Source organism: Cavia porcellus, unplaced genomic scaffold, assembly GCF_034190915.1.
Source record: "Cavia porcellus strain 051 isolate PalLab524CR breed Dunkin Hartley unplaced genomic scaffold, mCavPor4.1 scaffold_17, whole genome shotgun sequence".
NCBI lineage: Eukaryota > Metazoa > Chordata > Mammalia > Rodentia > Caviidae > Cavia > Cavia porcellus.
In genome coordinates, this window is record NW_026947500.1 from 55,347,276 (window position 1) to 55,419,364 (window position 72,089).

At 35.3% G+C, this 72,089-nt stretch overlaps 3 protein-coding genes, 1 non-coding gene and 2 pseudogenes across 4 annotated transcripts; 5 read left to right on the forward strand and 1 right to left on the reverse strand.

The window, feature by feature from the left end:
- Positions 1-3,992: 3,992 nt before the first annotated feature.
- LOC111755655 (U6 spliceosomal RNA) lies at positions 3,993-4,095 on the reverse strand. The gene has a single exon (XR_002790209.2). It is a non-coding gene; the product is annotated as a U6 spliceosomal RNA (small nuclear RNA).
- Positions 4,096-7,035: 2,940 nt separating this feature from the next.
- On the forward strand, positions 7,036-8,014 carry LOC101787208 (olfactory receptor 8K1-like; annotated as a pseudogene).
- A 9,464-nt stretch (positions 8,015-17,478) lies between these two features.
- On the forward strand, positions 17,479-26,263 carry LOC100718655 (olfactory receptor 8U1-like). Its single transcript, XM_003465854.2, has 3 exons — positions 17,479-17,489; positions 20,416-21,325; positions 26,219-26,263. The coding sequence occupies exons 1-3, from the start codon at positions 17,479-17,481 to the stop codon at positions 26,261-26,263; spliced, it is 966 nt and encodes a 321-aa protein (XP_003465902.2).
- A 13,949-nt stretch (positions 26,264-40,212) lies between these two features.
- On the forward strand, positions 40,213-41,114 carry LOC100718928 (olfactory receptor 8J1-like; annotated as a pseudogene).
- Positions 41,115-50,473: 9,359 nt separating this feature from the next.
- LOC100721499 (olfactory receptor 8U9) lies at positions 50,474-51,433 on the forward strand. The gene has a single exon (XM_023563430.2). The coding sequence runs from the start codon at positions 50,474-50,476 to the stop codon at positions 51,431-51,433; it is 960 nt and encodes a 319-aa protein (XP_023419198.2).
- A 17,000-nt stretch (positions 51,434-68,433) lies between these two features.
- On the forward strand, positions 68,434-70,235 carry LOC100719204 (olfactory receptor 5D18-like). Its single transcript, XM_003465855.3, has 2 exons — positions 68,434-69,359; positions 70,193-70,235. Exons 1-2 carry the CDS (start codon positions 68,434-68,436, stop codon positions 70,233-70,235), a joined length of 969 nt encoding a protein of 322 aa, XP_003465903.3.
- Positions 70,236-72,089: the final 1,854 nt, after the last annotated feature.

The window sequence follows — 72,089 nt, forward strand, 5'->3', positions numbered from 1 at the left end:
CATGGCCTGGATCTCAAGAGACACTGCTGGTTCTTCCCCTGGAAGGGCTGCAGTCTGCCACCCTGCCTCCACTTACCAGGCAAGGGAGATGTTTGCTTGGCTTCCCAGAGTCCTAAGTTCCAACATGGCGTGGATCTCAGGAGACACTGCTGGTTCTCCCCCTGGAAGGGCTGCAGTCTGCCACCCTGCCTCCACTTACCATGTTTTTGGCAGCATAATTTGTAATAGCCAGATTTTGGAAACAACATAAATGATCGTCAACTGAGGAATGGATTTTAAAAATGTGGTATTTTTATACAATAAAGTACTATTCTGCTATAAAAAATGACCACATTGAGATAATTTGTAAGTCAATAGATACCACTTAAGACCATACTCATAAGTGAAATAAACTCTTCTGTGTAAATACCATATACTCTCTCTAGTGTAAGAAATGATAAGATTACATAAGATACAAAAAAACTTAATAAATACAGTGAAAGAATAAGAATCTGCTTACAGGGGACAAATAATATCTCAGGTAAAATAAAAAAAAGAAAAAGGAAGTAAAAAATATTTAAAATTGTATAAACACAGAATAGCTAAAATGATTGTGCTACAAATTCTATAAGTTCTTGGTAATAAATAACATTTACAGCACTGGAACAATTTTTCATATTATTGTATGGTTATCTGAGGAACTCTAGAAGATCATTATGTAAAATAACAATCCTAATGCTCCTACAATCCAGTTTTGAAGGCCTATAGTGTCAGTGTTTGGGGCTGTTTGCTATTATTATTCATCTTTTTTGTTTCATGTTTTCCTAGGAATATTTTTTGTTTTGTTTTCCCTTCTAATACAAAAAGGATAGTTATACATGCAGACATTAATACATTCTCCTAAATAGTTTATGAGAATCGATTATATAATGCATGATGAAATGAACGGCTACTTTGAAGAAAAGAGACTATGGTACCCAATGCTGATTCCATAGTGTCATGCTGTGAAATCCAGCGATACTATTATTCTTTCTTCAGAGTGATTTTACTCTGTTTTGTATTGTTTAATTTCAACATACATGAAGGCATGGACAGCTACTTTGAAGAGATTATGACAGCCATTGTTTTTCCTATTGTCTAGTTTTGAAGGCCTACAATGCCTTCATCATCCCTTTCTGATCAGCTCAGTACTATTTTGTTTGTATGAATTCACTGGGTATGAAGATAGGGACAATTAGTTGGAAGAAAACAAGAGACAATATGATAGACAGTGATGATCTGTTGTCTTGCTTTGAATCTGTGTCTCTTGCATTGTTTTCTTCTGATCTGCTTTGTTGTTTTGTTATGTTTAGTTTTACCCTCTTTAAAATAAAATTTAAAAAAAATAGTTGTTCAAGAAAAGCTTGTGTTAGCTCCAAACCACTGAACAACAAATTAACTGCTGGTCAATATCTTCAACCAGCAGTTTGCAGAAAATTTTACATTTATGTGAAAGATACAATAGTCTATCACTTTTTATTGTTACTTCTGGGCCTTGCATTTTTCAGTATTAGTATAATGCAGAGTATATAAACTTTTCTATTTTGTTTTATGTTGCATATTAATCATTTTTATCTTTGCATGTTCAATATTCTTTTGTTTTATGCAAAATAATGTGTGGTTTTATTCATTAAGGCACATATAAACATTCGGTGCTTGATTATATCTATTTTATTCTTCAAACTCACTTTATAAAATAATATCTAGAAAAATGCATAAAATGTCTGTTTTTGTGTTTCATCTGAGAAGTCAGTGTCCTTCATTAAATAAGAAGTAAATAGTAATTATTTTCAGAGTTTCAAATATTTCCTAAATCATGTATTAACTACACTAAGAATAGTGACACTAATTCATGAAGATGGCTTCCTAAAGAAAACCTGGGTGACCCATCAGTACAATGCATTTGTGCAGTGCTGTGGACTGGCTAACCACTGCCAATTTTCATACTCAATAGGTTATTTGGATTCATTAAAGCTAAAAGTTCTGGGTTCTATCACTGCATACTATTTGCGCATTAAAATAGCACACTAAACTGTATATTATCTGTAATAAATGCCATTCACAAACTTTTTTTATTGGTACCGAGAATCAAACTCATGAACTTGTGCTTGTAAGGCAAGTGATTATGCCGCTGAGCTAAATCCCCAGCCCCCAGAATTTTTTTTAACTCATCATAATGATATATGTTTCATGTATCTTAATTTGATTGGCTAATGCTTTGCTAAGAATTTTTGTTACAAGGCCAGGGATTTAGCTCAGCAACATAAACAGTTGCCTGGCACACATGAAGTCATGAGTATGATCCCCAGTACAAAAAAACCAAAAGAATATTTGTAACTTTGTTACTGCTTTGTTAATTCTGTCTTGCTTGATTTCAGCATCAGGGTAATTCTGATGCCTATAAGGAGTGTAGAAAAAAATTGTTCCCTTTCAAATTTCTTGTAATATTTCATGAAGAAATTATATTCTTTCATCATGAAAAGTTTTGTGAACTACAAATGAAGACATCTGGCTCTGGATTTTCCTGTTTGGAAAATGTATTACTAATTCAACATTATAATGTCTGATCTATTCAAGTTTTCTAGGTATTCATGATTCAGACTTTGTTATATATGCCTGGAAACTAATTGATATCTTCTAGAGTTTTTGATTTATTGGAATGCAGCTGACTGTAAAACTCCAAAGATCATTTTTATTTCTGTGGTGTCACTTACAATGCAACCTGGTTTTTTTTCTTTCTGTATTCATTGGCTCTTTCAAGGAAGTTTTGTCCCAGGAACATAACGATGGTTCAACACACACAAATCTATAAACCTAACACAGCATATCAACAAAGCATGCAGAAAAAAAGTATGTGATTATGACAAAATATTAGATAAAATTGTATATCATTTTATGAAAGAAAACTGAAATCTCAGAAGTTAGAATTGGGAAATAAATTCAGCAAAGTTGCAAATATGTAATCAAAATACAAAACTCAGTAGCACTGGTATCAACCAATAATTAACCTACTGAAAAAAACTCATGAAAACAATTTCAAAAAAAATGGAAAAAAGTAAAATATCTAGGAATACATTTATTCCGGAAAGTGCGAAAAGTCTGCAGCGAAAATTTTAAAATTCTGATGGAGGAGAATGAAAAGGACTCAAGGAAAAAGACCTTCCATGTTCATTTATTTAAAAAGATCTCTTTTATATCTTTACAGAGTCCAAAGCAACCCATATCTTCTACTCAATGCAAATCAAAATGTCAGTGGCCTTCTTCACTTAACTGGAAAAGCAATTCTAAAATTAATGTGGAAGTACAAAGGTCTCACCTAGTCAAAATCTTGAGAAAAAATGACAAATGGTAATGATAAAATCTTATTTCACTTCAAAATATACCAATAATCATGTTAGGGTGTAGCTACATGCTGCATGAATTTAACAATTCCATAACAATCAAATGGACTGTTTTTGGTATAAAATAAAATGAACACAAGAGAATAGAGGAGCCAAAAATAACCCACTGAATGTATAAACAATGAGTGTTAAACAAAGCAGCAAACAAACAAATGAACAAATAAAGAAACAAGTCACTACCTTTAATAAATGGTGTTGGAAAAACTGGGTATTTACATGCTGAAGTTTGACACTTAATCCCTAAAACCTTAGACAAAAAGTAACCCAGAATAGATGAAAGAGCTAAGTATGATTTCAAATTATTGAAGTAAAATTTGGGGGAAATACTTGTAGATGTTGGTGATGTTTTTGTTTGTTTGTTTTGTTTTTAAAATTTTATTTAAAGAGAAAAAGCAAAATAGAAAAAGAGTAGAAATAATACATAATTTTAAAAAACAGTAAGAAATCACTAGTTGATGTTACATATTGTCCTCTTAGAAATAGTTGTTTTAAGTTACAAAAGTTAAGCATACAAAGCATACTTCAAACAGCGAGACTGCAAACAGTTCTGTCCATTGATCCAAGAAAAACTTAAAAAATGTGGAATGCATCATGAATTTGCATGTCATCCTTGTGCAGAGCCCATGCTAATCTTCTCTATATCATTCCAGTTCTAGTATATGTGCTACCAAAGCAAGCAATGCTTGTTTATTTTGATAAAACACCAAAAGTACATGAAGCAAAATTGAAAATAGACCAATGGTTTTATATAAGACTGACAGCACACAACACAGCACATGAAACAGAATGACAGAGAGACAGCCATGCCAAATAGGAAACAAATTCTGAACTATTCATCTAATAAAAAATTATTTGTAGAACTGTAAAGAGAGTTTTACCTGAATAGATGTTTTACAAAATGTGAAATTCAAATGACCACAAATTATGCAAAAATGATCACAACATTTATCCATCAGGGAAATGAAGTTTAGAACTATAATCATCATCTCACACCTCAGTATAAGAAGAAAACAAAATCCCAAAAGTTGTCTTATATGATAAACCAAAGCTATAAAACAGTTTTTAAGAACAAGATAAAAAGTAATCAACAGGATACAGGGGAATAGATTTTTGGAAAATAAGAAGACAATATAGAGACAGAGGGAGGTAAAGGAAAGGAAAAGAATTAGGGTATGTTAAATTCATGCAGCTACACCCCAACATGAGTGCAAACATGAACTGTGCGTGTGCACTATTAAAAAGTTTAAGAGACATGCAAACAATGTGGAATAGGATTTGGGGTAAAGGCAACTCTTACTATTGGTGGAAATGTAAATTAGTATGGTCAGTACAGAGAATAGCACAGAGCTTCTAAAACTAAAGTGAAAATATAACTACTTACTACGGGAGTCAGTTTTCCCGTTTTGTGGCATATACCAAAAAAAAAAAAAAAAAAAAAAAAAAAAAAAAAAAAAAAGAAAGAAATATATCAAAGAGACATTTGGCCACCTATATTTATTGCAGTAGTTTTCACAATAGCCAAAAAGCGACACAATTTGAGTGTTCCACACACATGATATGTATACATGGTATGGCATTATTTAACCATGAAAAAGAATTAAATCCTATCATTTCTGATAACATAACGGCAAATATACTTCCTTGAATTTCTGAATATTGGTGAAAAAGACAAATTCTTAAAATAGCTCCAGAGTAAACATAAAACATATACATATACGGGAATAGTGGACACTGATTTTTTTCAAAACCTATACATCTCCTAGGACATTATAGAACATTAAATTATGGTCTTATATCTAAAACCATTCTTGATAAATGAATTGCATCATTCAATGTTGTGTGACATATTTCTTGGAATTCAATCATGCATTTATTCATACATTGTAAAAACAGTCTCTGTTTAATAATTCCAGGACATTGTGTAATTGAACGGTCACAAAGGCTTATTTGTGGCTTCTGTTGTTTAGTGATATTGCGTGATCGTTTTATTCCATTAAGTTACTTTCCCAATGGACTAATTGGAGGTTAATTAACAGATAAGCAAACCACTCTCCCTCAGGTAATTATGTGCAATTTGTTTATCCACAAATTGCATGTAATCTTCAACAGAATGAGTCTTGAAGATGAAAAAGAAAATATGAATCAGCTCTTTAACAACCTGTCATAATTAGAACTGGAGGAGTCTAAAGCAGAACTCCAGTGAGGCAAATAGATACATTTATCTTTAACAGTTTCTAAGACAATGTAGTTTACAATGCATTATAACCAGTGATCTGAGATGGCCTTCAAATGTGCAAAATTACCTTTTTCTTTGGAAAACATGATCTTGCCCTGCAAAGGATGACAAGTCAGAATGAGCCTGCTGTTCACTTTCCAATGCTTCCTGCAGTCACAGCAGCTTAGTTTCTAGTCATCCATTATTTACATCAGCTCATTGCTTCAGGCATCTGTTTTAACCAGGATTTTGTCACTATTCTTCTGGTGTTTCTTCTATTCTATTTCTGTTTCCCATCTCCTCAGAGTCTCCTTCATGGAGAGGTGGCCTCGTAGACTGTGCTACATCTCTAGACTATTATTCATTTATGTCTTCTAAAATTTACTTATTCATTTATTTATGAGACAGGTGCTTGCTAAGTGGCTAAGTTACCCATGCTGAGTGCAACCTTGCAGTTCTCTGGCCTCAGTTGCCAAAGTGCTGGGATTTCTGGCCTGAGTCACCACATTCAGGTTGGGATTAGAACTCTGAGGTAAAATGGCACTATTTGAATCCTCCCTTCACCAGTAAGTCTAAGTGAAGTTTGTTAAGTTACTCAGTTCCCCGAGTCAGTTTCCTTGCTTTTCAATGGGGGGCTATTACTAGTTTCTTCCTAGTGTATTGTGTGGGTCATATTAATATTTGTAAAATGCTTAGAAAATTGGCATGCAAAAAATGTGCACACTTTAGTTGTTGAAACTCATTTGCATTCTTCTTCTGAGGTGATTTTTTCTCATTATTATCCATGGAGGGTAAAAGATTCATAACCACCCTATTCGGTCCACTCTTTTTCTGTATCAGGGTTTATGTGAGGTTGTTAGATGTAGTGATTCATCATGAAAGATGGACCGATGTGGCAAAAGCAGATGGAGATACTAACAGCATTCATATGCTCATATTAGAGTATTGGGTTTTATGATCAATAAATAAGCAGAGATGCATGGAAGGACATATTCAACAGAGGTTTTCAATGCCTTTCTACTCTTGCTTCTTTAAATGCATTTGAAGACTGACAGTAAGGTAAAGTCCATTGCTTAGATGCAGATGTCTGTTGTACAAATTACATGAGAAATTTAAAAAGCTAAAATAATAAATACAGTTGTATTGATGTAGTAAAATGACCTGGGATTTAAAGAAGCATGTATTAGTATCTGCATGAGAACAACCACTTTGAAATATCTTTCCATTTAAAGTTTCATTGAATGTGAGCATATCTTAATGTAATTTTGGCCTGGTGGGAAGCCTAACAGTCTACTTAGTATCTGATACAAAGATAACCATAGGTCATATATACCATACCACAAATTCTCTTAGATTTCAAATATAATTGGTGTTGATTTTATCCTTATATAGATTACCAAGATGAATTATATAGAAAAACTCAATCATACTGCAGTGACTCATATTAGTGAATTTATTATCATGCGGGTCACTGAAAACCCTAGCCTCTGGGGGCCACTTTTTGCAATCTTTCTTATTATATTCTTGGTCACAGTGATGGGCAACCTGAACATGGTCAGGCTGACCCATTTGGACTCTAAGATATACAGCCCCATGTATTTTTTCCTTAGACATTGATCAATAATTGAACTTGGTAACTCGACTGTCATCAGCCCAAAGATGATGGTAAATTTTGGAGTACACAAAAATATCATTTCCTATAGTGGTTGTGCCACCCATCTGGCAATGATTGAGAGTTTCATCATTGCTGAATTGTTCATATCCTCAACAATTGCCTATGATCGCTATGTAGCCATTTGGAAGCCTCTCAGGTACATGGTTATCATGGCAGACATGGTGTGTTGGGGCTTGGTTATTGTTCCCTACCTCTGTAGCACTTTTGTGTCAATGTTGTTCACAGTGAAATTGTTTATGTTGCCCTTCTGTGTCTCTAACATCATCAGGTGTTTTTACTGTGACTGTTTCCCTCTGATGACTATGTTCTGCTCTGATATGCATGAATTAGAGCTGATAATCTTGATCTTCTCTGGCTGTAACTTGCTGTCCTCATGCCTTGTGTTCTCATATCTCACATGTTTATTCTTGTGGCCATTGTCAGGATGAACTTGACTGAGGGGAGGTACAAAGCCTTCTCCACCTGCAATTCCCATCTGACCGTGGTGGCGGTGTTCTACAGCACATTGCTGTTCATTTACCTGCAGCCCAAATACAGCCACGCTTTTGATGTTGATAAAATGGCCTCGTGTTTTATACCTTGGTGATCTCAATGCTGAACCCATTGATCTACAGCCTGTGCCACCAAGAAGTAAAAGATGCCTTCAAAAGAACCTTAGCTCATTGATTCAAATTACCCTTGTATCATCAATCAGTTTTACTGTGATGTCATGCTCCTGGTAACATTGTCCTGTTCTGATACTCATGTTATTCAAATACTTGTCTTTCTGTCTTCAGGGGAAATTTATTTTTTTCCAGGACAATAGTTGTAATTTCCTATTTCAAAAATTGTCCTGTGTATTCTAAGGATACAGTCATCAGAAGGGAGAAAGAAAGACTTTTCCATCTGAAGCTCACATATGACAGCAGTCACAATTTTCTTTGGGACAGTGCTCTTCATGCATTTACAGCCTGGGACCAAGCACTTTCCGGACACTGATAAACTGGCTTCTGTGTTCTACTCCCTGGTGATCCCTATGCTGAACCCTATGATCTACAGCCTGAGAATAAGCACATGAAGGCGGCCTTCTAGAGCTTCACAACAAACCCATATGGTTCCTGTAAGTGAATGTAACTTTAGGCCCATGTCAATAAGAAGGAGAGAGATAGAAAGAGAGAGAGAGATTGGTTACTAATGTCACAATAAGAGTATTTTTCTTTCTTTTATAATTCCTGCCATAACATGAGGGAGATGCAGATTATGTAATAAATTAATCCTTGCTGAATTATAAAGAGTGAAGTAGAAATTCATCCATATTTCACTGATAAAGGCAGGTTATATATGAAAGCAACATTTCTAGCTGTAAGGAAAAGCACAAAATTCCAAAATGAATAAAAAATTTTTCAATGAAGGAAAAGATAAAAGACAAGTAAATAAAGTTAATCTTTTTTACTCTGTGACTTTCAATGGTTTGTTTTTTCTACCATGTAGGTAGAAATATCTACCATATAGGTAGTCATAGTGGATCCTGGATTCTTGAATAACTCTAACTATAGATGAATAAAATGTGCTTTACAGCCAAGTGACCAATTTTGAACTGCTTTATATTTCAAATATAGCATTTTGAAGTACTATTTTTATGAACAGATATAACCATTGATTCTATATTTTAAAAATTATAATAGTGTAATAAAATTATTCTATTCCAATCAATGTGAATTTTAAATTTTAAAATTAATCAAGGAATTCCACAAGAAGCATTATTTTTTATTCTTTAAAAATTTATGTTTCCCTACATAAATCAAATTATTATTTTTCTTTATTGTGAAAATAATTGTACTCTTGTAATGTCATTAGACTTTATAAACCAGGTTCATTCAAGTTATTTAAATCTTTAGAGGATATATTTAACTGGGGTTCTTTTCTGGTTTTTTTGGACAAGGATGTAATTCAGTGGCATAAGTGCCTTCCTGGCAAGTGCAAGGTTATGAGTCTGATCCCTGGTACCAAACAAATAAAAATTAAAAAATGGTTTTCTGTTTGCTAGTTGTTTTTGGTCAGTGATTTTATACCTAAATCTATTTTCCAATTTTAAATGTATGGATATGGCCATTTCTGTATCTCTAAATTGTCAAATCAGAATTACATGTTCAAGAATATAAGCCCATATTTAATAAATCTTTCAGGGCATTGCAATTTAGAATCATAAACATTAGTTTTGGCACATATTAAAAACTTTAATGAAGAATATATTTTAATTTCTATGTGTAGATTTTCCTTACATATAGTGGGCTTCGGTGTGGAACTTCTTCCTCACTTACAGCTGGTAAATGTTGAGGTGTCATAGTTGTTATACAAGATAGGTTAGGTAACTCTATAAGAAGAGATTTGCCTCAGAATCATGGAAAATTTTTGACTATTATTGTTGGAAGCCTTTGAAACTGGAAATTGAACACACAGTGCAGGGTTGTTGCAGGGCTGGAACAAGACAAGATATCTACCTGACTTCAGCTCCAATTAACTAAATTAAGACTGTAGCTGTGGGCACTTCACCTCTGTAGTGAAATGAAACATGGAGATCTTTTCCTAAGCTGCTTATCTTGTTTACATAATTCGTTACTTGCAAAGTCCTTAAATTATTCCAAGATCTGTTCAATTTCTGTGTTTTTCACTCTAACCCCTTAAATAAATAGGAGCAATCCAGAAACTTTCCCTGTCTTAGCCACCAGAGTCCCCAAACTCTGTAGAGGGTTTTGATCCTCCTTGATCCCTAAAATCATGTCACTTATATCATCTATTTAAACATTCACCATACACTCATTTGGAGATTGGGGATCTAGATCAGGTCCCCGATATATTATAGCTGCACATTTGCCTTAATCCTTTGGGGTTTTTCTCTACAAAAACTGAAATCAGGCTTCTCAGATACTGTTTCAATTGAATATTAGTTTTGTGGGACACAATTTGTTATTTTTTGAATGTCCAATAATTTTTAAGTAGAAATATTAATGTCTTTCTCTGAGGCAACACTATAATCACAATCCTCTAAGTCTAAGATATCCTCCTCTTCTTTTGTCCATCTGTATAGTCATTAATAAATTATTATTTATGAACACCTTTCCATTGAGACAGCCTATATCCTCTTCAATGTAGGAGTGACATACTAGTCTGTTGATTATTGCTATTATCATTTATTTATTCTTATCTCATAGAGTGTACAATGGTGACCTTTCTGAGAATAGCCACTGAATTCACAATTCTTTGAAATCACCTGTGTGAATGAATTTTTAAAACAAAATTTACAGTTCAGGCAACATCATTCCTAAAAGCTGTAGATGCTCATGGCATGCATAAGAAATCATAATCCTAGATGTTTACCAAATTGACTAGATTTACATTATGTAAAACACCAGTGTGTCTGTGTATATAATCAAATCTGTTGATAATGACAAATGCTGAAAGCAACCAAATTCCTTTACCAGATGAAAAAGTAATCACACTCTGACCCACCCACACAAAGGAGTACCACTTAGAAAGAAATGCCAGTGAACTACCCAGAAAAACGAAGAAAAGAAAACAGCTTCAATGCATGCTTGGTGTGAATAAAACCAGCCTTGGTTAAGTATAATATTTTACTTTTATGAAATTATGTAAAAGAAAACTCTAGAGCAATGAGTTATGAATGGAAATAAAGATATTTGCAAGTGGTTTCCTGAAGCCTGGGAGAAAAGTTGTAGCACAGAGTGGGTAAATGTAAGGAATGGGAAGGACTTTCCTGTGGTGACCCTGTCCTGCTTTGTATTGTGATCAATATCACAATACATGGCCCTGTGACATTTTCAATGACTCATAAAAGTCTGCATGACAGAGAGTAAGCATAAAATGCAAATATAAAATAAAAAATAAATAAATGATCAGAGGAAGTTGAAAACTAAAGAATTTAATAAAACAGTTTCCTGTGTTGAGATGGTTGAAACAATTCTCCTACAGTGGATTCTGACAAATCTGCCATTCTAGGTAACAGGAGAGAGACCGGATTGTATAAGAATACAGGTAGAATGAGCTGTAGGTGATCACATATTTCAACTATGTTAACATCAACTGACAAGTCACGGTGACAAGTCCCATCATGCCATGATGTGACTGGAATGTCAACACTGTCCTAGGATTTTCCTCCCCAGAACCTATCCAAATTTTGTAATTATGTGTAGACAACAGAATATTCCAAACTGAAAGATATTTCATAAAATAATTCACCAACACACTCCTCAACACTGACAAAATCATAATCGAGAAAAACAACTAGGACACTGGCTTCCTAGAGGACTTACAATTATGGTAAACAGTGGTGTTAGCTGATTCTGGAAGAGACCCTGATACGTAAATGGAAATATGAAAACTAAGAATTCTACACAAGCAGTAGCCACACAAATATTTGAGGTTCACCAAAGTACTCAGGCCACTGACCCAGTAGCACACCTTCCTCCACTTCATTGGGATTCAATTGATTAGTATTTTTAAAGAAATGAAGAATACATGATGTTATGTACCACATCTAGTATTTCTGTTTTCTGTAACAATATGACCCTTACTATTGGGAAGAAAAAGCCAGGTTAACACGATAGTTCACAAGGAAGCCTGGGTTCAAATTGATATAAAAACACTTTGTAGTACTTTTTCACCAAAGTCTGGGTAGGAAGTATGGTAATTGCAATTAGAGTAGCACCATTTCTAACAACTGCTGCCAACTTACCCAGGAATTATATATATAATTAGCATATATATGCTAATTAAGTCAATTCACAAATCTTTATTTTCTCCTACTTATGTTCCTGTCTACCTACTTCTAACTGACTTATAATATAACAGCAAGTGTGTTTAGGGGTGTTAAATAGCTGACTATATCAATGTTTTTGGATCATTGAACACAGCTGTTTGCAGTCTCCCTGTTTGAATGTCCACTTTGTATTCTTTGATACTGTGATTTGAGCAACTATTTTCAAGATGATAATATGTAATCTATTAACAGGTGATTTCTTACTGTTATGTTTTTTTTATAGTTCTGTATTACGTGTACCCTTACACCGCTTTGTTTTGTGTTGTGTTTTTCTCTTTTTCCTCTTAAATAAAATTTTAAAAAAGTGTCTATTTGGATGAACTTGTTTACTGACTGGTAGCTCTGATGATCATGGATTTGGAGTGTTCCTCTCTGAGGAGGAAAGCTTGGCTCTCTCAAAGGTAATCTCATTACTTAGCCCATATTCCTATAAAGTTTTATCATTGAATGTCATTCTTGCATGCACTTAATAAAAATCCACTGCAGAAGCAGTGTGAAGATGAAGTCTATAATCCCGCCCAGCTTAGTTTTCTATCTTTAATTCTCCAATATGTATCTTGAAACTATGTTTTGCCAATAGTATTTCTTGATATTATACTCCTTGTCCTTCGTTGATTCTCTACTAAAAGACCTGAAAACCCTTTTTATACCAAATACAGGGTCATTTTATGAATGGTAGAATCATTCCTGAACCTGAAGTAGAAATACATTAGCCATTATGATGAAAATTTGCTATTAGATTTTTTTACATTGGCAAAGCATCAAAATTCTAATAGTCATATTTCTTAAACATAGGGTTACATCTCTTACAATTTCATGTAGATATGTTTTATTTGCAATAATTTTCATTGGGGAAAATGAATGACTTGTGTGTCTTGCCTAAAATATAATTATTCAATCATGTATCTATCACTCACTAATTAACATAACATTTATTTCACTAACAGACTTGGAGTTCTAGCAATCACACATTAATATCATAATTTTATGCAATTATGAAGTAATTTGTAAATTATTTAACATAATCTATGTAAATATGCCCTCCCCTCAAGCTTCCTCACACTAAAAGCCCCCAACTACTCAGGAGGCACAGGAGAGAGTAAATGTGCCCCATGGGGCATCCTCTGAGGAAGTAGGATGAAAAGTACTCTTCATATAAACCCCTTGGAGTTTTAATATGATAACAAAAATACCTCAATAATGAATGTTCATGGTTCACTAATGCAAGTTCAGGCGAAAAAAATAACTGTTGAGGAAATGAAGATTCTCCAAAGAGAACAATGAACTTGGCACTTTACCAACTGGTAAATCAGGGATTCTGTGTGGTTAAGTAGAATCATTATGAGAAAACTTTCCTGCAGTTCTTTCAACTCAGCTGCAGATAAGAATCAGTGTGCTATGTTGTATATTTTGTGCTTTTTTGTTTGCTTAGTTTGGTTTGATTCCTCATTGCAGAAGTCAAAAACATCTATACTGTAGTCACTGATACACCACCTTATTCTATAAACATTCTGATAATTTTAGCATTTTAAATAATACAAAATTGATGCTTCACATTTTCTAAAATAAAAACTCTCTCACACATGAACTTAAGATATTGAAAATATACAAAACTGATTCTGTAGAAATTTCATAGGGAATTAAATGTGCTAATGTTTAAAACTAAATGTCATATTTCTGAAACTCATTGACATTGATGGTATTTTATCACCATAATAAATAACAATGTGCCTTAGCCCCTATTGGTGAAGGTAAATCTGACCATCAAGATTGATCTGTATAGAGAATTCATTGGAGTTCACATAATCATTAACATCACCATCAACATCAAGCTTTTGTAGTGCACACTGGCCCTGGTTTCAGTTCTTGTTTCTATGAATAAGTCAAAAATACCAAACATCACAAAGATCTTTGCCATCAAAATGGCCACAGACAACACAGGATTTGCATATTACATACTTCCAAAAGCATCTATGGCACACTTGATGTTTATAAAATGGTGATTTAGGTCCCAAGGTAAAAATTTATTGGTTTGTTTCGTGTGCCACTTCCTGAAAATTGTAAACCACTTTATACAAAACAAAGTCAGGGACCCTGTCTCTGTGAGGAAGGAGTGTTGGTGGCAGAGGGAATGTCAGGTCACACTCAGTGAGAGACGAACAAAATTCTTGTTCCTCAAACTCAGCATTTCTAGGCAGCAGGAGTGCAGTGAAAAATGCACGCACACACACACACACACACACACACACACACAGATAAAGAGAAAGAGAGCACAAAGGTTGATTCTTCAGGGGCAAACTGAGGCCTCTGTGACACAGAGACAAATCACTGTCCTGCAGTGGACTGATAGTAGGCAGCTGACTGAGCTTAAGGCACCTAATATCACAATCATCAGTGTAGGGGCAGCACACTGATCAGAAATGGTGATGCACCAACATGGAAGGGGAGTAAAAAATCAACAAAATTCTCCTTTTGATATGGGGGAACAAAACTGCCTATGTTCAATATGAGTTTGTGTTCTCTAAAACTGAAGAATCAATTTTAGGATCAGTGGAGATTAAGAGCGGAATACACACACACACACACACACACACACACACACACACACACATGCTGTTGAGCTAAATCTCTAGCCCAAGGATATATTTATTGGAAGAAAGAAAGCTTCTGTCTGAGAGACAGAAGGCATCCTGAGTGGGTTGCCAACGACTCTTTTTTAGGGACTTTTATAGAGTAAAATCACAATGTGATGCAGTTCTAAGTTGGGGAAGACATGGGAACTTTCAAGGTGAGCATGAGGTAGGACAGAACTATGGTCAACCCATAATATTAATTGTTCAGATAGAATTGATTAAATCAGGAATAAGTGGGGAAGCAAGTCACATAACAAGCGGGATGCTTAAGAGCAGTGACATCCTGTTGGGGGTTGAGATGGTGGCTCCTGTCTTCCTCAGAGTGACAGAGACCTATTTACTTTACATCACTTTTACATCACTCCTTAGGATGTGGGTACAATTGCTACATCTTTTGTCTTTAGGCCTGGCCCACATTGGGAAGTGTCTGTCTCCCCACAGTTATAAGACATTTGGTCTTCTGTTCTGGATCCTTGGAGGGTCCAGCCCTGCGTTATTGCCTATAATTTTCTGACTTGGCTATCTGTAACACTTTCATTCTTTTGACACCAAGATAATTTTATTCATATATAATGACAAAAATGATAAAAATGGTAAAACAATGTAAACATTAACACATAATTCTCTAATGATTGCTAAATTTTTCAGGGATTTTTCAGCTCCAAATCATTCTAAATTAGGTGAGAAATATAAGGCATTCACAGGAAAATTTTATTACTTAAAGTAACTGTGACAAATTCCTCAGGGAATACTGGATACCATATTTTGTACTTTGTTATGTGTTTTTATTAATGGCCTAGTGGATTATAGGAAAATGGAAGCATCTTGAGACAATGATGCTAGCTGTAATAAACCAGGCAAAAGGTTAAGGTTATCAAAGTCCCCTTTATATGAGAAACTATTTAAAGGGAAAAAGAAAGGAGAGAAGATAAGAAATGTGAATAGACTTTGTGGAAACAGTCTGGGAAGCAGGGGAGAGCAGATGAGTAATGAATGAGAAGTAAAAATGACAAATAGTGTTATGCATATGTACCAGTTCCCCAAGATGATCATTATTGTTACATATCACAATCATAAGCCAATATCTTTTCAAAAACATAGGCTGCTGCAAAGAGGCCTATATTCCCTCAGAATCTTATGATTTTCCTAAATTTGGGAAAATCATTTCATTATGGAACTGTGTAAATCCACTAAGTATAAGAAAAAATAAAATGATGCATTGTTTGGCTATTCATCCACTCATTAATCAGTGGTAAACACCAATCTATTCATATAGCCTAATATTCCCTAAAAATTATTAATCATCTAAATATTTATATCTGAGGTGCCAAGCTTTCCACTGGCCATGGCTTAAGTATAGTTTTATCATAGGCATAATGTCTGATAAGCCCTGCAGAGATTCAGCAGAGGAAAGGTGGATATTGTAGGGTGGACTAAGCAATGGGTCACTTAAGGACATTGGCAGTGGTTTTTACAATTCTAGATAAAATGTACAATTTTTATTAAGAGCACCAAGTGTTATATATGCATTTTCACTGCATAAAGTGTCCCTAAATAAAATAAAGCAACACATATAACATTTTTTGCTTTTGGTCCACTGTAAAATATCCTCCATGATTTATTGAGGCAGTTAATTTGCCACTCATACTATAGTAAATAAGTGTAAAAAATAGAGTCTCCCAGTTCAAAATCTATTGTGACAAAAAGCAAGATTCTATATGACTGAATAATAGTCCACTGTTCATGTGTATCACTTTTTATGTATTCATTGATTTCAGAGCACCTGAGTTGATTGTGTATGTAAGGTAAATTTCATTGTTGCTGGGGTAAACTTGAGTCTGTGTCAGAACAAAGCAGATGCAGAAAGATAAGTACTTCAAGTTCTCTTTGATACAGCAAATTTCAAGTCAAAGTAAGCATAAAATCATGTCCACTATAGGTTGAGGAGAGGGAGGGAGGAGGTTGGATAAAGGGAGATTGGAGTTCATCAGTGAATGCTATAGGCTATGAATGTAGTGAAATTTGCAAAGAAACCCATTAACAAATGTTACCAACACATGTTATTCAAGAATATAATACAAAGATTTATGGAACTCAATGGAATCTCTAAATACAATGTCTTTCTTTCTTGATAAATGGTTAGTTTTATATTCATTAGTACAAAATGTCTCCTTTAGGGTCACCTTCATCACTAACACTCTCAAATTTTCTTTGTGTGTGTGCGTATGTGGAGCATGTGTGTGCACATGTGAGCACATGCACGGAGCATATGTGGAGCATATGTGTGTACATGTGAGCACATGCACGGGCTTGTATGTCATACCACACATACACAAGCATCATCTCGGTACCAGATCACAAGGCATGGCATTTTATCACTAGGCATAACACCAATGGGTTGATAGTCCATCTCTATCTTATTTGGGAAACAACTATACAAAGAAGTATTATCTAATACCTGGACTGTAGAGTACACACCCTGAAATCTTTACTTTTATCATTAATACAATTATATTGTGGGCAACTTCTAAGCATTTTTTCTATTTTCCAATTGTATATGTTGTGTTCATACATTAGAGCAAAAAGCTCATTGTTAGAAATTTTTAAAGTATAAAACTAAAGCACAGATTTTAATTTCATGTCCATAATATCATGTATAAATCCACCCGCATACCTACATAAAACACCAGCAGTGTATTTCATGTGTTCTTGACATCCGTATGACTGGCAGGTAAACTCATGGCCAAGAACTTGACATTCTGTCAATGCATCACAAAAACTGTTGGTATTTCCAAAGCACATCTATATCAAATCTGCAGACTGACACTAGCAATTTAAAACACATATGTGTTTAAAACAAATATACACTTTTAAAAAAACAAATGTACACTTTTATTTTAAGGGTTAGATAAATCTTAGTGAAAATGTACACTGGACACATAGAGATACTTAGACAGTGATTCAAAACACAGCTCCACATCAGTGGGCCTCCCAATTGAGCATGCAGTCTCATTTTCCTCATCACCTTGTTTGTTCAGACTCTGAAGTAAGACCCCTTGGGACATAGATGCAGACAGGATCATGAGCCAATGCCATCTGTGCTCACCACATGGAAACATAAGAGCATGTCTTCGTCGAGTAAGTTAAAAGAGATTATTTCCAGATAGTGGAGTTTATATATTCATGGATAACAACATCACAGTAGTATTTCAAGAAAAGAATTTAATTTAAATACAGATTAGTTTGATGGGTTAGAGTAAAAACAATTTGGAGTACATTTTCTAAAATGCAGTTAAACAATATTTTCCAGATTTTTCTTACTTTTTGATACATACATTTGCAATGATATATGAATACTCCTGAATAGTTGGAATTGCCTAAGAATTGTGCTTTGAAAAGGTCAACTTTCTAGCTGACTAGATTTTATTCTGTGAACAAGTTGCTTTCTAATCTTGTGGTAGTTGAGATTTAGCTGGATTTACTGGGGATACATTAGACAAAGGTCACCACAGCCATTGCAGGGATATTTTCCACACAAAGTAATATAACTTGGGAGAAATTGGACAAACTTTCAAATGTCACTGCTAAATATTTCTTATATTCTTCAGCACCTAACAGCTGGTAGGAGCCTCATTAGCAAATGAAGAATAGCTCTTCTCATGACCATAAGGCATCTAAAGTGCATCAGAAGAAGGGTTGGACACAGATATGAGAAGGGAGAGAAGGACATAAATGAGATGATGTCCAAAGTGTTTCCAAAACAAAATTAGAGAAAATGCTGAGTTAAAAGGAGAAGGGAAAGCAAGTAGGGTTTCATAAACGAGACTGGATTAAAATATGCCTTGAAAGATACACAGGAAAGTTACCCTGTAATATTCTTATATATTTTTTTTCCTTAAAGGAAAGGAAGCTGAGATGGCTGGAACCAGAGACAGATCATGTTAGCTGGAACAAAAGGAGTCATCGCTGTTTCAAAACTGATAAACTGTAAGTATATTCTGTACTGTGGTGTAAAAACTCATATTTACATTAAAAAATAAGCATGAACTGTCTCTAATAGACAATGTTCAGGGAAGGGACTTGGTTTGAGAAGCAAAATAAGCAAATAATTTATCTCACTTTTTGCTTCTTTTTACTTCTTTGCTTTCATTTTTTCTATATTTATTAAGTCCAAACTGACTTTCATTTTTTTCATATATTCATTGGAGATTTGGAAGTTGTGGATCCCTAAATACCTATTTTCTTATATTTCTGTGATGCTATGATTGGATATGAATGTTTTTAATCAGTTTTTAGGATTTCTAGGGTGATGCACATTTTATTGAGAATTCTTTGAATTTATTACACACTGCTTCTCAATAAATGTGTTGAGTAAAAACACTAGAAAATGGTACTTTTCAATAAAATATACAAGAGTTACTAGTACCTGAAAGTTCTTAGTATATTTGGAAAATATGTGATGAATGTTATAAAATTTATAGATTTCTTTCAAGATTAATTTTAGCATGTGCAAAGAATCATCAATTTTTAACAAGATTTCCTTTTAAATTTTCATATGTAAAAGTGACAGAGACAAAGGAAATAGAATGAACCAAAGAAACAGGGATTATTGGCATTATTAGGACATTTGCTAATTTAATTATAAAAATTAGCCAGCGTGATTAAGATAAAACAGAAAGATACACAAATTGAAGCATAGTATACAAACCACAATTAATTTACAAAGCATAGTTGCAAATGACTTGTAAGTTAATTTGAAAACAAATTTCCATTTCTCTTGGAAACTAAACATGATTCTATTCTGAATACAATTTCAATGTAATTTGATATATAATGGTGTTATATTTTGAAAATTTGGATAGAAATGAGGTATCTACCAAAGAAAGAAATATTACATATTATTCTAAGAGTACAATTAGGACCCGCAAGCTCCTTAGTAGACACTATATGGCTTTAAAGCCCAATTTATACAAAATGCATCTGATGTTTGCACATTTCTGTGTTTCTCCTCTACATAATTTGTAAAATAAGCATAAATATAGGATTTTCCATTAAGGTTTACTGATATAAACATGATATTGTGCCTTTCGAAAAGTTAATTACCTCGAGTATTTGACGTATTCATGTACAACTATGATTATGTTGTGATCCAGACTGCTATATGTAACAAATCACTCATGCAAAATAAAAAATACAAAATTTTACATCTGGTAGATTTGGGACAATAAGCAGTTTGTTTCCTTCTGTTCTAGCAACAGTACTGCTGTAGATTCATTGTAGCTTATGTTGCAAATGACAACACCTATACAAATGCACAACCGAGAAAAAGTCAACCTCTCCTTTTAAATAGCATATGAATCCTTTGCTTCTACAGCAAGATAATATGGTGTATTTCATAGTCCCTATTTATGTGTTTAAGAATGGAATACAGGGAAAATAAAGTACTTTTTTCTCACCAATGTCTCTTTCCACTATTCATCCCATTCCCAAAACTAGTGTGATTGTAATCTTCATATAGGGGAAAATAAAACACATAAACAAAAACACTTTACCCAGAAGTACAGGATACAGTCACTGATTGTCTGAACGATGTCACAAACAGTGCCCTTAGAAATCACTCTCCTGTTTTTGGCCATGCAGATGTCCTAAGGACACAGGGCTGACATGAACTGCACCCAGGTGACAGACTTCATTCTCTTGGGTCTCACAGATCAGCAGGCATTGAAGATGCCTCTCTTCCTGGCCTTCTTATCCATCTATATCTTCACAGTCATGGGCAACCTAGGTTTGATCCTGGTCATCAGAACAGATGCCAGACTCAACACTCCCATGTACTTCTTCCTGAGCAACCTGGCTTTTGTCGATTTCTGTTACACTACGGTCATCACTCCCAAAATGCTGGGAAATTTCCTGTACCGACAAAACACGGTCTCCTCCTATGCCTGTGCCACTCAGTTGGGCTGCTTTCTCACTTGCATGGTGTCAGAATGCTTGCTCCTGGCCTCCATGGCCTATGACAGGTATGTGGCCATTTGCAGCCCTCTGCTCTACATGGTTAGAATGTCCCCTGGCCTCTGCATTCAACTCGTCTCTCTGCCATACAGCTACAGCTTCCTGATGGCACTGTTCCACACCACCCTGACCTTCCGCCTCTGCTATTGCCGCTCTAATGTCATCAATCACTTCTACTGTGATGACATGCCTCTGCTCAAGCTTGCGTGCTCAGACACTCGCTCCAAACAGCTGTGGGTTTTAACCTGTGCTGGGTTCACATTCATTGCCTCTGTCCTAATCGTCTTGGTCTCCTACATGTTCATTGTCTCTGCCATCCTGAGGATGCGCTCAGCTGAGGGAAGGCACAAAGCCTTCTCCACCTGCGGCTCCCACATGCTGGCGGTGACCATGTTCTACGGGACCCTCATCTTCATGTACCTGCAGCCCAGCTCTACCCATTCCCTGGACACGGACAAGGCAGCCTCGGTCTTCTACACAGTGCTCATCCCCATGCTGAACCCCCTGATCTACAGCCTCCGGAACAGGGAGGTCAAGGAGGCACTAAAGAAAGCTGTGGGCGGCAGCAGCCGGGCTTCCATGCTGTGAGATTTCAAAAATGACTTCTTTCCATGATCTGCTTTTATACCCCTAATAAGTCATTTTCTGGTTTTGTTTTGGGTTTTGTTTTTTGTAAGCAACTTTCACCTAGAATGATACTTTCACAAGTAGGGAATGAAGGGACATTTTACATTAAATGCTATTTCTTCCACAAAAATGCATTTTATAACTTCTTTTATCTGATAACTATACAACTAGATTTTGTCCAATAATTGACCAAATTTAAGGCTCCCCTAGTGCCCTGTTCAAGGTTGTTTAAGAGTAATACAAAAGATTATTAACGCATCTTAAACATAATTAGTTTCTAATGAAGTTATGCACAACTGTAAACTAAGGACTGACATGGGGTAATTTTGTTCTGCAGGACTATTTGCAATGGTGATAATTATTAGTTGTTAGCACAATAGTGTGAATTTTCCTAGAGAGAGGGAGATGTCAGGGATATTAAAAAGAACCTAATTTTCACAGCAGAGAACTCTACAAATAAAAGCTCCTGGACAAAGTGGGGAGATCCCCTAAATTAGGAAGCCCACTGTAAACAATTACTCATTCAGAGTCACCATGGGGATTTCATTCTGATCAATGAATGAAAGGCTTCCTGGGGCTGTTCTCATTTTGTCTTGCCTTGCTGGTCTCTCCACCTGTTCCATCAGTCATTCAGATTGATACTAGAATCTTGAGCTAAATATAGTTATCCCTTTGGTATTTGTCAGTTGTTTCTGATATTTTGGCGTTTTTAGTCCAAAGAATAATTTGTCCAAATAATAATGACAAATTTACCTCTGTTTTTTTTTCAGTTACCATTATTAAATGCATTTCTGTTTTAGGGTAACAATTACTCACTTAACTACATTTTTGTAACTTTTTTATACTTTCTGAAGCTCTCTTTTGGGTTTTATTTTCATGGATAATACGTGTTTATTTTCAGTACGTTTGTGATTTTGTGTGTAATTTCTGCCAATATTTGATTAGATAATTTTGATTAAATTAAGCCTTAATGGACAACCCATTCGTTATCCCTCTTGTACCTTAGGAGTTATTCCTATTCTGCATATCTATTTCCCCAATTTCCCTACTCTGAAAACATAAAAAGTTAGTCATTAATATTGCTTTCTAGAAGGGAATGAGGGCATATGAAGCCAGGCATGGTGGCACAAGCTTGTAATCCCAGCACTCAGGAGGCAGAGGCAAGAAGATTGTTGTGAGTTCAAGACCAGCCTGGGCTATAAAATGAGCTCAAGGCCAGGGTGAACTGCAGACTAAGATCCTGTCTCAAAAGAAAGAATTGCTTTTAATTAAACATGTAGCCCATCCTATTTCAGATAATTATTGATGTTTCAATTTATATACTATTTTTCTAACTACATATTGAGTACATTGTGCCTTTTATGTTTTCTGCTTTTAGCCTTCCTCTCTTGTGTTGAAAGCTTTTTCTTAGTTATTTTATATCTGTCTTAGTCATCTTTATGCCTGTCTTTCCCTGGAATACTCCTCTAGCCAATGTGTTCGGTTTTTTTGACCAACTGATGCTACAATATGGAGCATTTTCCTAGTATTTATTTGTTTAGTGTTTTTTCCTGGACTTTTTTTTATATAAAATTTGTGTTTTTACTACTGTGTGATGCAATGATATCCCCTAAATGCCAAAGTGTTAAAACAAATACTAATTTATTTTACCAAGGTTCATCAGTTTATCTGAATACACATTTTTAGATCAATTTTAAGCTTTGCTTGATTCCTAAGGCTGTGTGAAATTTGATCTATAAATATTTCACTTAATTTTTGATATTTTTTTATTTTGTTTTTTAAGTGTAGAAAATTTGTTGGAGAAAAAGAATGGGAAGTATGACTAGGAAGAAGTAATAGCTCTTGAGAGACAGGATGGGTCCCAGATGAATTTTTGTTGATTTTTTACAGCAATGCCCTCATGAAAATCTTGATTGCAATATTCCATAAATCCCTCAATTTTTTATTTTTCAAATACACAATAATTATTTACATTCCCTCAGTTAATTATTATCTTAAGACATGTAAATAAAAACATTTTATAATAAAGGTAAACAAACAGGAAAGCTACCAGAAATTACTTAACATGTCCTTCATTGAAATGTATAAATCAGTATATGACTACCTACCTTTAAAACATCACTATGCTTTAAAATGTTATTTTGTCAATCCCTATGAGACAAAGTTAAAATTTGGTTATCAAAGATGGGTTTCTGCATAGAAAGAATCAAGAAGTCTCATGAATACTTCTGCGGATTTGTGCTTTGTGATCTCTTCCTCTCTATCTATGTAAATTATTTCTGAAAATTGAGTTAAATGGCAGTGAAGATCAGTAAGTTCCATGAACTTCTGCTTTAAGGAAGAGGAAACAAAATCTGGTGACTTAATTCAGATCAGCATGAAGGCCTGTTATTAAGAGGAGATTTGATGTTTACCTGTAGTCCAGGCAGAAGACCTGAGAACCAGGATCCGGAGTCAGGAGCCTGAGAACAGCACTACTTATGGGGGAAAACCTGGAGCCAAAGTCCTCAGAATAGAGAGCAAGAAAGACATGTTCCAGCACAAAACATGAAAATAATATTTTCTTGTACCTTTTGCACTGCTTGTATATTCAGTCAATAATAGGATGCCACTAGCACTGCTTGGGTGGATTTTCCCTTTGCCTATGGACTGAAAGCCTAAGTCATCTGGAAACACACTCTCATCAACACACCTAGAAATAAACCTGATTACAGCCCTGGAAGTCCCTCAACCCAGCTTAACTGACAAAAACCGAGCCTTCCCAAGAGCCACAGGTGGTACCTGGATCCACATGTGAAAACAGCATCAATTCCATTGACTGCAGAAATGCCTGTGAAGAGAAAGCAGTCTTTCAAAACTAATTCAAGGCCTTATGACTCAGATTTGGTGTGAGCATCTGAGAATTTGTATGTTACCTTAGTACTTATATAAATTTCTTTAATTAATATATGTTTGTAATGCATTATAGTTACTTTAAACAGAGGGTTGGTACACAGTATAGAAAGAAATTTAATCATTTGTAAGCTGCTTGTAAGCCTTTGATTTCTGTTCTCATTCCTTTTCCAGTCCTCCTCCCATGTCTATAAAGCCTGTCTCCCTGTTTCCTAACAGCTCTCCTATATTTCCATCTGTAAGTCTTTATACTTTTGATCTTTCATATTAAGAAACCATGTGAAATGCAACCTTCTGTAGATGGCTTATTTCATTCAGTATTATAATTTCTCAATCCATTTTCCTAAAGATGACTCGTATTTATCCCCCTGCCCCATATGACTGAACACTGTTCCACTGTGTACACCATACTCCATTTTATTTAACCATTGATTTATTGGTGGGCATATAGGTCACATTCATGATTTAGCTACTGTGATTTATGCTACAATATGCTTGTGTGTGTGTGTGTGTGTGTGTGTGTGTGTGTGTGTGTGTGTAATATGATAAATTTAACACTTTCAGGAAAATACCCAGGAACAGTATTTATGAGTCAAATGAAATTTCTATTTTTACTATTTGAAAGAATCTCTGTACTGATTTTCACAGTAGTTGCACTAGTTTACAATTTTATCAGCAATGTAGAAAGATTTCTTTTTTCCTACAATTTTGCTGGCATTTGGTATTTTTTTAATTTCTAATGAACATTCTTGCTAGAATAAGGTGAGATTTCAGTATTATTTTAGTTTGCATTTGTGTTTCCCAACAATTCCAGAAATTTTAAATGTATTTGTTTTCCATTAGTATCTCTTCTTCAGAGAAGAGATTGTTTATTCTAATTGTCAATTTTTGTTTGAGTCTTAAATTTGGCATGTCTAATTTTGTTGAGTTCTTCATATACCCTAGATGTTAATCTTCAAAAGATTAGCTGAATTTCTAAGGTCAATATATTAATATGCAGTGCATTCTATTTGCATCTATTTCCATTGATTTATGTATTACATCTCTGGCTAGTCCTCCTGTCCCATAGTCCCTCTGGTACTAGACCTATATGCTGTGAATTCCCCAACCACCACTTCCTAGGTTCTTACCACCCATTGTATACATAAAAGATAAAATTATTCCTCTCTTAAGCAAGTGACAGCATGATTTTGATACACTGCACATCTTAAATGTTGGTAATTTGAAGATAATCTGTGATAGATAATTGCTTTTCTCCAGAAAAAAAATCACTTTTCCTCTCTTCTTGCCAGGAAAATGTTTTGTAGTTTAAGGAAAAGGAATCTTGCATGGTTCAGAACTGTATAAACTTTCATAAAACCTGGAAGATACAGAGGCCATTATCTTAGAAGAATACATTTTTATGCAGTAGTTTCCATGCACTGAAGAAGTGTGCACAGGATTTTATGTAGGATAAGAGTGAACACATCAAAATCAAATCACCAATGTGTCACTTAAAAATATGATACATGGAAGAACATAGTTATGAACAATGAGTATAAGCATTGAAAGTTTATTGCAAAAGATAACCTTTAATTTTCCATTACCAAATATATATATGAGGTTGTACAATAAAATAAACAGAAACTCATAGTGTAGAGATGTGAAAGGTCTGTTGAGAGATGAAGGAGGAAAATGGGTTGCTGTCATAGAAGGGCAAATATTTTCATAACACAAATAAGGAAGATGCAAATGGAAACCAGAGGGATCTGTGTGTCTCCTTGAATTCCTAGAAGAGGAATTTTCTTGGGAGCTGATCCCCAGGGACTCCTTCCCAAGGATGCAGCAGAAAATGTTTGACTGAGTCACCTGCACTTGTGATTTGGGCTCTCACTGCTGTCACAATGTGGACTCTGACCCTGATAATCAGAAGCAGATTCCTTAGTAGAGGTGGATAGAGGATATGTTATTTATTTTTCTTGTAAGCACATTTAAAAAATCCAAACCATATCTCCAAAGGAGGCAACCCTCTTTGATTTTGAATGGTATTATGAAATAATACCATGCAATAAAATAAAATAATACATATTCTAATGTTTATTTATAAAGTTATTATTCCTCTCAGTAATACAGGTGTTTATATTTGAGGATTATAATAGTAAGATCTCATGTAGTAACTAATCATATCATTTCTTAAGTTTTTGCATGAGTGAGTCTATTTATGTAATAATTTTTTCTTTGCTCTATTATATGAACAAAAAGCTCATGTTTAAGTCCATTACACTAATGAAAGGAAAGTATATACACAAATACCTAACTCAAAATAATGTCCCTTCTTGCTAAAACTCCACATTAGGTATCCTGTTAGGACAGTTATCAATTATTTCCAAAGATCTCTAGATAGGTAGATCATATAACCCATGTAGTAATGAGATGCTTAGATAAACTATATATCTCATAGAAGTATGTCTGTCAACATTTCAATGAGAATATATTAAAACGATTACTTTGGTTCAGTATTAAAAAGATGGACTTCCACTATAGGGCATTGGCCTAGGAAGGTGTAAGACTTCAGCTGCAGAAGCTGGCTTGATGAGATGAGACCTCTACAATATTTTCAAAGAAATAATAAACCTGAAATGAAAGTAAACAATTATTTGCTGTAGTTCAGCTAAACAAAATAAAATGCTTTTAAAAGTTTGCATATATTGGAATCAAAACAGAGCCGAAGATCAGTGTAATAGATTAGAAGATACAACCACAACTACAAACACACTCAACCAGCTTATCTTTGATAAAGGAGCCAAGCAGGTTCACTGGAAGAACGACAGTCTCTTAAATAAATGGTGCTGGAAAAACTGGCTCTCCATTTGCCGAAAACTAAAGCTAGACCCATGTCTATCACCATGTACTAAATTAAAATCTAAATGGGTCAAAGATCTGAATATTAAAACAGAAACACTAAATCTATTGGAAGACAAATTAGGTAGAAACCTTGGAGACATAGGAGTAGGTAAAGAATTCATAAACAGTACTCAAACCACACGGGAAATACTTCCCAGAATCAATAACTGGGACCACTTCTTATTAAAAAGTTTCTGCATGTCAAAAGAAATCTCCAGCATAGTGAAAAGAAAACCCACGAACTGGGAAAAGATTTTAGTGAACTCTCTCTCAGACAAGGGACTCTTGTCTAAAACATATAAAGAATTAAAGAAACTCAGACCTCCAAAATTCAAAGATCCAGTCCAAAAATGGGCATCTGAGATGAATACGCAATTCTCAGATGAAGAAATGCAAATGGCAAATAAATACATGAAAAAATGCTCATCATCATTGGTCATTAGAGAAATGCAAATTAAAACCACACTGAGATACCATCTCACTCCTGAAAGAATGGCCAGGATCAAGAAAACCAACAACAACAAATGCTGGAGAGGCTGTGGGGGAAAAGGAACTCTCCTGCACTGCTGGTGGGAGTGTAGACTGGTACAGCCTTTGTGGAGATCTATCTGGAGATTTCTCAAAAAGTTGGGACTGGAAATCCCATTTATTCCAGCTATTCCATTTCTAGGCATATTCCCAGAAGAACTGAAAGCATCATACCACAGTGATATATGTGCTCCTATGTTTATAGCAGCACAATTTGTAATCGCCAGATCTTGGAAACAACCCAAGTGCCCATCAACTGAGGAATGGATAAAAAAGTTGTGGTATTTCTATACAATGGAGTATTATTCAGCTATAAAGAAGGATCACATTGAGATATTTATCAATAAATGGGCGCAGCTTGAGACCATACTCATAAGTGAGATAAATCAATCTCGCATGTGTGAATACCGAATAGTTTCCCTAATGTAAGTAATGATTCAAATATATAAAAATATGTGGTAATCATGATTCCCCATTAGGTGGCCTTGAAGCCTTATAAAGTTTTCATTCATTAATTAGAAAGGCTTTATTCTGGGCTTATTGATATGGAAATATTTGAAGCTAGGGTATATGAAGTTTTATCCAAATATTTCAAGGAAAAAGACAGACATTATGGTAACTACTATTAAGTCGGGTTATATGGTGGTGAAGTACTAGGTTGCTGAAACAGTCATGCTTTGACCTATATTGTTATATTGTTATGTCCTGTTTTATCTCAATCTCCCCCTTATTCTTTTAAAAAAATTATTTAGTCATTTCTTATGTTCGTCTTAATTAAAGAAAAAATTTTTAAAAATAGGATATATAAATAGTAACTCTTTTTGATTTCCTATTAACTTGTTTTGAAGTCCTGTAATACTCCCACGATCTTGTTTTGACTGATTAGACTCTGTTCCATTCTATATGATAGTATCAAGTTTCAAGACATAGGCAACTACTTTGAAGGCAATAAGATTCACTAAGATACCCATTCTGGTTTGACTATTGTCTTCTTTGGAAGTCCTGTAATGTTTACAATGCCTAAGTTTTATTGGTCTTGTTCTCTACTGTTTTGTCCAACTTTATAATATCTAATGAGATAGACAATTCTTTTTAAGGAAACAAGAGACAACGTTGATAACCATTGTTGATAACCTTGTACTCTGTTCTACACCATTTGCTATGTCTATCCTTGGTTTTGACTGACAGCTTTGTTTTGCCATATTTGACTGTATTCTCTTCCCCCCCCAAAAAAGTAATAAGCACTAAGGAGTAATAAAATCCAAAATGTGTAAATTTTGTTGTAAAAAAGAGAGGGAAAAAAAAGAAAAAGAGCTCTAACGGATATAACAGCAAGTGTGTTTAGGGGTGTTAAATAGCTGACTATATCAATGTTTTTGGATCATTGAACACAGCTGTTTGCAGTCTCCCTGTTTGAATGTCCACCTTGTATTCGTTGATACTGTGATTTGGGCAACTATTTTCAAGATGATAATATGTAATCTATTAACAGGTGATTTCTTAGTGTTATGTTTTTTTTTTTTTTTGTAGTTCTGTATTACGTGTACCCGTACACCACTTTGTTTTGTTTTGTGTTTTTCTCTTTTTCCTCTTAAATAAAAAAAAATAAAAAATAAAAAAAGTTTGCATATATTTTATTGTCATTTAAAGCATCTCCTCCAAATTAAGAAGATAGGACTTCCTCTACATTAAGGGGACTGACCTTCAGTGAAAAAGCATGGAAATCAATGGGGAACAACCAAAAAGAAAAAAAAATGAGGATTGAAAACAGAAATATCTGAAAATAGATGCAAAAATTCTAATATTAATATTGAGGTTACTGAAGTACAGATGTGCTTCAGAGTGTACTATTTAGTTATCTGAATGCTTAATAAATTCTTTATAGTTGACCAAAGAGTGATGTGTTGAAAACATCAATTCAATTACTCTATCTTAAACCATACACTACAGATATGGCACATCTTTCAGAGACTGAGTGCCAAACTGTAACCCAGAAGTCATTTATTTATTACAAAGGGCCAACAGTGAATTTAAACTGGAACACTGAAATTTTAGTTTAGAAAAAACAACTTGAACATTAACATCTTTTCGCTAAAAGAAAAAAACAAAACATGTGTGTCATGTTTCACCACCATTGCTTCAGTGTGCAAAGTAGGTCGTGAGCAAAAACTTCATCTCCAAAAATCTCATAAATTCTATCTGTACTGAATCCAATTATTTCATATGTATGTCATCTGATTCATCATATGATTTATATAGAAGGGAACATTGTTTTCACCTCCAAACCATCATATTTAGCAGATTCTTTCAGTACATAACTTTTCTACTTTATTTTACCAAGCATTATCTTATTTCAAAACATCCCAAAAGATGCAAATAAGTGATCTGATATTTTTAAAACTTTAAACATATGCCTTGTTGTATCTTTTTCCAACTTCTATAAATCTTTGTCTTCATAACTGCAAGAGTAAAAGTTTAAACCTCAAAGGTGAGTGTGAAACTTATCTATGTCAATATTGTTCCATAGTTTAAAATTCACTTCAAATAAATCATTATTGTAAAGATGGTATGTGTATCTTCTGCCTCTCTAGCTGTTCATTATTATTCTACGACACTATTAAACAAACACTTTCCACATAGTTTTTATTGCTATTCTCTACCTCAGAGTTCCAGTTCCCCTAAGAGCTCCACTATCTTGAATCCTGTATTCCTCTTGGTAGGATTTAGGGAGTAGCTGTTTTTTTCTGTTTCTTTAGTTTCACACTAAATATAACCATCTCAGAAAGGATTTTTCAAACATCCCATGTGTGATCCTGCCAGACTAGCTTCATGCATCCTCATATTTAATTTCCTCATTTAACAATACAACTTGGAACTATCTTTACTAAATGTATCATAACAGATTTTTTTCTGCTCTCCCTAAATGGAAAATATTTCCAGGACATGAGGGACAATAAATTTATTTAAAGCTAGAACATCATCAGAGACAGAGTAGAAATTCAGTAAATATAGAATTAATGAATAAATAAATAAATCACTGGGAGAAACCAAAAGTAAAGGACAATGTTTGCTGTCAGAAATAAATGCATTATGAAGTCAAAGTGTTAGTGATTATTTTAGTCTTATTTCTTAAATTTATTCTTATTTTCATTTTTTCTTTTTTCCCAACATAAGAATGGTTTTGTACATTTTGTCCTGTGCTGCTATGCTGTGTTGAGAGAGAGAGAGACAGAGAGACAGACAGAGAGAGAGAGAGAGAGAGAGAGAGAGAGAGAGAGAGAGAGAGAATGAGAAAGCACACTTTGCTATCTTTTTAAATAAAGGCACTGATTTCACATGAGGTGCATATCTTTATCACCTCATTGAATCATGACTGCCTATCAAAAGTGCTGTCTAAAAGCCTCCAGGTACCATGGATTAAGGCTTTGACATATGAATTTAGAGTAGATATAATTTAGTCCATGGAAAATGTATTCATCACCAACAAGTACCAATACCATGTTCTTCCTTTGTTAGACACACAGATTGCTTAATAAAATAACATATAATATTTGTGTTAGGAAGGTAAGTAAATGAATTAACTATAGAAAGCAACAATCTACAAGAGAAAACAAGTATTCCATGAATACGTCAAAGAGGAAAGACTAGAGACAAGATTATGTCTTCAACTATTCTCAAATAGGAACTTGGGGTTAGATATTAATTTTTTTTTAAAAAAAAATATAGATTGTAAGCCAGGGATTTAGCTCAGCAGAACAACATCAACCTGGCAAGTATGAAGTCCTTAGTGGGATTCCCAGTGCCAAAAATAAAGTAAAAATAATTAGTTATTTTTTATGGTAACTCTTTTCTTTTTCAAAGCATCACAAAACATGTCACTAGGTAAAAACAATATGAACAATTTTAAAAAGTATAAAAATATCATTCCAAAATATGAGTACAGGTCAAATATGTTATGATCAACTCTTGAGTATAGAAGTGTGGTTCCTTAGAAACAAGCACAGTGCTCATTCATTTCTAGTTTCCCTGGCACCCCTAGACAGCTGTAGGATTTCTGAGTCATAATTTTAAGTAAGATCTTCGGGACAAAGTCACTGACAGAACTCTAACATTTTTTCTGTCCCAACCCACTGGCTGAAGAAACAAAAATGCTTGCGAACTATGGAAGTTCTAAGAATAGACATTAAAGGATATGGTCAAATATGTTAAAATTGGACTCAAATAGCACACAGTTGACTTTAGAATGCAATATTTCTTGTAAAATATTCTGGAAATAAATAAACCAGTGCATCAAATATATAACTTACTAGTTGGATAGAAAAAAAAAGAGATTTAGGGCTGGAGATTTTGCTCAGTGGCATAAGTGCCTGCCTTGCAAGCATGTGGTTGTGAGTTCGATCCCTGGTACTGATAAAAAAAAAAAAAAGAAAAAGAAAAAAGAGATTTAAGAACTCCTACATAAAATTTATCAGACTATTTGTAAAGTCAGGTTCTTAACTGATGTGTTTGAAATCTAAGTGAAGACTCTCATCAATTATTCAAAAGCTAGTCATGTTATCCAGAATGACAACTGACCCCATCAAAACAAAGCCATTCATTTCTGATATAAAAACATTTTTCATGAACAATAGGCATAAAGATTGAAATGTATTTCTAAAAACTAATATTCAAGGTTTCATTACCAATATTTGTAAGGTACTCCATTAAAAAGTAAACAAAAAAGTTATCACTTAAACCTATGGAATCAAGAGTCTGTCATGAATTTAAAAAGAATGAAAAAACAGGTGATTGTCACCTATGTGAGATGACATGTAAATTGATCATACCTAAAATACTTCCATGACACAAATAAGATAGGTAGGGATGCAGCATGGGAATTAAAAACCAGAGAAACCTTGAAAGTGTGTGGTTGAATTCCTAGAAGAGGACCTTGCTGGGGAACTGGTCCCCAGTGTCATCTTCCCCCAGGATGGAACAGAAAATGTTGGGCTCCCGAGATAACCTGTCCTTCTTGTTAGGGTCTCAAAGGTTTTCAGGGCCCTCTTCACTTCTCACTACAGCTGTATACACTGTCACTAAGCCTGAAGCACAGTCCTCAGAAGAGGTGGGTAGATGATATTTTAATATTTTTTGTATAACAGTGTTTAAAAATTGTAAACCATGTCTTAAAATCTACTTTGAACTTGGGAGAAATTGTAATTTATGCATAACTGAATAATACAACACATGTACCAGCATTCATTTATAAGATTTTTCATTGTTTGTCTCTATGCAGGTATATAATTCAATGCAGCTATTTATGTCTCCAAATAAGCTCTACCATTATAGCCCAAATATTAAGCAATAATATCACTGCTGAAACAAAAAATGACTTCATCAAGGTGCCTATGATGTCATAATTTTATTGTTGTGGTAGTGTCTAAAATGAAAATCCTATGCTTTTACTATTGCATACATGAAAGGAAATTAGATTCACAAGTACTTAGTTTCAAAATGATTCCCCTTCTTGATATGACTGTACCGTACATTGGGATAATTATCAATTAGATCTGAGGCCACACTGGTAAATACACTAAGAATACAATGTAGTTATTCCAATAGTGGAACTCATTCAAATAAATCATATATCTGATGATAAAACAAGGCTGCCGAAATATGTATGAGAATATGTAAAAAGAACCTTTAAAAATGGGCTTCCATTTGAGGAAAGGCATTTACTTACGCAAATGTAAGACTTATACTATTGAAAATTATATTTATGATTTGATAAGACTAAAATGATATTTTCAAAGAAGTAAAAATCAGAAAGAAAATACATTTGTTTACTTGTTCTTAGCTCAGTCAAAGTAAAACAGAATGTTCAAAAATAAATTACTTTTTTTGTTATTCTCCCTTGAAGTAGACCCCTAAATTGAGAGTGTTTATCTTCAATGGAAAACTATGGAGATTGATTGAACAGTAAAATATTGATCAAAGACATTAAAATCTTGAAATAGATGTAAAAATACTCTCTGCTAATTAATACTGAAATTACTCTACCATCAGGAAGGCTATTCACAGTGGTGTCCTCTAGATACTAATTTTTTTTGCCTTTAAAAAATTTTTATTTAACAAAAGACAATACAAAATGGAAAATGGGTAGAAATAGTACATACTTTCAAAGAAAAAATAAACAGTAATAAATCACTAGTTGATGTTTACATATTGTCCTCTTACAAATAATTGTTCAAGATACAAAAGTGGAACATATATATGGGAATTCAAACAGGGAGACTGCAAATAATTCTGTTCAACTATCCAATAAAATCTTAGTAATATGGTTATCCATCCTATACACTTAGACATGCACACATTTATCCATATCTTTATTAATGTTGAGATTAAACAAACCAAAGCAGACTAAATCACTCTGAACAAAGAATAATAATATTGCTGGATTTCACATCATGATATTCTGGAATCAGCTTTGGGTCCTGTAGTGACTATTTTTTCCTTCAAATTATTTGTTCATTTCATCATGTGCCATAATATCAGTTCTCATATACTGTTTATAGGTTTTACGCAAGTATGAATCTTAAAATGTATTTCTATTCTTTCTATATTAGAGGGAGGAACAGAACAAAGCAGGACAGAACAAAACATATTCTGATAGACACATAAAACTAAAAAGACATGTATAAGACTGCTGTACTAGGAGTTCCATCATGGTTACTGAGTTGTCTCTTGTTATCATCAATAGAACTGGCTATATAATCAAATAAAGTATAATTGCATATATCAGTACATAACAGTATTAAGAGAAATATAACTTTGTAGGTAGTGTAGAACTACTAAAACAGGTAGTAATCGAAACAGAATGGATATTGTAGTGAATCATTGTCATTTTCAGTATAGTTGTCTATACTTTCTGACTTGATACTATCAACCTTAGCAATTTTCAATAAAATCTGTCAATAACAAACAGCAATCAAGCAAATCAGATTTAACTCAGATCAGTCATGATATACCAATATAAATTATAAAGGGATCCAGATTAACTTACTAGGAAATTAAAGATGATTGCTGTGCTATATCCTGGTATTTTGGGGATGATTGTCGGTGCCCTCAGATCTAGTGCTTGTATACAAACTGGATGGAATAAGTTCTATCTAAACAAAGTGGTGCAAATAATATGGGTTTTAATTTAATAGCAATATCTTCTGCTGTCTTTTTTAAAGACTATTCTTCCCCTTTCACTCCCCCAGGTTGTACTGTGCATTTTTGGGTCTCCCCAACACCCTCTGTTTTATATTGGGAGGGCAACCTGCTATTTACCTTAAGTGTTTCTGAACTTTCTCACTCTTGGACTTGATCTTTAGTTGCATTTCTTTACCTGTTAAAGCCTGTCTTTCCAACCTATCCATAAATATTGCCCCTATTACTCTCTGGTTCCCTATTGCATAGAGTTCGGTTTTCTCATATTTGATTTTTGGTCCATATACCCTTCTTCAGGTTTATTATATTTCCTATTAAGAGCATCTTGGTGGACCGTACCTCTTGGTCCACTCTGCCTGCAATTCTCTCTTTTTTTCCTTAATTTAGTGTATCTAGGCCATCTATATTAGAAATTATATCCAACCTTCTCTGCCTCATTTCTGTTGTGCTCTTTTTCTGTCATTAGTTGTCTATTTGTCTTCTTCATTTCACTTTTCGCACCATTCATTGGGGCCTCTCAGCCACAGTTCCTGGAATCCTGGTGCTTTTCTCTCTCTTACAATGTCCTGCAGAATTCTCTGTAGAGTTGGATTGGTGGCTGTGAATTCCCCCAGTTACTCTTTATCTTGGAAGCATTTTGTTTTTCCATTAATTTCTAGGGACAATTTTTCAGGGTACATCAATCTGGGCTGGAGGTTATTTTCTTTCAGGGCTTGGAATACTTCACTCCACACTCTTCTTGATTTGATGGTTTGTGCTGAGAAGTCTGCCATAATTCTACTGGGCTTTCCCTTGTAAGTAATCTGTTTCTTGTCTTTGACAGCTTTTAATATTATGTTCTTATATTGGATTTCTTGGATCTTGATCATTATATGTCTGGGTGTATTTCTGTTTTGGTTGTAGGTGGCTGGAGTTCTGTATGCCTCACACATCTGAATATCTTTTTCTTTTCCTATGTTTGGGAAGTTTTCCCTGATTATTTCTGTGACTAGTATTTATAGTTCCCTTGTTTGTACCCCTGCTTCTTCATTCATATTCTATATTCTTAAGTCATAGATTCTTTTGTTGTCTTCTAGCTTTTGTATTGTTGCTGCTTGTTTCCTTGTTATTTTTAAGAAACTTTTCCTTTCATGACCCCATATTGCAAACTGTCCTCCAGTTTGGATAATATATCCTTAGTTTCTTTCAAGCAGTTTTGCCAGCTTTCAATGGAGTTTTTAATTTCCTGGTAATCTCTTTGAACCTGCTTCATGTATTCTATGTTTTCTCTATTTCCCTCATCAAACATTCTCCTCTTTTTTTGTTTTCTTCCATTCTTCCATCTGTTTTTTTTTTCTTGAGAGGTGCTTAGTATGTCTTTTATTATGCTCTTTATATCTTGCTTTTCTTGGTTAAATACTTCACTTTTGAACTTGTCTATGAGGTCCCAAATATATTGCTTTATGTCCACTGGTGCCATGTCTGATATTGCATGTTTGCCATCCTCAATCATCTTTGCATTTACCTTTCCTGGATCAATGTTCTCTTCTTGTTGCTTCCTCTTCTCATATTTTTTGTTCCTTCCATACAGCTGTATATAGGAGGCCCCAGTTTCTTTCTTTGTTGGTAATAGTTGATCTGAAATGCACTGACTAGGTGTTCCCACCCACTGCAGTGTACTATGGAGATACTGAATGGGGTAGCCTATGCTGGGCCCTCCCCTTCAGGTCAGTCAATTTGCTAAGGGCTTCACTGTGCTAGGGTGCACCGTCAGGGATAAGGACCTGGTTTGGGCTAGCCTATTGGGTCTCAGTCTGGGGCATGACTCAGGTCAAGTGCTCCCCACCAATCCCGCTTGAGAAGGAAGCAGCTGACTGAAGTCACTGCAGCTCCTTGTTCTCGCCATCTGCCTGGTCCCAGAATGTCCTCTGGAGCCCCTTTTTTCCTATGGAAAAGTTTTATGCTCATCACTCACCGCAGATCGATGCAGGTTCTCTGCCAGATCAGTTCTCTGTCTGGTTTGCCAACTCCTGTTCTCAGTGCAAGTATGTTTCCAGTGAGTCGAAGTGGTGGGATTTCAGATGGCTTTTTTTTTCTTATCTTATCACAGAAATCTAGTAACAGCCTTGTAAGTGGTTTTGTATTTTTCAGACTTTCACTGATTCCCCATAGTAGCCTTTTCCAAATTCTATAATTCAACATTTTCAAAAGCCATTGTTGATGACCCAAGAGGCCAGTATAGTCTTCTTTGCTGATGCACCAGATGCAAAATCTAACAGAAAAACCAAAATAACACCCGGGATTTGGAAGTAGATTTATTTTATGTCAATGAACGCTGACTGGGATCATTCTAAAAATATCAGGATATGATTTCTGGTGGTCTTGGTCTTGTATGAGATAAGCAAGCAGGAAGTCCAGTGATGGAATGGCTTGTCAGTTGGGGATTGGTTTATACAATGTGTATCAAAGTGACCATCACAGTGACTAGCTGTTTCTTAGAGATAGGGTCAACTGAAAGTAGAACAGGAATTATTAGCTGGGCAACTAAGAAATTAAAGTATTCTAGCTGGGGGGATGTGGATCTTCTGCTACAATACTATTCAGATTATGATACCCTTTGGTTTAAAATTCATTCAAATAGTTATTTTAAGATATTCAACTCCAGTAATTCTCTAGTTTTTTTTTTATGTTAGTCAAGCCACACTCTTAAACTGTCACATCCTACACACAATAAATCTGTTTTTTAATTGATTTTCTACCTCAGAGTGGCATTTTCCACATATTCCCTGTTGTCTGTAATCCCACACTGCTCTTGCTATGATTCATTAAGTGAGTTTTTCTTGTTTCTTTAGGTTTCACTGGAAAGTCACTTTCTCGGAAAAGATTTTCCAAACTTCATGAGTGTTATTCTCCCAGGCTGTCTTAATGTATCCTCATGTTTAATTTCCTCATTCTGTTTAATACAATCCACAATTATCTTGTTTAAATTCCTTGTAACAGACTTTGCTCCTGTAATTGGAGTGGCCTTTCCATGAGCTGAGTGACAAGTGATTTGTGTGATGCTCAAACACCATCAGTAACATATAGAAAATCAGTTGCTATATGACTAATGAATGAATAAGGAAAGTATTCAAAGAAAGCAAAGGCAAAGAGTGATATTTGTTGTCAGAAATGAATACAATATATACATAAGGTGCAAATGAATAGCAACACTGGGGTCATTTTGGTTTTATGTCTCAGATTCATTTTCCATTGTCATTTAATTCTCTCTCCCCCAACTGCAGAATAGTTTTCTATGCTTTGATATTTTCTATTCTTCTTAAAAGATCTAGCAACAATTCTGCTATTTAACTACTAAGATATTGATGTGGCAATAATATCTATACTTAGAGCCTAAGTCCACCACTTTGGAGAAGATATTTCATGCTGAGTTCCTTGGACTGGGCACTATGTATCCAGTGTGACTACAAAGGATCATTGATGGATGTAATTATGGGAAAGAAGTCATATTTAAAAACACAACCTATATTAAAATAGCATGTGAGCACATTGCAAATATATTTCTTAAAGCCATTCAAAGTAATGATTCATATTGTAAAAATGAAAAATATTAAGGCTGAAAATTTGATTAAAACAAACTAGATTAAGAGGTGACATTATTTACAGTACAAAAATAATGTTACAAAAATTTAATAGCTAAAATAATTATCATACAAGGAGAAGTACATGAGAATTTGTACAAACTTGCAGGACACTAATAAACAAATAAAATAGAGGAAACAAAATCCAATGACGAGTAATGTCATTTAATTAGATAAATGATACAACTTTCATTGATATAAAAATAGACCAAAAAACAAATGTTCATGAATTTTTCTCTCACATAATAACAAAGAAAATGAGAATAAAAAAATCTAACAGATATTGTTGTGAAAATACACAAATTGAACACTCAAATTATGGCAGGAAGAGATACCAAAAATTGATGAGAACATGCCCAGAATCATCCATAAAAAAAGCAACGTGAAGTGCAAATTGTACAAAGGGTTTACATTATTTAGCATTGTGCAATTTCTCATGCCTGACTTACATTTGCTAAGACATATGAAGAATAACTTCAAATATTTGCAAGTTAAGGACATATTTATAATTTAATAAAATGATAAGGGAGTAAATCCTCAAATGTTGCATGATTTATTTATTTGATTTTACTTTTTCTTGCTCCACACCATTTTTGTAAATGTATTTATTACACCTAGAACCCTGAACATCGTAACTGAGCTAGATCAGTGTGTGATTCAAAGAAATATCTGAAGTTGAGCTGTTAAGCACTTCATTTTCTTTTTCACTGCTAATGCACAGCTGCTACATTTTTCCCTTGACAACCAAATGAAGGCACTTGGTATATAAGGGTTGAAGGAGAGGTCATTACCATAACTACTTCCAACTGAGCTGAGATTCCTTAACAGCTCATTGAGTTTGCTGATTGTCATGGTTGGATAGCTTATTTCCTTAGGGTTCTTGCTGAAATCTAAACTGGGCACCAAACTATAAGAATGACTGTGCAACAGGTGTGGGTGGTGATGTTACATGTTAGCCATGAAAACTGCTGGGTTTTCTTGGAAATCCAGTCACATAGGAATGGCTCAAGTGCAAAGATGATAATGACAAACATGATGATCATTAATAGGCATTTTTGACTACTAAGATGTTGGGAAGCATGCCCAGATAATGTTTAAAAATAATGGCACAGAATCTATTCAACAATAAAGAACTCCAGTTAAAGACATAGGAGCCACAAACAAACCTGTGATGTCATCTGGCCCATTCACTTCTCTCTAGCAGTCCTGAGCATTCTTCTTTAGAAGACATGCAGAGCTCTCCATTTCATGTCCTGATGTAAATCTGAAAGGCTTCTGCGGGACAGAGCACAGTGGCCTTTCAAGTACACTCATAATTTCAAACTCAGCCCCAGGACTACAAGTGTTCAATGATGCAGGAGAATAAGCATTCTTCAGTTGATAGGTTTTGCTACTCAGACCCTTTTCCCACACTCCAAAGCCCTCATAAAAGTACAATATTGCATCCTAAATATAATATTTCTCTTTTGAAAGTCCATCTATTTCCTCCCTTGATATTGCATCCTGATTTAAACCAACTCTTGTCTTTTCTACAAACAAAATCTTACTCAGAACTTGCCTTGTCCTTTAATGGAAGTACCAAAACTTACACATTTGTTTGGAACCTCTTCTTTTCTTCTACCCTAAACAGACGAATTTCCAACATCTTCATGGCTCCTGGAAATGTTTCCAGGTTACTGACTTCATCTCAATTGGGTCTCAGATCATCCAGAGCTTCAGATTTCCCTCTTTTTCATCTTTGTGGTCATCTATGGGCTGACCACAGCAGGGAACCTGGCTATCATCACCCTTACCTCTGTGGACTCCCAACTACAAATCCCCATGTACTTCTTTCTCTGACACCTGGCTGTCATCAACTTTGGCAACTCCACTATCACTGTCATCACCCCTAAAATGCTGAGCAACTTCTTAGCAAACAAGAAAACCATCTCATATGTATATATTCCTGAACCACCCAGCTTGGGGATTCTTGATTTTCATTGTGGCCAAGATCTTCATGCTGGCTGTGATAGCCTATGAGCACTACATGGCCATCTGCAAGCCCCTGCTCTACGTAGTGGTGGTGTCTCCAAGGGTCTGCCTGCTGCTGGTGTCCCTCACGCATCTCTATGACATTTTCACAGTTATTCTGGTTTCATCTTATGTATTCTCTGTGTCCTACTGCTCTTCCAATATCATCAACCACTTTTACTATGATAATGTTCCTCTGTTAGCATTGTCCAGCTCTGATAGTTACTTTGCAAAAACTGTGGCCTTCATATCTACAGCAACAAATTTGTTTTTTTTTTTTCCATGACTGTAGTTCTACTCTCCATTTCAACAATGTCCTGTCTATTCTAAGGATATGGTCATTAGAATGGATGAAGAAAGTCTTTTCCACCTGTGGCTCACATATGACAGCTGTCACAGTTTTCTATGGGACACTGCTGTTCATGTATCTAGAGCCTGGGATCAATCACTCTCTGGACACTGATAAACTAGCTTCTGTGTTCTGCACCCTGGTGATCTCTATTCTGAACCCTGTGATCTACAGCCTGCAGAAAAAGGATGCGAAGGCAGCCTTCCAGAACTTTGTGACAAACCCATGTGATTCCTGTTAATGAATGTAATTTTAGATCTGCATCAATAAAGACTGATGGGTAGCACTGTCTACAAACTATTGCACAATAAAAAAGAAAAGTCACGTGGCTATTTTACAAATATACTGACATTCAAACTTGAAGGGTGAGGATTTGGGGACAAATATATTCAGAAATTGATTGAAGCTTTTTGAGTCATGAAGGGTAAAACAGAAACATGCTATTCACTGACCTTTTACTGAAGTGGTCCAGTAATCAGCCAGCTAGAAAAGTATTCAGGAGCAAGTAAGACAGAAGTTGTAAAAATCTCTTAGTAAATTTAAAAGGACAAAACACAGTATATCACAGAAGTTGCTGTTTTTTTTTTTTATTCTGTGCCTTTTTTGTTTCTATTCCTTCCTGGGTATAGTTGAATATGGTGGATAATTGCAGGTGTAAATCTTACTGATGAACGAAATTCTCTTACAAGGAGTTACCAAAATTCATATGAAATGATTTGAAAGATAAAACTCCATATTTTTTAAATTGCTTAAACAAACAAATGTTATAACATTAAAATTATATTTTGAATATTAAGCATTATTAAACATGCAAAGGTCACAGGCAAAATGTTATTCCTTCAGTTTACGTATAACTTCCAGAAGGTAAAGAATGATACAAAAATATTCCCACTGTTGCAATTTTCAGGCTTTTCCAATGTAAGACATAGGATACCAGTACAAAAATACTCTCATTCTTTATTGCTTGTTTTTGTTCTCACTTTAAGGGTCAATTTTGTTAAATGTGAAAAGGAAATTTTCCCTTTGGAGATATCATTAGTCACTTAATAACTGACAAATAATGAAAGCAACCAGATTCCTTCATTATGTGAAAAGACCAACAAATTGTGATATACTCATTCAACAGAATACTATTCAGCAATAAAATTCTAGGACCTGTCCAGCAATACAAACCAACTATGTATACTTTGGAGTAAATGAGGGCTGCATTTGTAAAAACATTATAGCAGTGAATGTTATAACATTGAAAGTAAAATTCCACAGATGGTGATTTTCCTGAAGCTTGAAGAAGAGCTACAAAGGTAGGATTACACGGATGTTTTACGTGGTGAAACTCTTCATCCTGACATTATATTGTGAAGGCATGACACAATGGCTTCATTCAAATACCCACAGAAGTTTACAGGTGTCCAGTAAATCCAAAAATTCAAATATGAATTTAAAAATAAATTATTTGGGCAATCAAGGATAGCTGGAACAGAATACAAATCATGGCAAGGCAAGCTATTGCATTTAAAATGTGTGAAGCAATTTTTCTGCAGTCACAGTGGATCTCTAACACTGGAAGTCTATAAAACTTCAGGCAAGAGGAAATGTAAATAACAATGATTTAGCTCAAGATTTGTTTCTCATAAAATAACAGTTTAATAATTAGTTCAACCTCAGGATGTTGAGGCAGGAGGATTGTTGCAATTTCGAGACCAGCTTGGGCTACAAAGTGAGCTCAAGGCCAGCCTGAACTGCATAGCGAGACCCTGTCTCAAAAAGACAAAAAAAAATAATTAGTTGAACAAGGAGGTCAATGGATCTCAGACATTTTTAACCAATTTTCACAATGCCAAAGGAAGATATTTCAGACATCCAGGGAGAGGATTCTATAGTTTTGGATCCTTGTGGTAATGGTCTGTTGTTAGAGGCTGAATTCATATTCAGGTTCATGCATACTCAAAGGGTTTCAAGTAGAATTAGAATTAAATCTGTACATCTGTTAGTGTGCCTATGTGTGTCACCTTGCTGACAGTTGAGAAGTCTCAGAGTTATGAAAACATCTCTGTAGGAGCAAACACCCCTGTAACAAACTTCTTCAATGAAGGAACCAAGACTCCTTGGAAAATTGAGTAAGATAGAGTATGAACTTTATTCTACAATCATTGAGACCTGTTGAAAGTGGAAGTTGACCACATGTGCAGGAATAGGGCATGGCTTCCCAAAAACAAAGAGCACCTGGGACAAGCCACCTGAAGAAGGTGCTTCAGCCCACAAAAACACCAAGCCCCCAAACAATCCAAGCAATGCATTGCTAGGCAATGGAGTTGAAACTGACATCATCCTTCTGGGTATATAAATAAACATGTTTTAATGATTGAGCTGTTACTTTCCTTCTAGCAGAAGAGCAGGGGCCCCATCTGACCCCAGCTTTGTCTCTTCCTGATTTTCTCATCCTGTCTTTCACCCAAGAAACCTCCAGAACCATGTGGGTAACGTCACATAATTTCTGAGACTATTCAGAACATAAGAAATTACTGAAAGTCTGTTTGTAGAATTTAAATATAAAAGTAGCAAATTTTCCGTGTCCTTGAGGGCAGATATCTGCATAGATTAATGGGAATTTTTCTGTATGGGATATCTGTGAGTTCACCTCTGTTTCTAAATTATTCAGTCATTCATTTCTATCTGTATGATATGGAAAAATAGAGAAGTTGGAAGGAAAGAACGAAGGAAGGAAAGAAAGGAAGAAAGAAAGAAAGAAAGAAAGAAAGAAAGAAAGAAAGAAAGAAAGGAGGCAGAGAGAAAGAAAAAGAGAAAAATGAAGAAAAATAATGATAGATTTAGTTTAAAAAAACCCACACTGAATATAAATGTTTTTAGTAAATTAAAGTAAAACACTTGAGCAACAAAGAACAAAAGTTAACAAGTTCATTATTAGCTCAACTATAAAATGTATTTTCATGCCATAAAATGTATTTTCATGCCATAATGATAAAAATTATTGTACACTTTGAAAATAGGATAACCCAGTGTCCTCTATAGAGAAATCCCCAGTGTTTCCTGTGTAAACTCTGCCTGCAAGGACATGGATACGAACTTCCCACATATTATTTGTGAGTCACACGTAATGACTTCCTCCCAAAGTGTGCAGTGTGAAAGAAGCAGAGAGAACTTCACCGTGGAGAAACCCAACAAACTTTAGTATAACTACATGACCAAGGTTAGCAGTACTAACTTTGGAAAATCATATCAACTGTATGTTCTCCAGTTGCGATGTGGTCAGATTGTTAATTCACGTGAGTGAATCTTTATTTACAGAATCCTGCATCCTAATAGTGAGAAAAACAGAAGAAAAATGGAACTGAAGGAAGTTCCAGAAAATACTCAATCAGCACATTCATCGATACTGTCAAGACCATAAAAAAGACAACACAGAGTACTTTAAGAACAAAGATAAATGGAGGCCTTGGTTTATTTTGAATGGGATCCTGGAACACAAATGGACATTGTGTGAAAACTGAGGAAATAAGAATGAAGCATGGGCTCCACACAATAGCAATAAAATGCTTGACTGTTGCTGCGGATAACCCTGGACCTCAGCCCTTTACTTTGAAGGGAAAGATAAAATGAGAAAAAATAGGTAGAATGAATCCAAGCTTTGTGTATTCGGGAAGGGGGAGGGGGTTTGAAAACAGGGTATAGGAATGGGAAAAAGGAATCAAGATATAACATGCATCGTGTATATACAAATTCCCTGTGAAGAATGTGGCCATTATATATACCTAAATTGTACCAATAAAATTCAATAAAAATAAAATAACAAGAAACACAAATAAGAAATCAAACTTGAACAATACCAGATTTCACTAGGTACTATTGAAATACATGGTGAAAATTGTTACAGAAGGTACATTAATATTAATCATTCTCAAAATACTCGCACTTAATTAGAATTAATGTATTGCATCATTCTTGTCACTTTCTGAAGTGGTTCTGGAAGTGCTCTTTCATGAGTGTCTTTATGAGATACGATTGAAGCACAGTGTTTGCTGCTGCCAAGTGCCATTCTTGGGAAAGACAGGCTCATGACAGCACTGTAGTACATTGCCACCACATCTAGTCCTTGCATTTGCCTCTCACAGTGTTTGTATCATACAATTAGGCTCACTGTGTGTAAATTAAGGATTTTTCTTGCTAATTGAATCCTTTAGAAAATGTATTTGATGATATGTTCAATGGTCATTTAATTGCTTTGTTCTTCACATTACATGGGCACATACACACCCTCAAACAAAACATGCTATTTTTGGAAAAAGAAAAATAATTCCACCTTCTCTTTCTTCTCTACCCATTAGAAGTTCATTTTCCTCCCAGAGCCACTTGCTTGTTCAGCTCAAGCTGCCATACACACTACCATGATTCAGGCATCTTAAGTGACAGAGATCAATTTCCCCACAGTTCTGGAAGCTGGAAGCCCTAAGCTTCTGTCTGATTTGATTGTTAGTTAAGGTTTTCTTTTTGGTAGTAAACAGTGGTCATCGTTTTGCATGCTCAAATGATCTCTGCTTTATGAGAACAAAGAGTATGAGCAGATGAGGAGGAGAAAGAAAGAGTAGTGCTTCTCCTTAGAAGCGCACTGTCACTACCACCATGAAAGTCCCAGCCTCATCCTCCCATCTCATCCATTTTCCTACCAAATGTGCCAAACACCATCTCAGTAAGGTGTGAGGCTTCACACATGAACGGAGATCTGGGGGGTACACTTCAGTCATAGCAGATACATGCTTGGCTAATAAATATTATAACCATGATCCTCCCTCACTCTGGCCACAATTTCCTTGAGGAAATAATTAAGAAGTGTACTGGGTTGACCAGTTAACTGAGGAAATTCAGTAATAATAGCAGCAGTCTATAAAAGAAAACAAACACTTCATTAGCATTTCAGAGAGTAAACTAAAGGAGAGGGCATGTTGTGCTACAATATATGGAAATAAGTTCCCAACAACTGTTTCTGTAGTTATTTAAAAATATATTGTGTTTTGTTGGATCATTGAACAAAACTGTTTCCAGTCTCACTGTTTGAAAGTCCACTTTATATGCTTTCGTTTTGTAACTTGAACAACTATTTCTAAGACAACAATATATAATCTATTAACTAGTGATTTCCTACTGTTTATGTTTTCTGAAATTTTGTATAACTTGTACCCTTTTTCTACTTAAATAATATATATATATATATATAGTGATAGTTTTCACAAGATAATATTTATCTTTTAATCCATAAATTCAAATACTTCCACAAAGCAGCAAAAGTATGACTACATAAGAGTGAAAACAGAGAAATAAAACATTCTAAAGATGAGAATGTGAGAGCAATACTACCATGTTATAAGCAGAGTTGTAGATCCCTCGTTGATGAAAAACAGAAAGCAATGATAATTGATCTCCAGCCTGCCTTGGGAATAGGCTGTAATTTTAATAATAATCTTACCTGTGTCATGTTCCTAAGTCAGATCCTTTGGGACATAGTAAATAACAAAACCCTACCATTTCTTGGTGCCCAAACTCACTAACAGAAAAGACAGCAACCCAAGTAAGTTCTCAGAGCATATTTCAAAACTGAGGTGAGAGTAAACATTTGATATTTAAAGTAGAACTGAATAGTCTTCAGGATAAAATCATTTATGTGGTATTTTCCAAAATAAAGCTAAGTAAGATTTCCTTTGATTTTCTTTCAGTTGCATGCATACATTTTATTGCATAAAGATTTGAACATTTCTAGTGAAAAATCTATCAAACATTTAGGAAAAATGAAACACTTAATTGACTGGATAGAATAAAATCTATTATAAGACTGCCCTCAGTTTTGCAAATCTGGATGTTCTATCCTGGATAAAAAGCTCCTCAAAACTCAGTACTTTCTATGCCACTTAGTATATATGATATAAGAGCAGTAGTTATTGAAAAAATTCATTGTGTATTTTCCATTATAAAATATTGGGAAGATTCTGCACCACAACATCAATGAAAAAGTCATGATTTACATGCATGCAGTCTGCAATCTAGCAAGACAAAATATGGAAGCAGGGGACTGCCATGTGTGTGACATGGTACTTAAAAGAGTTATGCTGAAAATAATCACATCACATACAGGTGAAAGGCGGTAACATGGCTTAAGAGTTAAGAATCAGAAAGGACCTGCAGGATAATTGGGTTTTCCTTCCAACTCTGTTCATCTTTCACCTGGTAGAGATTAATGTAAGAAGAAAACACATGTAAAAGCAGTGAAGGCATCTTAGGATATAACTCAGTGCAGAGGGATTGCCTAGCATTCTGAAACCCTGGGATCTACCCACAGTGCTCAACAAATGAACATGTAGTTCAGAATCATAGATAGATAATACACAGATAGATAGATAGATAGATAGATAGATAGATAGATAGATAGACAGACAGGTAGACAGACAGGTAGACAGACAGATATATCTTCTTGTTGTTGTTGCCCAATTCCTCGGAGTTTATCCAGTTGCTAATTACTTCATGACTATATTTCAAAATAATGCCCATATGTTTTTGAAAGTTGCAATTAGATTCTTAAAACCTTGAGAGGCTACCCATTACCTGTCATCATAAGCAACAGCACTGACCAATATTTTCCTCCATAGAAAATGGTAGAACCAGGCACACATATGTACTCAAAAGTTTAAGGTGATACCCTTTTCATAGTCTAAGAACATCTGACTTCTGCTGATGTAATTTTTTCTTTCACTTCATGATGTAATAAAATACACCATCAAAGCTGTAGATTTACTTTCCATTAACTTATTTTTATCTTGGATTATGTTTTAGAGCTGAAATTTGATAACAGTCTCTTAAGTATTCAAGTAAAGAGACATTTTGCTACGAAACTTTGTATCTACTGCCTAAGTTAAATATGGTCTGTGCTTTTACTGCTGACTGACCTCTAAGTTCAACTGCTGGAGGTGTTTGATCCTTAAGCTAAGCTGATTAGTATTGACAACTCTGATGTCAAATTTCAAAAGTGATTATGTTTATTCCTGTGTCCATATACCTTTTAATATATCAATTGAGAAAGTTTTGCAGGGTTTAGGAGACCAAAGAACAAACTGAATATTTAGTGTGCTGAAATGTATGTAATTAGTGCATGACAGAAATAAACTTAATCCAGATCACCCACTTCTAAATATGTGTTTAATATTTTTATAACCTATTTGCTTAACTATCAACCAGGTGCCAACTTTCAATAGACATCTACCATTAGAAAAGTGATTGTTTATTACAATGCTGCAAGTTCCATAGTATGTACTCTCTCATAGATGTAATCCGGGAGGGAGGATATAGTTCAAGGCCAGAGGCTGCCTAGCAAGCCTGAGGCCCTGGGATCAACTGTCTCCAGTACAAAGCAAAAAGAAAGAGAAGCAGGAAGGAAGTGAGAGAGGGCAAAAAGATGGGAAGAAAGAGAAAGGGAGAGGAAGAGCGAGGGAGAGGAGGATGGAAACTGGATATAATGATATGCACGAAACCAAATGGAAATGTCATATTTACTATTTTTGAAGGACCATATCTCTATTTTATGTTAAAGCAGACAGCTAAGAAAGTGTATTTTATCTAAGAGGCACAATTACCAATCCATGTTGCCATTATGAAAGTTCTAGAATCATATGACTTAATACTACTGTAAAATTTATTTTTCGTAGTGATGGATGTTTTAATGTAACTTTCAGAGCAAAGAAGCAGGTGTAGGAGGACTGACTGTGTTGCATGTTATATTGTAACTGATAACGAGAGATGTATAGTATTAGGACAGGTGATTCATCTGTTCAGCATTTTCTAAAACCTATTGAAAACTTGGCTATGTATGAGGGAATAAAACAATTCTCATTTTAAAAAGACAATCACGTTCATTATTTTGATTCAATGTTAAGCGGTAGTTGATTTTCAGACAACATCTCTGTACACTGAATGCAACATCTCTGTGCAGTGAATGCATACATAATATATTTATAAACCACTCCTGCATTTATTCTGACATGAATAATACTATAGGAAATGTCAAATGTATATCTCATGTGGGAGAAACCTTTGAAAATGTATTTGTAAGTGATTCATTAATCAACAGAGGAAGGAAAATAGTTCTTCAAACTCCTAGAAAATGATGCTTTTCTTCCCTTTTAATAAGAATGTGGAATAAAATTGGTTGCTAAAGGTATTAAGTACAAGATAAGGTGATGCTTTCCACCAGGAAAGTAAGGAGAGAAATTATCCTGTGTAACCAGAGGTTTTTTGCTGGGAGTGGTTGTAGGGAAGCAGTGTGTGTTTGCATTTCTGAGGTTGGTGGCAAAACTGGAAGATGTAGGATGAGGGAAATAATGGAGCTGAACTGTACTTGCAAAATTCTCCATGTGGTGAATGCACTACATTTTTAATTATTTTTAAAAGAATATATAGTGCATCAATATATAGTGTAGCATTTCCGAATGTGTATAGCATATGTTTAGAGATGAGAGTATCATTCTGGATTCATATTAACATCAGCATCCTAATTGTGAACCAAGTCTAAAACAAGAGGTAAAAAGGAGAAGATACTCCACATTAAATGGATCAAGAAAGAAAAATAAATAAATAATGAATGGAAGATAAAAATTATTCCAGTGTACATGCTTTTCAGTAAATGGTAACATCAGGATATATGTGAATTAATGTAAATTTATTGGATGACAAATGTTAGTTTTATTTTAATTAAACAGAGTAGTTTGAAGTGTTGATATTCATGTGTTTGATAAGTTTATTTTTTACATACACAGATGGATACATTTGTAGCTATATTTAGGCATACACTGATCCAGTACGGTGGGTATTCAGGGAACATAACAGCGAGGTGCAGAGAATCCTCATTCAGAGCATAAGTTTAAGTTCAAGCCATCACATCTCCGTTCCAGTATTTCACCTTTCTGAGGCTTCTCCTGCTCATCTGTAACATGGGCATATGAAAAAATAAAGTAAAACAATACCTTTAGGATGTAATAGTATGTATTTTAGAGTCTTACTGTTTTCAGTGTCTGCAGTATGAAGACCATTAGGAAGATGTGCAGATAGCCACAGTGGCCTTATGTGGCAAGCAATGAGTGTAAAGTTATAGAGCACTGTGAGGGGGCATTTCTGTAGTGTGTTCAGTGCTTGGGGATACTCAAAGGCGAGTGATTTCAGGAAAGCAGATTCATTTTCATTCACGTTAATAATGTCGGCATTTTCAATAAAGCTAGAGCTTTACCTATTTTAAAGATTAACGTTAAATTTTTAAAAATGCACAAAGCTTTTAAATACGGATCAAGTCCATCTGGACTGACTCCTATCATACAAGTCTTAGTTTTATAAATATGATTTGGGAGGAGAAAAATATATTTTCCCCAAAATAGTTCCTTTGACCTTCATTAGATTTAAAGAGCTCAAAACTGTTGATATTAGTTCACTACTTTCTTAATAATAATAATAAAACTACTTTTCAAGTTGTTAAGGTTGAATCATTATAGAAAAGTGAAACCTGATTAGACTGTACTCTTTACCTAGATGCATTAAAGCATCTAGGTGTTCATGGCTCAGACAAATTGCTCACAGGTGACAGAGTTTGTACTCCTTGGCCTCACGGACAAGCAAGCATTGAAGATGCCCCTCTTCCTGGCCTTCTTATTCATCTACATCTTCACGGTCGTGGGCAACCTGGGTTTGATCCTGGTCATCAGAACAGATGTGAGACTCCACACTCCCATGTACTTCTTCCTGAGCAACCTGGCTTTTGTGGATTTCTGCTATTCATCCGTCATCACTCCCAAAATGCTGGGGAACTTCCTGTACCAACAAAATATTATATCCTTCCGTGCCTGTGCCGCTCAGCTAGGCTGTTTCCTGGCCTTCATGACAGCTGAATGCTTGTTATTGGCCTCCATGGCCTACGACAGATACGTGGCCATTTGTAACCCTCTGCTCTATATGGTCGTCATGTCCCCAGCCATCTGTGTGCAGCTTGTAGCTGCCCCCTACAGCTACAGCTTCCTGGTTGCATTATTCCACGCGACCCTGACCTTCCGCCTCTGCTATTGCCGCTCCAACGTCATCAATCACTTCTACTGCGATGACATGCCTCTGCTCAGGCTTGCTTGCTCGGACACTCGCTCCAAACAGCTGTGGATCTTTGTCTGTGCAGGTGTCATGTTCTTCTCCTCGCTTCTGATCGTCTTGGTCTCATACGTGCTCATTGTCTCTGCCATCCTGAGGATGCGCTCGGCTGAGGGAAGGCGCAAAGCCTTCTCCACCTGCGGCTCGCACATGCTGGCGGTGACCATATTCTACGGGACCCTCATCTTCATGTACCTGCAGCCCAGCTCTACCCATTCCCTGGACACGGACAAGGCGGCCTCGGTCTTCTACACAGTGCTCATCCCCATGCTGAACCCCCTGATCTACAGCCTCCGGAACAGGGAGGTCAAGGAGGCGCTGAAGAAAGCTGTGGGCGGCAGCAGCCAGGCTTCTGTGCTTGTGAGATTTCAAAAATGACTGTAATAGAGGTTTAGCTCAGCGGCATAAGCGCCTGCCTTGCAAGCAGGCGGTCGTGAATTCGATCCCCGGTACTGATAAAAATGAAAAAGACCAAAAAAAAAAAAAAAAATGACTGTAATAAATAAAAATGGACAGTTTTGTGTTCTTATTGTTAGCATTCAAATACTATCTGCATGCCTTGTATACAACGTCTTTTATCTCTGTGTGATGAACTTTTTCAAACTGTCATGTAGAATGTCATTTTGAATCTAAAGATAATTGTAAGATTTTATGCTCCTATCATGTTTCAGTTGGAACATGTATGAAAATAGTTATCTGAACTTATACCAGCTTTTCCATTTCTTAAATTGAAATGCATTTAAAAGAGCATATACAATGATATATAAAGCTATGGGCAGAGCAGTTATAAAAGTTCAAACTACCTTTGTCCCCAAGCCTAACTTCCAGATTTAAGGGATCCACTAATAATGTACCAGGTGAAAAACAAAGTTTGCACCCTAAATACTTTCCTAAGTTTTAAACTTTTCACAAATTTAAAAGCTCCTTATATTGATGTATTTCACTTATTGTTTATGTTAAATAGACAACTCTCATTTCATTAATCAAACACAGCCTTCGGCTGACCTAGGGCAATTTCAGAAATATAAATTCTTACACTTTGCTGAGTGTGAAACTGCGACATAATTTTGAGATTATCTGTTGAAGTAATTCAGAGGAAGACTCCCCAGGTGAAGAGGGAGTCATATTTTAAATAAATATATTCACAAGAATTGAAACATCCTTTTGCTAGTATCAAGGGTTATAAGCAGTTGTTGAAGACAAATTGTGCTGGGGTGAATTGGTTATTATTTATCAAACTGTAGATTAGATCAATTATCTAGTAGGTGATGTAGTCTCATGAAAATTGACTACCCTTGAAGTCAAACACACCTATATTCTCTCCACCATTTTTCATTAATAATGAAAAAGATGTGGTTCTCAATTATAATCCTTTTGAGAATGAAGCAGCACTAAAAGTGCAGATAGCCCATAGTAGTGACTTGTGCACTGTCTGAGAGACTGAAGAACTGATTTTAGCTCCAAATATACTTAATTATAATCAGTGTGAAATTGAACAGCAATTTATTGTTGGCACATACTTATATTTCCAAGACTCAAAGCCAGCCTGGGGTGTACAGTCAAATCGTACCAAATTCCAGAGGCACATTTTGCACTCAGAGTGGTCACATTCACTCCAGGGGGTCTTTATCCATTGTTTCATTCATGTCGTTTCACTGTGAGACACTTTGTCAATCTGTTGCTTTCTGAAAGAAAGAGGAGAGAGAGGAGAAGAGAAAAAGAGATCATGGCTAATCACAGTCCTCCCTAAACCTTCCCTCTTCCTAAAACTTCGAGAAAAAGTATGGAGAAATAGAGTGCTTATCTGAATTCTGTACAATAATCAGAAATCTGGGTTACTCTGAAATAAGTCAACATATGATTTGTTATTTTCCAATTAGCTACATGGATAAATACGCACAAGTATCAAAACTTTACAGCAATATTTTATTTTTTTAAACAGTAGATAATTACTCCCCAGCTCTTCATTCAGTGAGAAAGGACTGCATGATCTCTAAATGTGGCGTAGTTGTAGATCCCGTAGGAGGGCAGATCACTGGAGTCACCTCACACCATTACTTCTAAGTGCTCTACACATCTGTGCGGCTGAGAAACTGCCTTAGATATCAAGTTGGCAAGAAACAACTCTAGTCCTGGTGAATGATCTTGTGTTTTTCCATCCCAGTTTCCTCATCTGCAGAAATCAATATAGTCCTTTCTGCTGAACTAAAAGTGAGGTTAAAGAAGATCATATAAGTAAAGGGGATGATCTAATCTCCGGCAAGTAATGTGCACTTCATAAATGATGGCTTTAACGTTTATTTAAGCTTTTTGCTTTAACAACAACTGATTAAATAATTAGTTGTTTTAAAGTAATTGGCAATATGTGAATGTTTGGTAACATTTTTCACTTTAAATTCAACAAAATGAGATTAAAAATCATTTTATTGTGTTTTTAAGCGATTTAATTTTTAAAAATTTGCAAGTGTGTTAATAAATATATTTTAATATGAATTTTTATAAATTCCCCTGCACCAAGTTATTAAAAGGATGAATATTTTTCTAAAAAAGTGATTGTGTTTCAATTAGTAAAGATTTGATTAATGTTATGAACTTATTTATTTCCAAATCTTTCAAGGTAAACTTAACCTGCTGTTTACTGAACACTTTTCACATGCCAGGAACTGGGTGAAGAAGTGTCTTTAATGTAACTGGATCTTACAGACTAGAACTTTTTTTCTGAGAAAGAAAAACTGCTTCTTTAAACTTCTTCATGACGAGAATGTGCACAGCCACACCATCCTTGCCTCAGTTTGAATGAATGAACAAATCCTCAGAAAACTAGGACGCCCACTTACAAAGCATGTGGGCATGTTTCTCACAGGTCAGTGTTCAGATTGGTTATCACAAAAATGGAAGAAACCACTGATCTCTGAGGGACAAAGAGGACTGAAAATGTCCTGTCTTTGATCGCTTTTTATTCTTCCCCTCCCACTCTTTCAATAAAAGCCAGTAACAGCTGAATAGGATGTCTTTTAAACAAGTTTTGAGATTCAAATATGGGCTAGGATCTTTCCTGTTATATAAATCATTTATTGGTAATCTTACAAAGCCCAGGAGCAAGTTAACTTACCTTCATCAAATATATACGATTTCTTACTAAAATTTAAAAATGTAACAGCCTATATGAATATATTAAAAAAGCAAAACCAGCTAAAATACTTTGTTCCACATATAAATTCTTTACTACAAGTACAGTTTCTTATGCCATAGAAATAATTATGTGATTAAACAAATTGGCTCCCAAAGATCAAGCACAGATAATTGCTGATTTGTAAAACTTCATTATATTTTTGGCTCAGAAATGGTTTCACATGATGCAATCTAAGAAATTTAATCTAGAGGGACAAAGAGATCACACAAAATAATCTCACAATATTTAAATAATGTTCAGTGTCACAGATACCTGCAGACTTTACATCAAGAAATAGTGGTCTCATTTTTGTCGAGTTTGTTGTGGATTGCTCAAAAGGGGTACTTACTGGGCAGAAAAAGCCACAGTAACTGAAGTACCAAACAAAGGCTTGGAGAAACATAATTGTTGTATTCATTTACTCAATAGTTTAAATATGGTTTCAAATATCTATGAATTTCTTAGTCCTTCAAGTTATAATTTTTTATTTTATTTATGATACCACAAGAAATGAGAGTATCAAACAAAAATATTTTATTTATCACAAGTTTTATTATCAAATTTAAAAGCCAGCACTCAATTTCAAATTTATTAGGAAACAGCAAAAGACGATTCATGTATTAGGAAGCAGACATCAAGGTGCCATACACATGGAAGAGATGGTGAAACTGAAGCTAATATAGCAATTAGAAAACCATAATTCAGAACTGAATTTGAAATTTATACAGATGAAATATAGAAAGTCTTAAAAAGTAGGCATGTTTGAAGAAAGTGGTTGAATAATTAATATTGTTTGATAATTATTTATTGGAGGTAGTTAGGAGATATGAAACAAATTTCTTTCACTTTTCCACTTGTAAGATTCGATGGGAGATGTCACCATTCCAGTGGAGTACAGTGGCTCTGAGGGGTATAAGTTGGATATAATGATTTCAAACTAATGAATTATCTTCAAATATGCAAATTATGAGTACTTTGAGAATGTCTAATTCAAGTGGCCCAGTAAGCAAGTAAATACACATCCCTGGGATTCATTGGAGAAATTTGGAAAGCTGAAAGTGTTCTGAGCAAGTTTTCAAGGAGGAGTGATGTTCCATTTTATATTTAATTTACTATTTATTTATTTTTGGACTCACCACCTCACGCTTGCTAAGCAGGCACTGTGCTGTTGAGCTATGCCACTGGCTATCAGCATTCCATTTTAATAGAAGAAGGGCAATGTTGAAGACTTTGGAGAGATTGGTAATATGTATAAATGTTGGGTTCTGATCTAGACCCCTGATCTCCCAAACGAGTGTATAGTGGAAGTTGAATAAAAAGAGACAAGTTGTATGATTTTTAGGGCTGCAGGAGGGTCCAAACCCTTTAATTAAGCTTGAGACTTCGAGGGTAAAGACAAAGGATTCTCTGATCAGTGCACTTATATTAGGACCAAGGACAAAGGGTGGAGAAACTGAGGACAGTGCAGGCAATGAGAAGGACCTTGGGAGTTACATCAAGGATGTCTCCAAGTCATGAATCAAGTCAGTTTATTAGCACTGTCTTATCATGAAGACATGGTAGAAGTGAACTGTAGGAGTAATTTTGCAGCTGCAGTCTCTACCTAGTTAATTGGGGTTGGAGCCAGAGTGTCTGCACCTGTGGCCTCATGTTGCTGTTTGAGGTATCTCTGACCTCATAGACCACCACAAGCCTCATCCAGGACCAGTGATTCATAGAGGTTCACTATGAATCAGCTCCCGTCTCCAGGCAAGGGGCCTAGGCCTAGGACAGACTCACAGATATACATAGAGAGCCAATTAGTAAAATTTAAATCCTTCTGAGAGCAGCTTTGTAGTGGTCTCCAACATAAAAAAAAAGCAAAAGGTACACAGATTTCACAGATCTTCAGTATACATACTAAACTGGTAGGACAGTAAGGATTAGAGACCTTACATTCACCAAGAAATGGAAGGCTATTTTAAAGTACTGCAAAAATTATTAAATTCCAACAGTTATCATTATGATGAGATTACACACAGGCCTCGACAGAAGAAGCCTCATCAAAACAAAATAGACTATGAAGAGCTAAAGTTGAAGAATTTGATATCAAGTATGACACATTTTAATCACCTGGAATGAATGAACTAGATTTATTACCAAAGTTTTCTAGCTAGTAATGAAATGTCTGCCTGTCTGAAAAGATATCATTTGCATAAATTATAAATTTAGATTAGAGACTCGATAACTGCTAGTTATATTACTTTATGAAAGTTTAATAGAGAAACATGAATAGAGATTAATCTCTATGCCTCAGATTCCATATCTAAGAATTAAGAGTATAGCCACATTGGCAATAAATAGCTTTTGAAGATTGAAAAAAGCCAATCTGTCTCTTCTGGTTAAGAGAAGAACTTTCAAAAGAAACAAAAAACAATTTTTTAAAGATGTTTAAAATCTGTCCTGTCTTGATTGGTGAAGACTCATTAGGTATGTAAACTATCCTAGATGTTTTCTTCTCTAATTTCACATTCAAATATTTATAGACAGGTGACAAATATGCTTAATAACTACTTAATGTGTTTTTTAAATTCTGATCCATATAATTAAAAAAATGCCTGCTTGGCAAGCATGAGGCCATGAGTAGTTTGAGTTGTGAGTTTAAAGAAGTTTGTAAATGCAAAGTATGTTGCCTAGTTCTAGCCTATACTGGGCACTTCACAATTTTTAGTTTAATTATCTAATCTTGTTTTGTATTAAAATAGAGATCTAGTGTTACCTGATCCTAGAACTCAGTTTCAGAATTACTTCATTATCTCAAATACTAAAACAGATGGACTTTGTTCTAAAAGGGATGGTTCACTAGATGGCATACAAGTAGACACATTATATATGTTATATAATGCCACAAGGGCCATGATACAGAGATGTCATTTAGAATGTTCTTTAGCATGGCACATACTGATTCAGTGAACTTTGCTGTTTGTTATCCTAGAGAAGGAAATCCCCTGACCATTCCAATCAGACATAGCCAGATTGCAAAGAGGATGTAAACTTGGTAATTCCAGTATTGAACTTTAATTTTGATAAAGTCCCTGCTCTCCCCCAACCTTTACTTCATGGCCCCTTACCAAACATTTTAAGCAACACTATTTTCTAGCTGTGGATTAACACTTGATTCCAAGAAATACAAAGTATCTCTAGTGTTCAGAGAAAGCACAAAACTGAATGATAGATGGTTAATGGAGTTTTAGCCAAGGTTGAGCACAGGGTGGTGCCCATACATCCTCAACTGTTCCTGTGATCATTTCTCCATTTCCAGAGTGTGTAATTCAAAAGCCTCTGGTAGTATATAACTGTTTGCTGTAGCTGTCAACTATCAACTTCCTTTCCTTTTCCTCTTCATTTTCTCAGCCTCTTAAATATTCCTCTGTGGTTCAGAGTCACTTCTTGATAGCAGTGTTTGATGTGACCCTGTATGAGTACAGCCAGTTGGGGACTGTGTGCTTACCTTTACGTATACACTAAGCATTCTATTCCTGTTATCCAAAGCATTTGCCTTGTGTCCAGAAAACAAACAATGATCAAATAAAATGCCAGAAAAGATTTGATTTTTGAGTCCTTATTAGATATTTATAAACAAAGTAACTAAGAATATTATATGTAAAATAAACATACATATGAACACATACATAAAGACAGTGTAGCTTTTAAGAACACCCATAAAATGTTGAATAGAACTGTAAGGAATATACAAAGAAATGAATAATAAGTTCCTAAGGAAGCATTTTATATATATATATATATATATATATATATATATATATATGCGTACATATATATATATACACACACATATATATGAATATACATGTGTATGTATATATAATTTCAGGGGTTGTGAGATCAACTAGAATCAGGACATGGAATTTATATTATTTTATGACAGTCACCCAGAGTTAACACAAGAAAATCAGGAAATCTATCCACAATACTAAAGACAGAACATTAGCCGAGGGCCCACAGCAATGGCCTACCTCAATCCAGATGAAGACCTAGAGCTCATGACAGTGCCTCCCATGAGTTCAATTTGAAGTCCAGAGCCCACAAGAAGGACTCACACCAGTCTCTTATGAATCTGTACTGGTAAGGCCCAAAGGTCAGTGGTGGAAACTAGAAAGGCTATGTCAGTGGGGTGAAGGAGCTGTACTGATAGGTTGAGGGTTCTATGCTGGACTGAGAAGTCACACTCACAACAAAGACCAGGGCTGTCCTGAAAAGCACCACAGCCATCTTCTGCCACAGGAGGCCCAACCTCCTCTGTGGATAAGCACAGATGAGTACTTTCCAGGAAGCTAGTGTGACGAGTTCATCCTGGAGATTAAGTGGCACGTGTCTTCCCCTCTGGAACCAGGAAGCAATGCTCAATTTAAGGACCAGAGCTTCTCTAGGAAAACCAATGGCTCAGACAGTAACATGTACGAGAATCCACAATGTCTCAACACCTCAACACCTCAGTGCCTTCATTCTCCTTCTCCTCATCTCTATTTGTGCTGGCAACTTTCCTCAGGTAGAATATCTACACTCAACACCATGGTGATTTAAATCCATTTGCATTATATATATATATATATATATATATATATATATATATAATTCCTTCTATCTTGATCTAATTTTCTAATAGCTAGAGCAATGAATGAGCATCTAGAGAAAATAAGGAAACTATTCCAAATTTGAAATCCTGCAAGAAGCAGAGTGACAGCACTGATTATCCACTATAAGTGTACAAGCTAAACCAAGGGCAGATTACCTTTCTCACTGCCATGTCTTGTGTAAGAACACTTTCCCATAGAAGGGATGATCTCTGCAGTGCCAGTGGCATGAGGGACAGAGAAACAAGTTAACAGAAGGCACTGTGGTGAATAAAAATTATGAAAAATTCTTGTATGAGATAAATTGTTACAAGTGCTTGCACTGGTACCGAATATTTTACAGGTAATAACAGTAAGTATAGAATGTTTTTGTTATATCAGGAAAGTTTCTCAATGACTATATTGAAATGATAGATAAAAATAACACATAACTTTCTTTTAAAATGTGGAATTAAAATAGAAAATTATTATGATCATTTAAAATAGTAAATGATGTTCTACCTTCTTACCCAATTTAACACATTCTGCAAGCTAATTGCCAATGATATTTTCATGTCAGACTTACATGAAATTGACTGACATTGTTTGTGGCCTGTTTAAGAATTATGACAGTTTGACATATTTATATTTAATCAAGATTTAAATAAACTTTTAATTAAGTTGATCAGTAAATAAATAATTCCTATTAAAAATCTTTGTGCAAGAGATGGCACCTATAAATATAAAGTTTGTTCTTGTCTGAAGGAAAAATATTACAGAAAGCATGTTACATACACACACACACACACACACACACATATATATATAAATATATATAAATTCAAGTCCATATAAACCACATGTTATAATTGTTAATATAGAAGGAATATGCCTACCTTTATGTCATGTATCAATAGACAGAGATACATGCACTGCATACCATGCCACACATAGAGAAATTCATCAGCATCCAAAACTGAAGACCATATATCACAGCAAAATTCAGTGTTACTTTTTCCATTGTAATTTCAATGAAACAAGTCAATCAAAAAGCAAAAGAAATAGGCATAGGTATTTGTTGTTGTTTGTTATTTCCAGTTCTTTTTTATTATTTGCCTTTTGAATTTTCAAAGGATTTGACCTAAGCACCATGGGAGTTATACAGAAATGTTCTAAAAGTTCTATCAAAATAGTGATGATAAGAATAGTTCAATTGAAACCAAGGGATTCAAGCAAAGATGGCGGATAGATAATAGCTGGCTACAGAAGCTCCATGAGATAGTCAATTTAGAATTCAACATAATACAGTGTGGGGAGCCCCAAACAGAGGGAGATGAATTCTCTCATCCCAAGAAGAAACTAAGGTGAGAAGAACCAATCAAACATACAGTCCTGGTGCTATTGTTGGAACAACTAAATGTTCATTGCTCCCACTGCAGTGGGTGATTTGCTGAGCCATCTGAGGTGCCACTTTGACTCACTGGAGGCGCAGTCACACTGAGGTCGGGGGTTGGCCAGCCAAACGAAGAGCTGATCTGACAGGGAGCCTGCATCGACCTGTGGTGATGGGAGTGGAGCCATTCCACAGAAAGGGGGGCTCTGGCAGACAACATTCTGGGACTGGGCAGGACTTTCAAGTACAAGGGACAACAGTGACTTCAGTCAGTTGTTCCCTTCCCAAATGGGATTGGTGGAGTGAGCCAAGCCTGGGTCATGTGACCTGGCTGAGACCCAACAGATTGTCCAAAATCAAAGGTGGCAGTGTACACTAACTCAGTGAAGGCATCAGAAGTTTGACTGACTTGGAGGGGAGATGGTGCACAGTAACATAGTGCAGGCCACAGCAGCTTGACTGATCCAAAGGGGAGGGGCCAGCATATGCTGGCCCTGTTTGCAACTCACTAGCACACTGCAGTGGGCAGGGTCACCTAGCCAGCTTACTTCAGAAGAATTGTAACCAACAAAGAAATATACTTGGGCCCCCTTGGAAGAAACAAAAAAGATGGAAGACGGAGGAACAAGAAAAAGTACCTAGGTCCCAACCCTGAGAACACTGACCCAGAAAAGGTAAATACAAAGGAGAATGAGGACAGCAAACATGCAATACCAGACATGGCACCAGTGGACATAAAGAGAAATATTCAGGACCTAATAGATGAGTTCAAAAGTGAAATATTTAGCCAAGTAGAGAAAAATATAAGAAGATTAACAAAAGAGATGTTAAGCACCCCTCAAAAAGACACAGACAGAAGAAAGGAGGAACTCAAACAAAAGAGAGAACCTTTCAATGAAGAATATAAAGAAAATATAGAATACATGAAGCAGATTCAAAGAGATTACCAGGAAATTAAAAACTCTATAGAAAGATGGCAAAACTGCTTGAAAGAAACTAAGGATAGATTATCCAAACTGGAGGACAGTTTTGCAATGTGGTATTATGAAAGGAGAAACTTTTTTTAAAATAACAAAGAAACAAGCGGTATCAATACAAAGATGACAAGAGGATCTATAACTTGAGAATAAAGAATGTGAATGAAGAAGCAGGAGTACAAACAAAGGAACTACAAAGGCTATTCACAGAAATAGTTGAGGAAAACTTTCCAAATATAGGAAAAGGAAATGATATTTATATGTATGAGGCATACGGTTCTCCAGGCACCTACAACCAAAACAGAGCTAGGCATATAATAATCAGGATCCCAGAAAGTCAATATAAGAACATAATATTAAAAGCTGTTAGAGAGGACTGGGGATTTAACTCAGCGGCATAAGCACCTGCCTTGCAAGCAGGCAGTCGTGAGTTCGATCCCCGGTACCAATAAAAAAAAAAAATACAAAAAGCTGTTAGAGAAAAGAAACAGATAACCTATAAAGGAAGGCCCATCAGAGTAATGGCAGACTTCTCAACACAAACCATCAAGTCAAGAAGAGCCTGGAGTAAAATATTCCAAGCCCTGAAATACTCAAGCCCATATTTATATACCCTGATAAAATGTCTCTAGAAATTAATGGAGAAACAATATGCTTCAAGGACAAAGAGGAATTTGGGAAATTCACAACTACCAATCCAACTCTACAGAGAATACTGCAGTGCATTCTAGAGACAGAGAAAAGTACTAGGATTCCAGGAAAAGAGGCAGAGAGGCCTCAATGAATGGAATAGAAAATGGAATGAAGAAGATAAGCAGACAACTTATGAAAAAAAGAGCATAACAGAAATGAGGCAGAGAAGCTTGGTTATAATCTCTAATATAGATGGCCTTGATACACTAAAATAAAAAAAAAAAGAACCACACGTTCTGTAGGTCAGTAGGTAGAGTCCGCTGAGATGCTATTTATAGGAAATCTAATTAACATGAAAAAGAGTACATGGACTGAAAATCAAATATGAGAAAACAATGCTCTATGTAACAGAGAACCAGAGAGTAACAGGGGCAACTAGACCAGTATTTGTGGATAGGTTAGAAAGACAGGCTTTAATAGGAAAAGCAATACAATTTGAGATCCAGTCCAGGAGAGAGAAGGTTTGGAACCATTTAGGTAAAAAGCAGGTTGCCTCCCCACCTAATGGGTCCCCACATTTTGGGTCAGACCCCAAAATGCACAGTGTACCCTGGAGAAGTGAAAGGGGAGGGAGAGTCTTAAAAAAGATGGCAGAAGATATTGTTAATAGTATATCAGGATTTAAAACCCACATTACTCGCACCACTCTGCATAGGTAGATTTTATTCTGTCCCAGTTTTTCTACTTGCATTAGATCTGAGGGCACAGACAGCTATCCCCAAAACATCAGGATACAACACAGTAAACATCTTTAATCTGGAGCCCTCTATGACTTAAACTGTTTATCATGACTGGTCTTAGTTAAATCTGGTTTGTTTGATTGCTGTTCGGTATGGACAGATTTTATTTAAAACTGATATGTTTGATAGTATCAAGTCTGAGAGTATAGGCAACTACACTGAAGATGACAAGATTCTACAATATACATTCTGGTTTGATAACTGCCTGCTTTTGAAGTTTTATACTATACACAAAGTTGCATTTTTATTAATACGGTTATGTACTGATATATTGAATTATACTATGTCTGATGATATAGCCAATTCTATTGAAGATAACAAGAGACAACACAGGAACTATGGTATAACTCCCTGTACAACAGTCATATGTTTATTTCATTTCATGTGTTTGTAGTAATATGTTTTGCTTTACCTTGCTTTGTTTTGTTTCTACCTCTAATATAGAAAGGATAGAAATACACGTTGACTCATGAATGTGTAGAACCTATAAACAGTTTATGAGAACTGATCTTATGACACATGATGAAATGAACAGATACTTTGAAGAAAAAGAGACACAAAAGTACCCAGTGCTGATCTTGGAGTGTCATAATGTGAAACCCAGAAATAGTGTTATTCTTTGTTCAGAGTGATATTAGCCTGATTGGGTTTGTTCAATCTCAACATAATTGAAGATATGGGTAACTGCATGTATGTTTAAGTGTATAGGATTGATAACCATATTTCAAAGATTTTGTTGGATAGTTGAACAGAATTGGTTGCAGTCTCACTGTTTGAATCCCCACTTTATATGCTCCACTTTAGTATCTTGAACAATTATTTGTAAGAGGACAATATGTAAACATCAACTAGTGATTTCTTACTGTTTATTTTTTCTTTGAAATTATGTATTATTTCTACCCGTTTTCTGTTTTGTTTAGTGTTTCTTTAAATAAAATTAAAATAAAAAAGACATTATAGTACCCAGTGCTGATCCCGGGGTGTCATGATGTGAAGTCCAGCAATACTATTATTCTTTGTTCAGAATGATTTTAACCTGCCTTAGTTTGTTTAATCTCAACATAATTTAAGACATGGATAACAGCATGTATGTTTAAGTGCATAGGATTGATAACCATATTACTAAGTTTTTGTTGTATAGTTGTACAGAACTGCTTGCAGTCTCTCTGTTTGAATTCCCACTTTATATGTCCCACTTTTGTATCTTGAATAACTATTTGTAAAAGGACATTATGTAAACAATAACTAGTGATTTCTTACAGCTTATTTTTCTCTGAATATATGTATTATTTCTACTCATTTTCTGTTTTGTTTAGTGTTTCTTTAAATAAAATTTAAAAATTAAAAAAATATTTCAATTAAACAGATTTTCTTTTTCAGTGAATTCTAAGAGCCTCAAGCAACACAATAACTTTTACTTACTAACTTATATTCAATATAATTGTCAGCAAACGTATTAATAAAGCTTCCGAAGTATAGTAATACATGCAATCATACAGTGGACTCTAGAAAATGTTTAGTCTTTTATGTTGTGACTCATATTTCTAACTCCTTTCTTTGTTTCCTATGATTTTGGGTTTAGAATTAGATTTTAGTGTATTCAAATCCAGCACTTGGTAATGGATGATAAAAGCAAAGTCAGATACTCTATATCTAATGAACTATAAGTAGATTGAGAACCAGAGTTTATCAGCTCTTTGAGAAATTTCAAGTGTGTGCCTTCCGTTTTCTTCCATAACCATATCTCCCAGTCTTACTGTGTGTGGGGTAGAGGTCTGAGTTTGCCTTTTGCTCTTTCGTCTTGACAGTCTTCTGGGTTCCTCCAACAATCTCAAAGAATAGCAACTGAAATAAAGAAACAACAATCTGGCCTCCCTTAGGCAGTGTAGGGGGATGGGACAGGCACCTGGGTTCCTCTAATTCCAGATTTACAGTGAGGCAGCAGGGTGTAGAATGTGCTTCTCCAGAGCTATGCAGCTACACTGGGGCTTCACTGACAATCAGGGGTGCATGTAGGTGGGGCTGCTTCTATAAGCCTGTGTGTCTATACTGGGACTCCAATGATGGTTGCAAGACACACGAGTGTGTTTCTCTGATTCTGCTAGTGGGTGATGGCTGTCTGAAGGAACCAAAGGCCTCAAATGGTGCCCTACAGATACACAGGGCTTACCTGGCTGTGTGGCCCTGCATGTGCTGGCTGTCTGTAGGAAGGAGCCTTCTGCTGACAGCTCCCTGAAGGGGAAGTGGATCTGCTGGTTCTCTCTGCCCAAAATGGCCTCTTGTAGGACATGGTCTTTTGGTGGAAGCACACAGCAGAAGAGGTGAATCTGTCTGTCTCTTTCATCCTGAACTGGGCATGTGGAGGAAAGGGCTTTCCAGTGGGGACACATGGCAAGCAGAGGTGGATCTTCTGGCTCTCTCTGCCTGCGTTGGGCATGCAGAAGAAAGGGCCTTCAGGTGATGGCACCTGGCAGACAGAGGCAGTTCACCTGGTTATCTCTGCCCGTGCTGGGTGCACAGATGAAAGGGCCTTCTGGAAGCTGCACTGGCAGGCAGAGGCAGATCTTCTTGTTCTCTCTGCCCATGCTGGGCGCATAGAGGAAAAGGTCTTCTGGTGGTGATGCCCAGAAGGCAGAGGAAGATCTCCTTGTTTTCTCTGCCTGCCCTGGGCACACAGAGGAAAGAGTCTTCTGGTAGCAGTGCCAGGTATTCAGAGGCAGATCACCTGGTTCTCTCTGCCTGCACTGGGTGTGCAAGGGAAAGGACCTTTTGGTGGAGACACCCAGCAGGCAGAGGACTCTAAAGTCTTTTTTAAATTTTAATTAATTTATTTTTTTCTTTGAGATAGAGTCTTTCTGTTGCTTAGGTGCTCAGGCTATGAAGTCTCCTCTGAAATTCAATGCAAACTCAGCTGCAAGCACCAGTTAAAGTCAAAATAAAACTAGATAGTCCGCATATACTAGATATTCCTCATATGTTCCCCAATACAATACAATTCCCCATATACAATTCCCCATATTACAGTGGCATAGAGTAAACTCAACCACTACAAAAGAAAGAACAAGAGGATCCCTAGGGATATATCTCAGTGGCACAGAGCCTGCCTTGCAAGCACACGTTCTGAGTTCAATTCTCAATACTCTCTCCCCCTCTCACAATAAAGTAAAGGGCATAACAAGGAATTGGACCTAAGCAAGACCCAAACCCAGCTGAGTTTTCATATAAGCTTTTTATAGATCCAATCTCTCAGTTTTAAACATCTTGTGGTTTCTATCATAGGCTATCATACTACCCCAGGTGAGAGCTTCTGGAAACACTCTGGATATAGTGATACATGTCCATGTTCCCAACTATGAGGAGGCACATGCAAGAGATCATGAGGTATAGGCCAGGATGGATCATTCAGTGAGGTTTTGAGTTAGAATAAATTGGGGGAAATGTAACTCAGCAACTACAAGATTCAATCTCCCAGACGACAAAACAAACAAAGACAAAGCACAGCAAAGATGTGCACCATATTTCATGCCAAATTTCATGCCAAAGTAATGTGTATACATTCTATATAACACACATACATACATAATTTAATCACATTGCCTAAATTAAATATTTTAGGACCTTTCTACACAGTATTACATTCTTAAATATTACCCGATTTTACATATGCTGTTTTTTTCTTCAATAAAACTTGTTTGAAACTTACAGAGATAGAGTGAGACTCAGAGAGATCCACAGGTGGAAGAGATATCTCACTCATGTGTTAATTGCAGCAGTATTTACCATACTCAAGATATGAAGCTAATCAGGGTGCAGTATGTATATATACTAATTCCCCAAACGGAATGTAATTACTATGTATCACAAATAAATACTAATAAGTTTTAAAATATAAAGGAATCAAACTAGAGGCCTGTTCATGGATTAATGGAGAAAGACTACGTGGTACACACGTGTGACAAAGGTTATTGAAATAAAAGGAAAATAAAGTGTTATTTGCAGAAACATTGACTGAGCTGGAGGACAATACACTGAAGTGAAAGAAGCTGGGCACAGAAAGAATAATACTTCAGGATTTCATCTACATGTCAAAATTAAACGTTGATCTTTTAGTACTAAAAAATAGAACCATTGTATCAGAGCCATGAAATGGTGTGAACCAGTGAGATTAAGAAAGAGGATAGTGAAAGGATAAATTAATACAATTGGATAGAGAATACAATGACCAATGTTGTATTACTAGACGTATTTCTCGTAGCAGGATCCCTGTGAATGACAATAATTTATGAAAATTTTGTAACAACTATTAAAAAGGATTTCAAAGAAATAAGTATCTAAGCTGATATATATGCTATTTATCACAAACTGATCCTTATAATTTGTATTTATTAGATAAATCATTCTATAATTGTGCGATTCCTGTGCTAATTATGATGGATAGATGTGTAATTTTCTTAAATATTGCATAAGATAATGGTGATTAATTTTAGTTGTTTATCTGGTGACCTCAAGAGGATTGAGGAGATTGCCTCTTGGGTCCTCTCCAAGGCTGTAAATACACATATAAAAAGCGGGTATCACCCTCAGTCAAGAGATATCATAATTCCACCATCAATAGGGTTGTTCAAAGATTCAAAGGTAATATTGACATTAATTTCAATCATAAAAACAACTTTAGAGTATAAAAATTACTTCTTTAGAAATGGAATATTGTTAATATAATGATGTTTTGTTTGACTTTCAAAAATTTAGTTTTTTTGAAAAAATTTTCCTAAGTATCTTTCTACTGTGTTTTATCTTTATTTTATTTTCTGGAATATCTTTGGGAGATTTATAACAGCACTAGACTGCTTTCTGTAGGCTTAAAATAGTATTTGATTTGCAATGTATCAACTCTTTTAACTGTCCTACTAACTTGTGTTGTAACTTGGTTTCAATGTTTATCTTTTTTTCTCCCTAAAGGAGAATTTTAAAAAGAAAATGTGATCATTAATAAGGAAATTTTGTACACATTTAGACTTAGAAAAACTTTTATCAGATTTTGGCAGTGGTTAAACAGATGCAAGGCTAGCAATCTGAGGGTCAAGAATCTGTACATAGAAATGTAGAACATTCTGCGTTAGTGGGTCATTGGAAAAGCCGATGTATCTCTGGCTTCTGCTTTGTAATCTCAGAAATAAAGAAGTAAATTATATAAAATATTTATTCTTAGTTTATTATTATTTGAGAAATATGAAAGGATAATAAAACATATGAGTAGAAAAAATTGATTTGTTTTAAAATCAGATATACAAGGCCAAACAGGTATACTGATTAAAATCCAACATATAATTATAGTAAAATATTTATTTTTATGGCAGTTAATACTTAATGTCACTAAATGATTATGTAAAACATTGTTTAGACAGTTAATTGTAATACTGATAGATATATTGAGATAAACCATAATCACTTGAGAATATATAATGAACTGATGAAAGACAGCTGAAAAGTATGAGAAAAATTAAATTTAAATGAAATAAATGTCATAAATGCACTTGGTACATATGTAAGAACAAAAAGGACAGTTGAGATTTTAAAATTTAATTACTTGCATATGTTACAAAAATGTGCAATTGCTGGTATTTAAAATGTAACCAATATATTATATCTTTTATAGAAACTAGGTAGTTCCTGAAAGATATTTTCATCATTCTCTAGATTTTTTAAGGGAAGTAAAATAGGTATTGTATGTCTTCATGTACCTCCTTTTCTGTCTCAGCACTAAATGTGAGACCCTGACACACCCAAACCATGCTGCTATCATATACAAACCAAAGTGGAGTGATGTTCATCCTCTTGGGCTTCTCTGAATACCCAAAACTGCAAGTACCACTCTTCCTGATTTTTATGGGCATCTACATTGTCACCGTGGTAGGGAATACTGGGATGATTGTTATAGTCAAACTGAACCCCAAACTGCACACTCCCATGTATTTTTTCCTCAGTCATCTCTCATTCGTGGACTTCTGCTACTCCTCCATCATTGTTCCCAAGATGCTGGTGAACCTAATTGCAAGGGACAGAACCATTTCATTTTCAGGATGCATAGCACAGTATTTTTTCTTCGGCATCTTTGTTATAACAGAAGCATTTTTGTTAGCAGCGATGGCCTATGACCGCTTTGTGGCCATCTGTAGCCCTCTTCTCTACACAGTTGCCATGTCTCAGAAACTCTGTGCCATGCTGGTGGTGGGGTCATATTCCTGGGGTGTAGCTTGCTCCTTGACACTGACATGCTCCACCTTGCAGTTGTCTTTTTATGATTTCAACATCATTGATCACTTTTTCTGTGAGCTCTCCTCACTGCTCTCCCTCTCTTGCTCAGATACTTACATTAATCAATTACTCTTGCTCATTTTTTCTACATTTAATGCAGTTGGCACACTGTTCATCATTCTCTTCTCTTATTCATTCATAGTTGTCACCATCATCAAAATGCATTCAGCAAGTGGGCGCCGCAAGGCTTTCGCCACTTGCGCCTCCCACCTGATGGCCATTGCCATCTTCTATGGTACCATCCTGTTCCTCTACTGTGTGCCCAATTCCAGGAACTCCAGGCACACAATCAGAGTGGGCTCCGTGTTTTACACAGTGGTGATCCCTATGCTGAACCCCCTGATCTACAGTCTGAGAAATAAGGATGTGAAAAACATGGTCCACAAATTAATGGACATTAAGTTCCTTCCTTACTGAGCATGGGATTTCAGTTCATTTTGGCTCTGATGTACATGTCTTTTTCATAAAGGTTGACTTAAGGACACTATTAAAATTAAATGTTAATTTTAGTTAAACAAAAAAAGACTTTACTACCAACATAGTAAGTTTGGCTCTGTCTTTTACTTGTAGCAAACATCAGTAATTCTGTTGATATTTAATCTTTTATCTACAGATTTGCTATAACAGCTTAGTTTACAATGTGATTGTGAAGTTAACAAAATAATTTTCAAGGTACTTGAGGTTGACTAGGCTTTCAAAATGGAATTATATGTTACAAATGTAGGTATATAGGACAGATATAATTCTCCCATTGCATGTTGTGAAATCCACTGTTGATGGAAAGATAAAAAGGACCTGAATGTTGCATAAGCTAGAAAATAAATTTCCCAGAAAGTTTCAACAAGGGTTATTGCAAAACAACTATGGGATTTATTGAAGGATGCTTTTTCTTAGGAAAAAAATAACTAATAAAATCTTGCCAGGAAAAGGGAAATGGCTGAGATATCCCAAACACACTCAGTTTAGAAGGGAATTTTATTTACTGCTAAAAAAACAAAGAAGGTAGTAAGGTAATACTAAGCTAGTAAGTATTTCAGTGTGTTCATGTGATATAATTCTGTTTGTGTTTGTAGCATGTGTTTGATGTATACAGATTAGTCAATATAAATAAAAGTTTGACTGACAGGTATTCGATTTCTTGAATGTATTTTTAAAGGAACTACAGCGTGGCTGTGCTATAATCTATGACAGATATCACAAAAGTCATAGATAGACTGGATCTTTCAAAAATGAGGTTCATGTGCCTACCTGTCCTGAATTCTGTGCTGTTTTTCTAAGACATCATAAATATTATCAATTCTTTGTGATTTTTTAAAATGTGTGCATGATCTTAGAATTCTCAATAGACTTGTTTACCATAAGAGGGAAATGTTTGCAGTTTTTGGACCATTTGAAAAATAAATTCCTATGTAAATTTCTTCCAAATACAATGCAAAACAGGAATCAATTTCCACTTTTCATAAGTGATTAAAACTGCCTGGTTTTACCTGAGTTGCTCCCTTCCACTGCAATAACTTCTATGGACTTATCCTTCTGTTTTCTCATTATGTCTATGTGTGACTCCAGACAATCATCAGTACAGTGATGGTGGTAATATAGGTCAGAGAAAAAATGCAGAAAAGTGGACAAATCACACAGAAACTTGTGGAAATTATTGGAGACAACTGAAATGTGGCCCCAGGACAGTATTCTCCTTAGCGTGACCATGACCCAAATGCAAAATAACAGCTCAAAGCCTCCCTTTTTCTAGCTACATATATGAACTTGAGTCTTAAAAATAAAAGAGTGTAATATTGAAAGTCAGGCCCTCTCTTTTAGACACCAACCATGTTGAATATTAAGATTCTAGATGGCTATCTATGTTTCTAGTCTTACCAATTATGATTCCAGAAACTGTTTTTGACTTTGGCTGGCTTGCTGATGTTCCCATTATTTTTATTTCCATTTTCATATATTATTCAAAACCCTACAAGTGATTGCTTGTTAGAGATTTTCAGTCATACCAGTATCAGTGTCCACAGATTTTAATACTTTGTTTTTATTTGAAAATTTCTATAGTTAAAAAAAACCATGTGACAAATCCTTCTTGGACTAAGGGTATTATCTTTTTTGTTTTGTGTAATTTTTCACCTAATGAAGTTTCTTGGAGTCCATTATAGATAACTGAATCTAATAAGCAAAATAATAGATGAATTTAAAATTACATTATGCATGTATTTCATAATGTATAGTATTTTTTTCTGAGTAAACAGGGAGATCTATCTTTTGAAAAAGGAAGGTGAGGGCTGGGGATTGAGCACCTGGCAAGTGTGAGGTCATAAATTTGATCCCTGTTACGAGAGAGAGAGAGAGAGAGAGAGAGAGAGAGAGAGAGAGAGAGAAAAGAGAGAGGGAGGGAGAAAGAAAGAAAGAAAGAAAGAAAGAAAGAAAGAAAGAAAGAAAGAAAATGAAAGAAAGAAAGAAAAAAGAAAGAAAGAAAGAAAGAAAGAAAGAAAGAAAGAAAGAAAGAAAGAAAAAGACCATGAATAGAACAAATGGAAGGAGAGGAGGAGAAAGGGGGGAAAAGGTGATTAGAAATCATTATTGATAGAGTATTCTGGCACAATAGAGAAACAAAAGTACAAAATGAACAGGTTTATTGATCTGAGGATGTAGTAAGGAGCACACAACCCATGGTGTCTGGGCCTTGCACCGCAATATGCGGTGTGGGATATAAATAACCTTCGATTGAGAGTAGTGCTTAGGGCAGGCACTGATGATATACGAGGAAACATTTGGAATTCTTTGTGCATGCAAACAGGAAGGGGAGCTGCAATTAAGGCTGAGGAAGAAGCAGGAAGTGGTAAGCATTCCCTTGGCCTTCCACTGCCTTATTGTCTTGTAATTTATTCTAGGGAAAAACTCTTTCAATTATGATGTATTATGTAGATGAAACAACTATCCATGATGAATATAATCATTGCATACTGCAAACATGTACTAATTCAAATAAAATAAACATTTTTAAAAGATAAAGGACATTTCTAGAATATACTGAAATATAAGCTGGTCCATGTTTTTATTATATTCTCCCTGCCTCATTAATAGAAAATTTTCATGTGTACCTGTGACAGATCATGGCATTCTTACTG

Excerpts from the sequence above, each read along its gene's own strand:
- LOC100721499 (XM_023563430.2), top strand. The coding sequence starts at position 50,474 with ATGGCTCAGACAAATTGCTCACAGGTGACAGAGTTTGTACTCCTTGGC.
- LOC100719204 (XM_003465855.3), top strand. The coding sequence starts at position 68,434 with ATGCTGCTATCATATACAAACCAAAGTGGAGTGATGTTCATCCTCTTG. Across the intron at positions 69,360-70,192 it reads CACAAATTAATGGACATTAA|GTTCATGTGCCTACCTGTCC; the intron begins GTTCCTTCCTTA and ends TTCAAAAATGAG.
- LOC100718655 (XM_003465854.2), top strand. Across the intron at positions 21,326-26,218 it reads AGGAGGCACTAAAGAAAGCT|GTGGATAGAGGATATGTTAT; the intron begins GTGGGCGGCAGC and ends TCCTTAGTAGAG.